The sequence below is a fragment of the Numida meleagris genome, chromosome 2 (genome assembly GCF_002078875.1).
Source record: "Numida meleagris isolate 19003 breed g44 Domestic line chromosome 2, NumMel1.0, whole genome shotgun sequence".
Classification (NCBI taxonomy): domain Eukaryota; kingdom Metazoa; phylum Chordata; class Aves; order Galliformes; family Numididae; genus Numida; species Numida meleagris.
This window is the reverse complement of record NC_034410.1, coordinates 74,226,285-74,298,373: the sequence shown is the minus strand read 5'-3', so window position 1 is coordinate 74,298,373 and position 72,089 is coordinate 74,226,285.

Sequence of the window (72,089 nt, the reverse complement as noted above, 5' to 3'; positions counted from 1 at the left end):
CTGCCCTTTACTGCCCATTATTTGAGATGTTGGAAGGACATCCCTGTGGTCGTGTTCTGCTTCTATCCTCAGTTATTCTTCACCCTGCAACGGCTGCTTCTTGCAGACAGAACTTTTAAGTTGAAACAGAATCCAGTGCGTATTTCCAGCTCTTTCTACAGCAATAATTTTAACAGTAACATTGTAATTTCAAAATCGTGTCAAACTATGTCTGAACATTACTGTGGGAATTCTCAGAATGTGTATTTATTCACAGAGTCGTTAAGGTTAGATTCTAATTCATATTTAGTATTGAGCAATAAAAGTGAAAATCATCTACCCACTTACTTTTTGAGGGGAGTGGCCAGGCTCAAAGAATGATTTTAAGGAATCTCCATGACCCAGCTGAAGAATGGTGCAGCCCTCCTTCCCTCAGACTCCAGTTCTGCAGAACGGAAAGAAATATGCTCGGCCTCTTCTTTTCTTGCAGGGCCAAGGAAAGTCATATACACAGCACCTTTTCTTCTTAGGTGCGAACTAGGTCTATATAGCTGCAGTTATTGTGAGATCATTCTTCTTCTGAAAAGGCTTCATCTCATAGGGTGAGTAGAACTCACCTTGTCTTGTGGGCACCCTGTTCTTGGACTGTGTGGCTATAACTTCTAGGCTACTGCAGTTCAGAAAGAATACAGAAATGCTGCAGGAAAAGGCCGTACATATAACATTTTATTACATGAAGAGATAGAGCTGAAAGATAAAGATCAGAAAACAGTCAAAGGAATCAGGGTTGCCAGTCAGACAAATGTACAAGTAATCAAATTCCAATTTAGTTGCAAGCTCAATGTGAAGAATAAAAATGATATTTCCAGTTGTCCAATGTCCCCTCTCTAAGGCCAGTCTGCTCTGGCCTCAGCTGGCTTGTCAAGTTAGATGATAAAGATGATGGCCCTGCAGGAAGCCCATGTCTTTCTTTCTTGGCCGACATAAGTGCACTGGAAGCTCCAGGCAAATGTTTCCCAGCTCATGATGCAGGAAAATCTTCCTATTAATACTTAACAGGCCAAGATAAAAAGAATGACAGTTTTCAGTGGCACAAGGAGGCTTGGGTCTGTCAGAAGTGCCTAACTCGTTTTGCAGGTAAGCATCACAATGCTGTCCTGTGTCACCTGCAGCAGGGGACCAGCACAGAAAGTGTCTTCTCCCACAGGACATCAAGGAATGCTTGTTCTCCACACCTTGTCTTCACAGTGGTGTCTGCTCCACAGCTCACTGAGGCTCGCAGCCTAGGGTAACCCGAGCTGTATGTATGATTTGTGATCCTGGAGTTAAAAACCTTATTTGTCTTTGGGGTTGTGTTCTGAGTCCAAAATTGTATCTTCTTCCGAGATGACACCAGGCACGTGACTCTGCAGCATCTCCAAAATGAGGAAACTGGTAGGAGCAGCTGGTGTTAAGCTGGAGGCTGTCAGCGGGGACGTGCAGCGATGCTCAGCTGCAGCACCACTAGGGCAACACTGTACCGCGTCTTAGAAAATTAATCCCAGTGTCGCCTTTCTCCGCGCTGGAGTTGCAAAATGCTAATAAAGCATTGCAAGAAGCTGTTTGGACCAGGCTCTGCCTGAATTAAAGATTTCACTCTTTTAAGTGCATGTAGTGTGGCATCTGCATTCCTTAGAGACTTCGGTGCTTATGAACCTTGTACACTACAGAGAGGACTGCATTGTCCTTACATCATGCCCGAGGCTCTGGTATTGTTTCAAGATCAGAGCGAGGGAAGAAGGGGAGAGCTCTCCTCTTTAGCTTTGTCATAATCAAAGCAAACATATACAAATGTTGCTTTTGCTCGTCATGAGGGAATTTAAGCCTTTAAACAGAGGGCTTTTGTTGTTGTTGTTGTTGTGCACACAGTTTCACTCCAGTAATTTCTATAGCTATTTAGGAGTGTAGATGTGCTACAGAGAGGTGAATGGGGTTTTATGCTTATCTGAAATTGTGGAATTTGAATTTTATTTTTAATAGTTAAAGACATTTAGATTTTACATCATACAATTTATTTAATGATTGTGACTGACGCATTCAAATGTCTTGAAACAAATGTAAATAATGATTTTAAAATATTTTTCTGAAACTTATTTCTAGTTAATAAATTAAAATATATTCATGCATTTAATAATCTTTGCTTCACTATGAGTTTACAATCTATTTTTATGTATCTTTGGGATCTTTGGTCCAAGCATTAGGTCTTTTTCAGCCTATTTACTTCTCTCTAAAACATCTACATGTAATATTGGTTGTTTTGCTATAGAATAAGCACACAACCTTACCACTGTTGTAAAAGTTGCAAAGGTCAATCTTTTTGACTGTATGTATCTTTAAAGTGGTAATCGAAACTAGACTTTAGCTGTCTATGGAGATTATAGGCGTAGTTGAACAACTTTAGCCAATGCTTGTAGGAGAAGGCGTTGAATTTGTGTTCCAAACTCTCGTGTTCCACGTCCTTTTATGATGTTGAGCTCAGTAATGAGATTAATTGTTGAGAATACATTTAAATGTTTCAGAAATATGTATTTATGAGCTTATGATAAATCATGCTCCCCAGCTTTCTGTAGGAGGAGGTCATTCTATTCTAAATGGGCATCCTGCCAAGTACAGGTTCAGTATTATTGCAGTAATCATAAAAATAGCCTCTGTACAGCATGCATAGTAAAGCAGTGAATAATCTAACGTATTTGTGAACAGATAGCAATGTGCAAATGCGTAAGCACTATTTATTAGTGTTTCTGTGACTTAAAATGCTATAGTGTGTGCATGCTTGAAGACAGTATTCCCAAAGTACTCTAGGAGTTAAAAATAATGGTAGGTTTTATCTTTAAAATATACAGCGCTGCTCTTTGGCATCTTATACATTGCTACTGTTTGGCCATCAGATATTTGACAAAATATGCTTATTTTAGAGAAGTGTTATTTTGTTCCTACTTTCCTTTTACCTTCTGGGACTTTTAAATAAGTATTTGCTTTTCCTTTTTGGAATGAGCATTTTGTGCTTTTAAGATAGGGATATTGTTAAAGAGGATGTAAAGAAATGGTAAAATGCCAAAGTAGCTGATTTATGAAGCTATACAAAAACACTTATCAGCTCTTCAATTGCCTTTCTACCAGACCTGAAGTGTTCCACAAACCAGGGGTTGTCCTCACATGATATATGCTGCAGTAGCAGAAATAGCAGTATCAATAAAGCCCCTTTTATACAGATGAGCCCAGTGTAGTGAAACTAATGGCTTGTGCAAATTTAGTAGGAGGACTTATCAAAAATTGATGCTGTCACATCTTCTGAAGTATTCAAATATTTGTGCTGAACCTAAATGAAAAAAAAAAAAGAAGAAGAATTTGCTCACAGACAGGGTGTCAACTCCATCCAATTATTTTATAAGTATTTAGAGAAAAGAACTTTGAAACCAAGTATAGTCAGTTATTTGTGTGTGGATAATGTTCTTATCCAATGTCTCAGAAGTTTATTGTTCATTTATAGATGGAGTTGCATCATTTTCTTCTCCCACAAAGAAATAAAGGAAATAAAAACCAACAAAAAACAGCTTCTTCTGAAAGCTGGAAGTATTTTCTCCCAGGTCTGAATACCTTTGATTCATGGAGAAAATAAAATAGAATGTGTAATTGATAGAAGAATGCAAGCTGCTCTCACAGTCTGGTTAGTATCTTATATTACTTATCAAAATGCTTACTACTGAAAAATTGATTGACCCTTGGCCATCTCTGTTCTGTCCTTACAGGGTGCTCACCTCCTCCTCAAATAAAGGGAGGATAGATACTGCGTAGTTGAAGGATCTCTGTTCAATTTTTATTCTCTGATCAGAGAAACAAACCAATACATCCAATTCAAACAAAGGTAGTTGGTAGATGAAGGTGAATGAGCCAGTGATAATAATCTAAAAGCAATTCCACATCAGCTAATACAAAAATTCCTCTTTAATATGCTATCTATAGCTACCCAAAAGAGTCAGGATGGTCAGGTCCTCTGTAAAAGGAAGTTGTGAGGAGTGGTGAAAGAGAATCCAGTTTGCGTGACCTTTCATTACTGAAATTGTCTAGTAGCTGACAGATTTCAGCAGAAGATCTCACAGTGATAAATTCTGTAACTTTGATCAAATGCATCTCAACAAATAAAAATGAATTTGAGATTTCAAAAATTTCCACTACTTTATTGCACTTTCTTTCAAATCCAGTATGAGAGGCCCTGTAAACTTGTCAAAAACATGTAGGTATGACTATGCTGAATAACATAAGTATTGGAATTGTTGCTTCTCTCAACATTTTTGCTGCCATTCTTTTCTGTAGTTTAAAAGCAGTATTACAGAAGGACAAGTATTAGGGAAGACTAGACCATGTATTGCTCATCATTTGCATGTGGATACAAAGTACCTTAGGTTCTGCTGGGATTCTCTCACATTCCCCCAGCTTTCTTATCAGTGACATACACAGTGAGACCCTCAACAAGTTTGCTGATGACACCAAGCTGAATGGTGCAGTTGACACAATGGAAGGGAGGAACGCCATCCAGAGGGACCTAGACATGCTCAAAAAGTGGGTCCAGGAGAGTCTAATGAGGTTTAACAAGGTCAAGTGCAAGGTGTTGCACTTGGGTTAAGGCAATCCCAAGCAGGAGTGCAAACTGGGAGAACAACTCACTGAGAGCAGCCCTGCAAAGAACTTGGGGGTCTTGATGGACAAAAAGCTGGACATGAGTCTATGAGTCTATGAGCCTATGACTCTGTTCTGGAGATTCACATCCTTAGTGTACACACTGCTCAGCAACAAATAAAGCATTGTTGTGTTATCAACATTATTCTCAATCTAAATCCAAAAAACCATACCAGCTACTAGTAAGAAAATAAACTCTGTCCTAGCTAAAAGCAGGACACTGTCCAAAACCATATGAAAAAATCTGCAGTGGGGGAGGCTCATTTTGGTGGTGGGTAATGACTTAAGACTTAAATATCAGTCCTGCAAAAGAGAAAATATGTGATTTTCTTGAACTGGTGGAATTTTGTTGTGAGTGGTTGTGGAAAGGTTTTCATACTTGTTTGTTAAAGGACATAAAAAGACTCCATATCTTAAATGGGGATCATGTGAGGCTGATATCTTCTATTAGTCTCTCCATGAAACAGCTGCGTAGCACTATGGTGGTTGCTGTAAGGAACAGCCAGTAGTGATGTAGTTAGCAAGAATGGCTAACCAACCAGTAGTAGCAGACAACTTGGGCACCAAGAACAGCACTTTAGTGACTGAATTGTACTGAATTATATCGCTCTGATTGAGCAGGTATTGGAGTTGTCAAAACCAAACATTCATCAAAGGTAACAGGATTAGCTCCCTTCTAGCTGAAAACTGCAGAGTCCAATTCTTCATTGGTGTGGTCCACCAGGATGGGAAATATCTTTGTAGCCACTCATTGTGGAAGAAGACAGACTAGGTCAGGTGTTTTGCCAGTCTGCACTGAAGTATGGCAGTCTCATCTGCTGTTATTTTTTTCAGTTTTTTTCCAAGTTAATGTTTTCCCAGTAAAGTTTAGTTTTCTTGCAAACAGAAAGCCATTCAACATTCTTGAATGCCTAGAAGATACAATTTAGTTTATCAGATGCTCTTATGATCCCCAAATGCCTAGCTGCTAATCCTTGGAGAACTTGAAAGGCTTTCTGAGATTTTTACTCCTCTGTCAAAAATTAGTTGAAGATGATCAGATGACTTAAAGAGTGTCAGGCAAGGACAAATGGATGAACTGGCAGAGTGGCAGCCTGCCCTCCATGTTTAGGAAACTCTTATTCATGCTCAGTGTGGCCTGTGACAACTATGCCTTCAGCCTCGAAGTTTTATTGGTCTATAAAATAGAATAACAAAAAAAAAAAGTTTTTATTTTTAGCAGATATTTTATATCAACTTATTAACTTTCGAGTTATATTTCTATAAAAGTGGAATGGATACCTAAGACTTATTAATGTAGACAAAAGACATTTCACCAAGACCTAATATGGTATACAAAAGGCATATAAGAACAGAAACCATGGTCATTGATTGGCTTAGATGAATCACTGAGAATACAGTGTTAGAATCAATACCATTTGCCTGAAGATTAATCTCCCTGTTAAGTTTAAGTATTGTTTGATTCACAACATGCCAACTCTCTAAGCAAGTTATTTTAACTTTGAGCTTTGGTAGTGAAAGATGTTATAAATGCAGTGAGTTAATTTGCCATCCCCAATCCTTGTCATGTGATCTTACAGCTCTGGGGGTTCACATACCCTTTGGGTAAAATGACAAGGCTCTGTTATATGCACAGAACTGAAACTATGTGAATAAAGCACAGCCTTTAATGTTTTAGAGTACTGTGTTTATGTATTTTGACAAATTTAGTTGAATCTTAATTATTTATATAGCTCCAGAATGTGAAGTGATTCATTTCTGCAAAGAGTAATTGCTTCTGCTGCATGAGAGCAAGTGCTGTTAGTAAGCCTCTGTGACAAATTAAGACCTGTCACCAACAAGCTGGCAATGGCTGCTTATTTCCACTGGGGGGTATCTTTGTTTCTGTACTGACTTTATGTATTTTAGTATAGAAAAATACTCTTTTATCTGTATGTGGCGTTTTAATTATTCACTTAATAGTTGCCATGTTACAGTCACTTCCTTGTGTGTGTTAATTAAGATGAGTGGATGAAGAAAATGCATTTCTTTGAGATTGCTCTGTGCTGTTAGGGCCCTGCTACTGATCAGTTGTGTGGAATTACGAATGGGAGTCAGGGTGAACGGAGTGAGTGTTCCTTCTATTGCTGTTTTACATAGATTTTCCAGGCTTCCAGCATTTCTCCTGAACATGAAAATAGGAATTAACCTGGCCAAGGACATGTTCCTCACTATGAAACAACAGTTCCTTACTGTGTTTGATAACCCTAACATGACAGAATTTTCCCCCGGATAGCTTTATGCTGACCTTCTAGATTGATGAGAAGCAGTTATTTACAATGTTAAATTTGAGGCTGATTGTTTGCTCATAGTGGTCAGATGTCCAGAATCTATTTTTGGATTCTGGCTGCTGAGATATGATTCAGAGGAGACTGGTTATTGTGAGGAAATTATGAAGCCTTAGTATTTGTGTGTATATAGGTAATTCTGAGACAGACTAGCTACTTGATTGCAGAATTTGCCTTCTGAGGACAGATAATATATGTAAGTTTTTAAAAGATTAATCCTGAACTCTTCATGTTCACATTATCACTTAGGTCATTGGAGATGTTGCTGTGTAAGTGCCCTGGAGAGACAGAGTTGAAGAGTCTTGAGTTTTCACTTCTTACAGTCCAGCCCCCCTTACCAACCAAACTAAGTCATTCTTCAGAAACTATTCTTTATTCTTTCACTCTACCAAGCAGTAGTTTTGTTAAAAAAAGAAAAAGAAGAAAGTAAGATTTTCTTTTCAAGAGTGAATCAGTTGAAGCTGATAACCAGTTCTCCATTAAGTGACTGTAAATCCTGGGTTTTGTTTTAAATACAAAGGTACTTACTAACATGTACTAAACCACTACATCTAATGGGATTTCCTCTTCTGCTGAATGTCAATGCAGAAATGGTTAGGTCAGTCAGGGACACCAGATTTCATGAAAGAATTATTGTTAAAGCTCCATGTGAAATGACTAAAATTTTTTGTACATTTTATAATAGGTCTGACAGTACTAGTGCTATCACAAATAATTGAATGAATCTTGATATTTCTTCCTAACATTTATTTATCCTTCATGCACATCTACACGTTCGGAGTACAGGATTGAGAAAAAAAAAAAACAACAGATATTTTATCTTTATTATGACATATGTATTGAACTGTATTCCTTCTGGTACCTCTGGTACTTCAGCAGTAGTACAGATCAAATGTTTTTGCAATTGCTGTCACATTTGCTGCATTTCTTTTGTAAAACACATTTTTTCATTGCATTTTTGGCCACTTTTTGTGGTAAAGAAGGGAATACCTTCTCTTTAAAGGCAGTGCCTGGTGCATAGGACGCTGAAGTGCTCCCCAAGCAAGGGTCCTCTCCAGTTTCTGAAAACTGAGATCCTTCTTCATGGTCACAAAAGTTGCCCCCCAAACTGATAGGTTAATAGAAACTTGGTACTACTGAGGTTAGCAGCTATTTTTTGCTGTTGATTTCTAAAGCGTCTCTAAGGGGTTTCCCACCTAGGAAAAGATACTTGAAGAATCTAAAAAGAAATAAGCTTAGCTTGTTTATTATGTCCAGCCATTCAGGCTTCTTACTGAAAAGTGCTTAAGCACTGTTACACGTAATGATAATTTGGAGATTCTTGCTCCTTAAGCACAGTGTTAAATGGTTCTTGTGCTGTTGCTGATGGCAGCGCCTGTGGCTGGTCAACAAACAGCATCTGCTTGGGCTGCCGAGCCCTGTCTCTTCTCTGTCCATGCATGCTGGCACCTTGTTCTCACTCTGTAAAAAAGCTGCTGCAACATAGCTTCCATAGAGAGTCATTTATTTGCTTCATATCGCAGAATAAGTGAAAATATTTACATGCAGTTGCAGAGTAAAATGTAGTGTGTTCATTAGCATTAGAAAATTATGAATGTTGATTTCTTTCCACAGGGTGTCAAGGCACCAAAGGGCTCCCCTGGTGCGTCAGGTAGTGATGGGCTCTGCCTGCCTGGCCTCACCAGAAGCAGGGCACTGGGGGCAATGGGGCAGCCCCAGCCTTGGGCAATGGGTACCTCTCTGCCACTGCAGCTGGGCTGAGGCCAGGCCATGGCATGGGCTTGTGGCTGGGCCCATCTGAATGGAGGCTATGGCCAGGCACAGGTGGGTCATGGCCTACAACATGGCAGAAGCTGTAGCTGAGGTGGGAGCCACAGTGCAGAAGCTAAGCTCAAATGAGGCTCCCATGGGCAGAGGTCAGCCTCACTGTGGTTCCACCACTGTCTCCAGACACAGAATGAAGGAAAGAGACAGCCCACAGCTGCTCTGGCCCTGAGCCCACGGAGCCAACCCTCCATGAAAGACCCTCACAAAGGACTAGCCCCTTGACACAGATTTATCAGAGTTGAATTATCTGAGATTTGCTAGTTACTGGACATGTTTTGTATTAATTGACAGAATAGAGATTTATACATAATGCTTATTTTTAATCTTTTACAGATCCCTATTAATCTATCCTGTTTACACTTCCACACTCTTAGCAGAAACAGTTCTTACAAATCTGTACGCTGGTTTTCTGTTTTATCTAGGAAGGAAACAAGAGATTTGTTGTCTGCCTGCTTTGTTCACAGGGATAATGCTGCTGGAATCCCACGAGCCTGCATCAGAAGGCATCTGGGAGTTAGACAAGCCTTGCAGTTAAGCAGATTAATTATGATTCCTTTTCTTCAGTCTGGCAGCAGGTGTCTGTAACTGATTCTGAGCTTTGCAAGATGATACTTTATCAAATAAATGTGCTGTCAAAGTTAATTAGTTACTTTTTGTTTTACTATTCACCCCCATGATGACAACCTGCCAACAGTGAAAAGTGCTCAGGAAAAAAAACATCACTTACTGGATTTCATGGACACGTGAAAACAGACTTCTGGAAAACAAATATGAAGGCTACATTGGATTTTGCTTCCCTGCTTTTTGCTGACAATATAGATGATTAAAAGCTTTTGGAAATTTTGTCCATGCTGGCACATTTCAGGAGTCTGTCATCTGTCTTCATCTGAAGATGTCTCTCACCCTCGCAATGATGTCATGCACGCACAGAAACCTATGAACTGTGGTTGAACTGTGATTGCCACAAGACTGACCATTGCTGCCACATATCATTTGTGATGGTATGGAGAAAAACTGTACTTCAAAGCAATTGGTGAAGCATACCATAGTGCTTATCTCGTATTCTGTAAATAGGGGTTTGTCTACCTACTAGATACCATCTCTAACAAAAACAGCACACTGACCATTTATTTCATAACTGCCAAGCTTCTTGACAAGTTTTTCAAGACAAACACCTGCGTATTCACAACACTTTAAGCTATCTTCTTAGAGACAAGGACCCTGCCAGCACAAGGAATGAAGCAGATAATGTGTATAGGAAAATTCTCACAATTGAGGCAGGGTGTTTTTTTCACTTTCTACCCCAGATACTTACTAAAGGCAGGGTTCACTGAAACAGTCAACAGCAATGTAAAAGACAGCAAACACGTGACAGAAATTGCAAAAAAAAATTGTAGCATTGTAAGGATTACAATGTAAGTTATTTATATCTCAGCAAAATAAAAAAAGTAGAAGTGCCGTCTTTTCTATGGAAGTTATGGTACTTGGACAGGATAATTAGTTCATTTTCTTTAGAAATCCGAAAAGTAGCTTATACTAATTATCAGCAGCAGCTGAATTGTTGAGGAATTGTGTTGGGCTTTTATCAGCAGGTAAAATCAGTTGTGCCATTTTACAGTTGTGAAATATAAATATTATGTAGACTGCCAACAATGACTCTCTGATATTGCAAACCCAGGAGGCTATTCCTTGACAAAATAACATCACACTGATGCAGTTAATGTTAAGTAACAGATTTTAGGAAGTTTTATATGTTTTAACTTCATTCTATTTCTTTCAGTGTCAGGAAATATCTAGCCAACAAAATGCCTTGATAATATAGTAGTACGATTCACTGAAAGTTGAGTCCTTAGCTCTTTCGGCATCTTTCAGATAATCTGGTCAGAAAACTTCAGCATTATTTGAGGTGTTTTTTGAAACAGTACTACTCCAGGAGGCATGCGTACCAAAATTTCTTATGTATCACTGGCACACACATTTAAAAGTGGGAAGAGATTCTGGAGACTGCCTGGCTATTCTGTCAATATGGTACATCAGCTTTCTTCCACTGAACAGATAGGCCTTTCTGAAGAGGGAAGTTTTTCCACCCTCTTCCACAGACAGTGGAAACGGATAGGTGTTTCCAAGATATGGCTGAGAAGGACTGAATCATCTTTCTGATTGATACTCATGCTTCACTCTGATGATTATCTAGGGAGTCTAGCCGTGCTAATCATCAAGGAAGTAGTCACACCTTTCCATTTCTAGTGGGGCATTACACCTGCAGTCAAAATCTGGACTTGCTTTTTATTTCTGTTTTTAAATGACAAGTTGTCAGGATGTCACAGGGGTAAAATTCATTGGGGGAAGAAGGGTAAACTATGGCATACCTGCCAATTCTATGAGGGAAATAAACTGGGTTCTACAGTGGATCTCAGTAGTTTGTCACGCTTCTGGGAAGCAGACTCAGTCAAGTGGACAACTTCCCACTGCTTACTTTTTTAATGGGGTAGCCACATCCTACCCATTTACCCCCCACCTCCTTCCTCCCTTGCAAAACTGCTGTGATAGCATAACCCACAATTACCAGAAGCAAAAACCCATCATTACATTTCCATCAGACTGTGCAAATACTAATTTTAAAACACAGGAAGTCCTTATGATGTTGCTTACCTACATTCTTTAGGAAGAAAACAGACAGATAGGGATTAAAATATAGGTGATTGTTGCTACTGTCATGACGAGCTTAGATTCTGTACCAGTAGCTTTCAAAATGCAATACAGCTATATCCTCCTGCCTTTCCCTAAACAGTGAGGTAACTGTCATTATGTGGTCATAATTGGGCTCCTGCAAAACAAACTGCAAATTTTGCTCTGTAGATTCAGTAACAAAAAAAAAAAAAAAAATGCATTTAGAGATCCTAGCAGGTCTGGGATATTATCATCTATTTGTTTCCACTGGATGCATGCTACATAACCAACAGCTCTATAACTTGCTATAGTAATGGAAAAATAATTGTCTAAGGTACATAACCAGAGGGCTAGGTGGCACAGGGTAGTTTTGACTGAGGTTAGCATCTGAGAAGGGTTTTTCTTCTACTTTTTGAAATATAATCATGGTCTAAACTTACTGTTTGTCTAAGCATGAATGTTCTCGGAATATCAGTGAAAGATTTTTTTGTGTGTTTTTTTTTTCAGTGATGAATTTTCTCCAAGAGGAAAAACGAGCAAGAGCAAGGAAACCTAACCAGGCCTGAACAATAAAGTAGCAGGAGCAGATGGTAGAGCCTTGTGATGAGAAGGTAGAATGTTATTTTCCTTTGCGGTGTAGGCATGGAAGAAGGGTAAGCTACTTTGTTTTTCCATTGTGATAAATTTTCTGGAAGACCCGGGTTTCTGGAACTTCTTTTTCAAAGTCAGTTTTTGGGATTTATGGTAAATTTAGCAATCAGGAAGTGGAGTCATCCTTCCTGACTTACAATGAAGTGCAAATATCATCTCTTTATTCTCTTGAAAGTCATATGACTTGAACATTTGCAGAAAATATTAGTATCTTACCCCAAAATAATAGACCATTAGTTTCACAAGACACTTAAGATTAGTATGGAGGAACAAAGCATAGAATCAGAGAATTGTTTGAGCTAGAAGGGACCTTTAAAGGTAATCTTGTCCGACTCCCCTGAAATGAATAGGAACATCCACAGCTAGACCAGGTTGCTCAGAGACCCATCCAGCCTGACCTTGAATGTCTCCAGGGAAAGAGTATCCACCACCTCTCTGGGCAATCTGTTCAAGTGCCTCACCACCCTTGTTGTAAAAAAAAACTTCTTCCTTATATCCAGAATAAATCTCCTCTCCTTTAGTTGGAAACCATTTCCCCTTGTCCTATCACAACAGGCCCTGTTAAAGAGTTTGTTCTCTTCCTTCTTATAGCCCCCCTTTAGATACTGAAAGTCTGCTATGAGGTCTCTTCTCCAGCCCCAGTTCTCTCAGCCTGTCCTCACAGGGGAAGTGTTCCATCTCTTGGGTCAGTTTTCTGTACCTCCTCTGGATACACTCCAACAGGTTCACATCTTTCCTGTACTGAGGACTCCACATCTGGACACAGTCCTCCAGGTGAGGTCTCACCCGTGCAGAGTAATGGGGCAGGAGCACCTCCCTTGACCTGCTGACCACACTTCTTTTGATGCAGCCCATGTTACAGTTGGATCTCTTTGCACAACAGTATACCTCAGAGCTTCTGAATGTTTTGAACACAAACAGATTTTATCAGCTGCAAGTACCATGAAGATACTTGCTTTTCTGTTGTTATTATAGTCATTATAATTATTTAGTATTTTTAGTTATGTTTTAGTTATTTTTTTGTGTTCAAAGGGACTATCTATATTGAACACAATGGAGAAAGCCTGATATGACAGGCATAGAGTACATTCACAGAGTACCTGAGAGTCATAGTCAAAGCTGATATACATAGGAAATGGATGTCAAGAAGTATTTTTATATGCCATTACTTTAGTAGTTCCCAATGTTTAGAATAAGTATATCTGATAGGATCTGCTAGGTAAATGTTGAATTCTTAATGGTTCCTATCGTACAGTCATATACCTAATCTCAAAAACTGTAACCTCTTTACGAGTAAACCTGTCCAAGAGGATCAGTTTAGTAGACACATCTCCATTTAGCAGAGGCAGCAAAATTCAGTGGTAACTAGATTACTCCGTAAATGACTGGCATTTCCTTCCATTCAAGGAAAATTGTATGGTACACATTTACTCTCAAGACAGTCCATCAAGATGCCTGCGTAGGCCAAGGAGTCTATGTTCATGTCAAATATTTCACCCATAATTCTTATTTTTTATCCTGACACTTTCTTAAGGGTAACACAAAGTGGATATGTGTGGGTATGTAGGGCAAGGAAAGGCTTTCCTAGTTAAGACCCACATGTCTGTAATTCTCTCACCATAGTAATCAACTGGCCAAGTAAACATCCTGTGTGGGATGCTTCACAGAAAAGTTCAAGATCTCTTCATCTTCTTTTTATCATGGTTTCCCTATAATTGTTTTTTTATGTCGTTTTGATGTAAGAGTGAAAGGGGACTGTGATATGTCTTGTGTTCAGAGCTTCTTTGAGGTGCCCTTCTGAGTTTTCCTAACAAGTATCTTCATGTTGTGCAGTTTGCTTAGTTTTCTGATAAGATTTTAACCAGTAACTACTGAGCAAAGGGGAATTTTCCAAGAAAGGGTGCTGCTAACTGTTTGAAAGAAACTGCAACAATGCGAACCTTCACTAAATCTTGAACTGCCAGCTCAGTACTGTGATTCCCTGAGGACATTTGTAGAATGTCAGCTGGACACATGACTTCCTGCATCAAGGCTGATATAAATCAGTCATTGAAGTCAGTGAATGTTTGTACAGTCCAGATTCTATTCTCAAATCCTGTCTTCCGAGTATATTTACTTTGAAGAGAAATACAATGGGATGAAAACCTTATTATTTTAAAGTTTTCTAGTCTACTGCGTGAATGATATTGAGACTGGTGGTTCAACTGCTGACCTAGGATTGGCTTGGCTTTTTTCCCCCTTGTGATTAAGTGCCAGGAGAAGTTTATATTGTCAGAAGTATAGCTGCAACATGGGGAATGGACTGAGACAGCTCAAGATCTTTGTTTTGCAAACAGCCTAGACTTATTTTTGGTGGCATTGGTTTGGTCACTTTTCAGAGACCTCTTTCCATAAGGGCTTTTCCTGCCTTCAAAACCTCAGATGTTTTAACAATAACAAATTATAAATGTCTCTATCTGCGAGAAAACTGACTTGAGCAAATTGAAAGGCTCATGTTATACCAGATGTAGGAAACAACATGCTGAGTGCCCTGCAGACATTGTCCAGAAACATTGCTGTGGAGATTTCTGGACAGCAGAGTACCTGTGGGTACAGAATTTCACAAAATAACTGTCTTCATGAGTAATTTTGCAGTAGAGTTGTTTCTAGGCTGATTTATTAAGAGAAGTAATGTCAGGAAATGTACATCAAATGAGCTGCTGTTATTGGTTCCCTTGCAAATGGACAGATAGCTTAAATATATAATCCCAGCAATTCACCTGGCAATGCCAGAAAGGCCAAAGAATGGACTGTACCATGATTTATGGTTTGCTCTCAAAACAGCTCACAGTTACTTAGGTAGTTCTACATTTTCTTTCTGTTATATTGTTGTCTGATTAGTCCCTGTCAGAACATTAGTTCTATGGTACAATGTAGCTTAAGACCTTAGCAGCATGTTTTCTTTATATCATCCTGCAGTGGCACTGTATTTGTTCACAGGGCAGGAAGAGTAGATACTATGGACTGTTCACTGCTGAGTTGAGGCACTTAGCTAATATGCCTTAAGGAACAGAATAATTTTTGTGGCTTATAAGCAAAGGACTTCAGGCTTAAAATTTGTCAGCCTGATAGTTCTTTGTAGTACAAGTAATAAAGATTGATTTTTTTGGTTTTGTCTATGTTCATTGTAGAAATGACTACTGTAACAAGGTGATTTGTAGGGGATGAAGACGTGAGGTATATTTCACATTATAATAATAATAAAAATAAATACAGAAAAAGCTACTTACTTCTGGAGCTTTTTAAATTTTATTTTACTGTCTAATGAATTGGGAAGAAAACATGTCATTGCATAAAATATGTAAAGTCCAGATGTTTATTTGTAGTAGTCTTACTAGACTCTACAGAAGAGCATGTTATCCTGTTAGATTTATTCCTCTAAACACAACCAAACAACTCATGCTGAGTAAGACTGGGGCTTCCGTTCAAACAGTGGTGGTAAAACTGTGGGACTGGAATCTCCTGTATGAAGGGAAAATTTTAAGACTAATACTCATAAAGTCTGTGGAAGTGTAATACACCGGGCTTTTTGTGCTTTAGAAATATATAATGATTTTTTTCTTTTACTTTGAGAATTTTATTGTGTTGCATTTATAACTGTCTGGAAGAATTTATATGAACACTATGTAAACAACGTGCATCAAATCATAGGCAGTGGAAGGTTGTTCACTACCTGGGAACAGTTTCTTTCTTGAAATTCCACCTCGGTGGGGTGCGTGTTTGGCTTTTAACCAGATGATCAGGTTTCATCAGCAACCTGACAGTCCTTAAAGCTGGAGACACCTGCCAGGAGAAAACCGGTTTCTTACATGAAAATGGGACTCGGAAGATTGAGTCTGGAGCTGCATCAGATAAAATTCCCACTTGTTACATTTTCTGGCCAGGCCTTTCATCCCTATGGAAGATATTTACTGCATTTTTGCAGTGATTGGCTTCCTTCTGTGATATTGAGGAGTGGCTCTGTGGTAAGCCAGTTATGAAGAGAAGTGACAGGATCCTGCTCCTTTAAGAGTCCCAACCTGGGGCAGGCACTGACAGAAATATTTAAAGTGGCCTAAGATGATAGTTTAAAACTGTATCTTAAATGTAATTGAGCCCCGTAGATTAACGGAAGTATTTACCAGTAAGAGAAGTCAGTCTTGACCCTTTTTGATGGTACATTGAAAACATCCCGGAGAATATATTATTTCTAACATTTGATTCCTCTGATCTCTGTGATTTTTTTTTTATTATTTTTATTTTTTGTATCTGAGAGTACATAGCTGTTAAACAGTTTGAAATGTTACAGTTAATGAAGTCAGTGGGGTAGGAACAGAGGTGTGGGGACTGTTCAGACAGCTTTTTCCGTTCTTGTCTGCATTTCCAATTTGGTTCCTTGATTATGTGCACTGATGCAGTCTCTAATTAGATCACCACATCCTATTTTTCATTCTGAGGCAAGATTGAGGATCAGGTTCCCAAGACTGCTAGGATACCAAAATGACTAAAAACCATTGTGTCTGAGTCAGTGATGAAAACTGTATGATGCATTATTTATCCTATATTATAGACCGAGCACAGATTTTATTCATATACATAATGTCCATTGTAAAACACTTTTCAGATAGTAGCATGCCAGGAAGTGCCCCCCCAAAAACACCACTCACCAACAAAAACCCACCTCTTATTGAGGCAAGGTGTTCTTCAGTGGCCAGAGATCATCTTGAAAGATATCTCGGTGTACTGACAGACTTTGCAACCTCCTTTCCCCGCCCTCCTGTGTGGCCTGAGTCAGAAGCTGGCACAGTGGGGTGACATATCCCAGTGACCACTAGCTGATAGCATGGTCATGGGGATGCAGCAATATTTTGAGGTGCATGAGGGCAATTCAGGGATTACAGGAAGCTGTCACACAGCTGTCTGAGGTTCTCTTATTCCCGCTCTGTTTATAATGCTACACCTCATTTACAGCTCTGTACCACGCCTGCTGGCAGGATCTTTATGTTTCTGTTGTGTACTTTAAATAGCATGCCTGCTGTGAACATTAATTCTCATACATCCCTGTATGAAGTGCTCTAAGTTTAATGGTGATGATCAAAACATAGACTAAATTGAAGTCCAAGTTGTTAGGTAACTTGGAGTACTTTGCGATGCCTATAAGCTGAATGTTAAAGAGCTCTAGTGTTTGATATATTCAAAGTACAGATCCACCACTGCAACTTCATTTGTAGCTATGTGTGCTGTGAACATTTTTAAGCCAAAGCTAAAGAATCCCCTGTGAATATGTGGAATTTATACTATTGACATTTCTAGCAATGTCCCGAATCCTATGGGGATTGTGCCAGAGATGGGCACATTATTGACTTTTCCAGCACAGTATTCAGTTGCCTGAATGAAAACCACTCAATCTCAGTGTGATTTTCCCTGCAACTGCATCTTCTAGCTGCTCATCAGTCTTATTTCTAGGGAACAAGTAGAATTATTAGTTGTGTCTCTGAAAGGTTCATTGAACACAGCACAGATAAAATTTTTGGGAAAGTAGGAGTTTTACAGTTAAGTAGGGTGCTCTGACTGCGTAGATTGTGACTAGTACAAAGTCTTGTATTTTGGCTAGATTATGAAAGGTGCATTCCTTTTGCCCCTGTGACTGCAGTCCTATTCCAGCAGACAGCAAATCTTGCTGAAAAATGCTGGGTAGCATTTTCAAAAAGGAATAGTTTTCTGTTTCTAGTTAAATCAGGGCGACTTTCTGCTTCTTAGGAATTATAGAATTGTTTCTACTGAAAGTGCTAATGCCTGCAGGTCACAGAAAGACCCAATATGGAAGAGGTAGCTTAATTAATTAATTAACTAATTATTTTGCAACCAAGGAAAGAGTGTTAAACAGGAGAGAAGCTGGCTAACTTACTAGCTGTATAGCATTACCAGTTGCCTTACAGTACTAGGCAATACTTGTCTCTATCTATTTGAAATCTAGAAAATGGTAGAGTCGAACCCAGAACATCAAGGGATATTTCTCATACTGCCCCAGCAGCAGAATAAAAAAAAAACCCAGAACAGTTAATTGGTAGAAGACCAGAAGGAGGGAGAAAACTATCAAAGATCGAAACAGTGTGAATAAGAGCTCCAGGTATATATAAAGGATAAATTGAATTTAAAAGTGTGCCCTAAATATATGCCTCTTGCATTGACTTATTTATTTAAATTCCTGTTGTGTTGTGATGAACAAAACATTGGTGTTTTAATGTTAAGGAATATATGCTCGTTTGTTTTCAGATATTTTTGTGCAAGAAGTATTATTCAAAGCTTACTCTAGGTCTAAAAGGCAATTTGACACTGATCAGTGGTGTTATATTTTCTACTACTGTTGGTTCTTGCCCAAATCAAACATTTCCTACTTGACAGATTACAGAATAAATAGAACATGACTCTCTCCTTCATTGGTAAACAGAGCCTTGTTTCTGTCACTCTGCATGGTCTTCACTACCCCTGTTTTTCATGTAGTATTTAACTAACTGGTTGTTTTGTTGCCCTTGTCTCCCCTATATCCCACAATTCTTTCTGCTGTGGTCAGTGCCATTGCATAAACCAGTCATCATAGTCTCCTTTAGGAAAACAGGTCTGTGACTTCATCATATTGTGAAATAAAGTCTAAATTAGTGCACAAAAATATTGTACAAAATAACAATTAAATAAGTAATTAATTGCTCAATCTGACTGTAAACATAGAGGTTGTTGATCTAAAAAGAAGTCTGTAAAATAATCTACTGCTTTAAAATACTGAAGTAGCTTTACCCTATCATCAATAGTTCAGTATGTAGATTAGCTTCACACAGCTGTATTTTTACTGCTAATTAATGTTCTCTATCTTACAGACTAGCTCAAATATGTTATTAATAGATTTATGTTCATGTACTTCATCTGGAAAGAAGCATGTTTCTTCAGAAAGGAAAGCCTTTGTTTTGAAATTGCATTTGACAAAAGCTCATGCAAGAGTTGAGAAGCGCTTATCTTAAGTTGTCTAACAGGGCCCACTATAAACTACTTAAACAAGTAGGCATCACAAACTGTCTTAGGAACAGGTAAATTGATTGCGAACATTTGAGTTACTCTTATGTGAGTGCACAGCAAGTCAGTCAGCTTATTGAATGCAACCCGAAATGCACTAGATTTTCTTTTTTTTTTTTTCAGGAATTCTTATAGCTCTAAATTTAAAATGTTCTTTCTCTTATTTTATGATTAAATTAATTTTCAGATTTTTGTCCCTCACTTAAATTTCCCATACTAACACGCTGTATAAGCCAGAGTCTTTTAACACTTTTATGAGTAAGACAGTTACTGATGGTCTGTTGTATTATGAAAATCCTACTTTGGTGATGTGGAAGTAACTCTTCCATCAGAATTTTGTGATCTTTAGAATAAACTGTTTCGCTAATTTTGCTTTACAGTGAGATGACTATTACTTACATGGGAGTTCCATTCATTTCCATGTCCACGATGTTTCATCTTCACTTGTGAGGGGAATATGTGTTGCTAAGTTTTGTGCATTCTTCCCACATCAGAAGTTCAAAGCAACCTCTACCATAGCTTCATCTAAAAACTTAACAGCTGCATGCCTGTTACTTCTCTAGATTGCTTCAGTTAAATTCTGGGGAATTTCTATCCATTGACTTTGTTTTTCAAGGGAATGGTTAGTACAAGAATTTGTTTTAAAATCTGTGCAGGACAGAGAGACCTAGCTCCAGGAATAGATCATCCAAAAATCTGCTAGGTCATCTACAGCAAGTTACCTTAATTTCACCAGGAAATGGTCTTCGACTGAAATGATGTTCGGGCACTGTCCAGGTTTCTGCCAAAACAGTGTTAGCAGTGCACTGACACTTGGTTGTTGCTGAGTGACCATGCCAGTGTTGTACACACAAATAAGGGCTGAAGCAACAAAATAAAAGTTGGTCCCTATGGGATAGAGAGCTGGAAGCTGAAGAGCGTCCCAGAACTGGCAAGACAGGATCTGGACTAGACAAGGCTCACCCTCCAGTACCCACATCAGCCATGCAGAGCAGGTGTGGAGGTGATGGCCAGGTTCTACCAAGAGCTCAGATCATAAGGCAGTACCTAGGCCATGAGACAGGGTGAAGGTCAAGCCAGGAAATAAGTCTATATGTCAGGGTGAGGATCAAGTCCAATGATTGCCCAGCAGGTTCATGGCAATAAAGCTAGGCTGAGGCCAAGACAGGAAGTCAATCTGTGGCCCAAAGCCTGAACTAAAGGGCTCTCTTGCTAGGCATGGCTTAATACTTTGACAAGATATGGTCAAGGAGACTAGCACTCCTCTAACATAGCCCAGGCCTTCTAACATGATGACAGCCCAGAGCTGAGCTTGAGTAGAGCTCCTAGGCTCAAGGGTGTGCAAGCAGCCTCAGGCGAGGCTGGTCATTGCTTTAGGGTACATTAGTGCACTTAGGGACTTGACAGACTATTCCGTACTGTGCTCCAGAATATTTTGAAGTTCCTGGTAGGCAGGAAAGAAGCATGCTTTGCATTATTCTTTTGTTATCCTGTGTGCCCTTGGAACCAACGCCGTATGAAAATAGTGCAGATAAGATATTCTTCTTATTTTAATGTACTAAATTTTTAATAGTTTCTGATGTTTTTCTGATGTGTTTTTGTTAGAGCTTCCTTTTGCTGTACTGCTGTCTTATTCCTTAAAAGTATCAGATGAAAAGAAAAGGCACAGATAAGGTGCTTCATTATGAGTTGAAAACAGCTTATGAAAGCCAAATTCTACAGTTTGCACAGCAAACACTGAACTTTTTATTTAGTTTGGATACTTCACGTTTCCTAATGACCTCTTAAAAGTCATGAGGACCTCTTAGAATTCATGAGGGAGGTAGATATGGAGGAATAAAAGCAGAATTACTGTCATTTTACAGTGAAGAGAGGGAGGAGAGGAAATATCTCGACTCCCATATCTAAGGATATAATGGGAAGACTGAACAGGAGACTTTTCTAGTCTATTAAACCAGAGCATCTAAAGTGGGCTTGAGCTGCCGATGAAATATGTCACACAGGGAATGGGAGAAGCTCCTGTTTCTCTTGATAAGAAGCATCAGTTTGAGTTATGACCAGCTGAAGTAGAAAAACATGGGCTTATAATGGTGCAGAAATGCTTTCCATGAATCAGGTCAAAGCCTTTTTAAAACAGATGCTCGTTTCGGTAGATGTAGGCCAAGCAGTTTTATAGATTTTCTGTACTTGAACTTGAAGCTTTATGTGAAATGCCACATCATATTTTCTTATCTTGCACTTGCTGACCTGTTTATCTTTGTGTATTAATAGTTGTACAATGAGTTTAAAATTACATTGGTGTTTGACTGATACACATATACTCCAATTTCTACTCTACCTTTAGTATGTTGTACAGTCTTGAACAGTTTTCAGTAAAGAAAGCGTGAAACTGATAAAAAAAGCAGTTGGTGGAGAACTAAGATAAAAGTGAGTACAGAGTTCAAAAAGAGGAGTTCCAAGGGGTGCTGAGTAACTCCTGGGGAAGAGAACCATATCCTAGCAATTTGTTAGGGTTAGGTTTCTGATTCAATTAGATGCTTCACAGTGTTTCCTTTGTGAATATACATGCTTGAGGTTAATGAAGAACTTACACAAATACCTGAATTTTTTTAACACAACAGAAGTCAAATTATCTCTATTTCCATGCTGGTAAGTGTTAAAATGAAATGATTCATCTTTTTAGCTGTAAAGTTTTGCTGGTTTATTACTTTTTGTGAGTTGACTCTACAGTTGGATTAGTATCTGACTTGGCAATGAGTTGCAAAGCATATCATGTTTTTCCAACCTTTCTGTTTTTTTCTCCCTTACATTGTGAAATTCTCAGAAGCATAGTTGTCAAAAGCAGGCATACATTCTGAGAATATAGATTGCCAGTCATTAAAAAATACGATAAGATTGCTCTTTACCCTCTGAAAATAAATTCACTCTGTTCTGATCTTAACTGGAATTTCCAAGGCTCCTGTGATATCATGTAGCTGTGCTTGTGAGGACAGAACAGGCAGCTTCTGTCACTTTGGTTAACCTTAGAAATGATGCCAACTGTCTCAATATAGCATCCTATGAGGAGCTGGAAAGTTGCTGTCCGGAAATAGTGCTGTAATTCGCCTATTATCCTGAACCATCACCCATGATTAACTGTCTGAAACTTCTTTCCTGGAAAATATGGTTCCATTGACATCAGAAGACCAGCACTAGGATAGTACTCATTCAAGGTGATTTCTGTCCCCCTGACTTGAACTGAGTAGTTTCCAGAACTCCCTCAATTCAATGGAAAATTAAGGGAAAATCCTGCAGTGTAAGGCACTTCATGTGTAGGGCCACCTCCTGATCCTGTGAATGCCATGCAACGCTGTGCAGTTTGCACTGGCTTTGACAGTGCATAGTTTTATGGTAGCTTGTGTCTTACTGTCTGTCATTTTGAGTTTATCTGACTGATTTCTCCTTCTCTAGACCCCAGCTCTGCTCCTAGTGATGTCCCATTCCTCGTGATACCATCCTTCTTTGATCTGTGCTTTAACCCGTGCCATGTTCCTTTGTTCCTGTCTCTGGGAACCTGGTCCTGCACCCAACCAGGCTTAGCACAGAGAGAAGGTAGCTTCTTTATAGTTGGGAGCAGGCTGTTTAAGACAGGTTTCAGTTTGGTGAGTAGTTTCAGGAAAGGAGAGAAGTCAAGTATCCACAGATTACCCAACTGTTAATCTTTACATTTAGTTCCTTTAATATCTATTTCTGTTTTGAAAATGCTGCTTAAGATCATTCTGATTGTGATTCTAAAGGCATAGTTGCATTTTCTAACTCCCATCTTATTAAGTACCACAGAATTTTTCACTTCACTGCAAATGTTATGATTGGAGTGGGAAAAGGCAGCAATAATTTTCAAATGGCCTTTGATTTTTCATCTTTATTCAACAGTCTGAGGTGAGTGAAGCCTCTTGAACAACTTTTCATGGTTAGAAAGTTTCTTATAGATAATGCTGCTTTCTGCTCAATAAACTCTCCACTCCTCGTAACTATTTTTGGACTGTGAAGTAAGTACATGTAGAAGTATTCTAGCCAGAAGCCACAGAACACACAAGTATTTTTGTTTTACACGCATTACATAAACATTGTTTACATTTGAATGAAAGAATAGAACTTTACATATATGTTAGTTTAAAACCTATATACTAAACTTAGTTTAGTATCTTGACTCCATATTGATGTCCTGGAAAATACTGGTCAACGTCTATCTACTATTCCAAAGTTTAATAAGCCACTTTGAGATTTGCTATCTGTAGAATCTCTTTCTATCTCATAGAGCAATATATTTTGCAGAACTCTAGTTGTGTTATCATGTTTTACCGTATGACTGCAACCTTTTAAGTTGTCATTCACTAATGGTGAATAAAAAGAAGTATAGTAAATGCCAAATGTACACATTGTTGACTACTTTGAAATATTGCCCTCCAGATTAGAATGAGCTGTTTTGTGTGTAAGAATAAAAATTCTGAATAGCCAGTCCTTGTTGCACATGATAGGCATTGTAGAGTTAGGCAGTGCATAAAACCTAAGCAATGTTATGTAAATTTTACATTTACATTTACAATGTAAATGTTCTCACATGAGCTTACTGGGAAGTAATGAATCAGAGTTTTGGTGAATTTTTTTTTTTAGTTCAGAAAATTTAACTGACATTGGGAATCAACAATGCTTTTTTCAGTTGTTGGGCTTCTGTGTAAATGTATAAAACAAAATTATACAGAAAGTATGTCTCTACTTGTTATGAAAGGAGATTATCTGTAAATGGTGTGTTTTAAAAAGCATTTCTTTCCGTTGGGATACTAAAGAATGACTTATTTGTGTAACATTTATTTGACTATGTGAAGGTTCCTTCAGTTCCTGCTGCTGTTTGGGAAGAAATTTTGAATCTAGAGAAACAGTACTTAGCACATTCACAAATTACATTTATCAGCACTGCAGCTTAAAGGAAAGTCAATTTAATTGCAGTAGATTTCTAGCTCAGAATGACAAATTGCAGAAGGTTGGTGCAGTGTAACAGCTTCTTGTAGAATAAATGTCTTTCTGATTCATTTGAGATATTTCATATTTTTATCTTTGAGCATAAAGAAACAGGTTTTCATTTTACCAAACTTTATTGCACTGAATAAGATATGGGGTCCTATGGTAGCTGACTCACAGATGATGATGTATTGGACTGGGATTTCAAGTGTGGTAATCTGTGTTTTTCTTTACATGGTACTGGAATACTGTTGATACTCACATAAATAAGAGCACAGGAGTATCTGCTTATCACTGTCTAGTTGATACTACTGGTTTAATTTGCCTTCTGCTTATCAGCCTCTACACCAGAAAAGGTGACTTCAGTATTGAAATTCGTCTAGCCACATAGGCTGATACCGCTGGTTAAACTGGAAAAAAAAAACACTCATTTTGAAAAGAAAAAAAAACTTTAATAAATTGATTTAAGTAGTGTAGGAATCTTGAGATCTGTTCTGCAATCACAGCGCAGGGTAAAGAGCACTTCATTACTTGAATAGCTGCTTTGTAATCTGCAGCTGTTCAAATCTATTAAGCCTTTACCTGAGCTATCCATCAATACCTCTTCTACATACCTGTGCTCTGCATTTGCTTGTAAGTACTTAAGTGTGTCTGCTCAGCACATGCACAGGTGACTACTGTAGGAGCCTGTTGTCAAGTTCTGAATTGAAATTTATCTAACTGAAAGTTAATGGGGCAAATCAATGGGACCCAAATCCCCCATCCACCTGTTAACTCAGTTCCTCTGTCTTGGTGCGGGATTGTGTTCTGATAAGGCAAGTGAGCTGGAAAAGCAGTAGTTTAGCCTTGCTGATATGAGTCTTGTTAATCAAAATCATGGTGAACTCCACTAAAGGAAGAGCATGGCAGTAAATTCCTTGTGCTATATTTTTCTGTCTAGAATCATCTGAATACTGACCCCTTGTGTAAAAAGAAATTAGACTCTGTCTGTAGGTTGCATCTCAAATATTTCTCAAACTTTTACTATTAGGGTGCTTTTAAGCATCGTTAAATGGATAATGATGATGATCAAAGTTTCCCAGTTTTCCAGGGTGTTGTAAACTACTTGCATAAGAACATTTCTATTTTTTTGGAAGTATTATGTGTCAGGTTTCCAGGGGCACAAATAGTAACTAATGGCCCTGACTAGCCTCACCTGGGGCCTCCACCAAAGCCCTTACCCATGGCTTCTTTGAAACCTAGGCTGTAGGCCTTGTGCCCCTCTTGTTCTGGCGAAGCTAGGTAGGGTCAGCAAGCTCTGGTAGTGCTCTTGGGACCCTGAGAGCATGAACGTGCTCGAATCTTGCTTTTGATGCAAGCCAAATGTTATGGGCTTGATTAAGAAGTTGGTTTCTCTCAGGTAGCCGCTGAGAGTGTTGTTGGCTTGAAACAATTTACTAAGAAGTATAGTTCTGGAGCCCAGGGTCCTTTATTTATTTATTTATTTTTCATTCTGAAAGCAATATTTAACTACTTCGGTTTATTTTCTTTGGATTCTATTTCCAAGATTTCCAGTAGGAATTAAAAAACTTTCCTGTAGGAAGGTTACATTAGCATTGAAAGCCACATGCGATGACCTTACTTTTGGTTTATGATTGTGACAGATATGCTGTCAATTTGGAATCATATTAGAAGGCTATTAGGAATTAACATTGGAAAGATTTAAAAAAAAAAGGAGACTATCAGTACTACTTGTGACAAAAACAGTAGTCTCTGAGTTTGCTTACATTAGTATGCGTATCGCTTTTCCACAACTATGTCCAGCCTAAATGCTGAATGGTGAGAGCTAACGAAATCTTAGCAAGTAGGTTATAATAAGGTCTGAACCTGGCCATACTAAACTGTTACCTCTGTTTGCCTTGTAACACCAGTCAAGGCGTTGACTATGAAGTGCAGTTAAAAATGTGAAACGCGAATCTTGTGGCCTGTGTTCTTCCTTCCCTGTCATGCTAGCTCCAACAGTTGTGCTCAGCAAGAATGGGCTTGTTGGCTGAGGTGAATTTTCAGGCAAGCCGAGAACAGGACATTTTCAAGGAGTACTCAGTCTCCCCAGAAGAAAATGAGAAAGGATCAAAATATTCAAAACAGTTTGAATGTTTTCCAGAGCTTGTTTTGACAGCTGGAATGAAACAGTAACATTTAAAGCAGTTTTCTAAGGATGGATTCCAATTTGGGAGGATGTAGGAGAAATGAGGAGGAAAATGCAAATCTGATCACAGTTCCTGAAGCTAAGTATGCAGGCAACTAGTTTCTTTTCATATAGTTAGGAATCAACCTGCTTTCACTGTGACTTGTAGTTAAAGTATTCACGGTGTCAGTGCTGGATCTTCACTAGGGCTCTCACATTGATCAGTTCATCAAGACAGAAGAGCAACTTCATCAGCTTACAGAGTGTGAGTAGTGCTGCTTGGAGAGGACTTTCTCACCTGCTTTGAAGGTTTGAGGATATATCCTGAGAAAGTAAGTTTCTGGCGTTTTAAACTTACTGATGTAGATGCTGCTAAAGAGTCGTACTTTGAAATGCTACCTATCACCTCCTTACTTTTCACTTCTGCAATAGCCTGTCATGAAAGGAGGTTTAAAAAAAAAAAAAAGCCTTGAAAAACCCAAGTAAAAATAGCTCTGCAAATCTCCATTTCTGAAGAGAGGAGAGAAAACAGATAGATGCACTTTGTTGACCCTTCATTCTCTTCCCCCACGCTCTCCTCCCACAACAGCTTAGATCATTAAGCTCCTGTATAATTAAAACTTGGTCCAAGTCACACTAATTCTGTTTACTGGCCACAGTGAAGGATATAAATACCTAATGGCTTCCTTACACGGAGGCTGCTTCCTGCTGGTGGTTTGCAGTTGCAAGGACTCAGTCCCTCAGCAAGCTCTGTACAGCTGCTCACCCTGAATGAGCGAGCCCTGCTACAAAGTGCTCCCCTGCTACAGTGCGTTTATTTCCACAGATTTCCTCCTCCTGTGTTTTCCAGAGGGAATGATGTCACTTTCTATAAACAGAACACAGAAAGGCTATTGTTAATGCATGTAATACCTGGAATTAAATTTATGGAATGAAATTAAAAGTGGAGGAAGAGACTGTCTTTTGAGAGTTTCCCAAGGGACTGCTGTTCTAATGGGCAGCCAAAGCTACCTCACTGAAAGACCTCACAGGTCCTGAGCATAAGTCCACTGAAGTTATAGCAATGGTTTGTTGATGGCAATGTATTTAATACATACTGCTTTCTGCTCCATGTGGATTGCCAAAGGCCCATCGATAATCTCTGAAGCGTGCAGGAGTTAAAATGTTGCCTGCAATAAGATTTCACAGGCAAGCTAGTTCCATGAGGCACAGCTCTCTCTATTAGGAGAGAATGCATGGGATAGGAGAAGAGGAGGAGAATAATCTTCCTAATTTGCATCATAATGGTGTTGTGAAGCTATCAGAAGTAGCAGGCTTGAAATAATTTCTTGCTCTTGAGCTCTCATAGAACTGATTTGGGTCATGCTTTCATTTTTGGGGGGAGTGGAAGGGGTAATGCGGTGTGGAGGTGGGCAGAAGGCGGGGAACAGCGTACAAAGTTACAAAATCATACAGATTGGAAGAGACCTCTGGAGACTCTCTAGTCCAACTCCCCGCTAAAGCTGGTTTCCTACAGTAGGTTGCACAGGAAAGTGTCCAGGTGGGTTTTGAATATCTCCAGAGAAGGAAGGAGACTCCACAACCAATCTGAGCAGCCTGTTCCAGTGCTCTGTCACCCTCACAGTGAAGAAGTTCTTCCCCATGTTTGTACAGAACTTCCTGCGTTCCTGTTTGTGCCTGTTGCCCCTTCTGTTGCTGGGCACCACTGAAGGGAGCTTTGCTCCATCCATTTGATACCTGCTTTTCAGATACTTTAAGTGTTGATAAGATCACCTCTCAGGATTCTTCACACTCAACATTCCCAGGTCCAGTTGTACAACATACTTTGAGCTGTTTGTGGAGGAGGCCTCAAAATTAAATGGCTGGTTTTCTCAAGACACCAAGCACCCAGAGCTGTAATTGATGCTGACTTGGGCTCAGTGACTCCAAGTAATCAGTCCACGGTCTCTTGCTTCTTCTGTGAAAGCAAAAGGGGGATAATCACAAATGAAGTGAAGCCAGACAGAAGCACCTCATTCAGATCCAGTACTTCACCGGTGCTGTCTTTTTCCCCTCATAATTTTTGACGTGTAATTAAATAAGATTCAATTGTGTTTTACTGAAGGCTTACATGTGTAGGTGGGTGGAGTGCCTGGTGGTGAAAGTTACTAGTTACATGAACATGGACTTTACTGTCCTTTAGTGAAAATATCCAAGTTGTAGCGACTTATCTAGTGCCCAAGCAACACTTGGAGTGACTCAAGATACATAAATCCCGCCAATGTGTGCAGAGGCTTGCTCTGTTTTTGTGATTGGAGCCTACCTTCTCTTGAGGTTTTTAATACTTCTATAAACTATGTCAGGTTGGGGGCTAATAGTCGTGTACCTAACCTGTGTCTTTTGATATGTACTGGTGCTCCCATTGAATCTTTTCTACAAACATTGCATTTCCAGTTTTAGTTATGTGGATAGTTAATGATAAAAGTAACTTTAAAAGTAGTAGTGATAGTCATGGTACCTTAAAATTTTTTTTAAAAAAAATTGTCCCTGGCATATGAGCTGGAGAGAGTTTGAACTGAACTTGTTTTAAGTAGAAATAATTTAATGGAGGAGAGTTTAAAACACGCCTGCTTTGACTTCATTCATTTTCTACAACAGATTGATGCTGACCTAAAAGTCCCTCTGGATTTAATTTATGGCTTACGTTGCTTTGTTTTAGATATAATGATTGAAGTGGATATATTTGGCTTTGGATCTCTTAGCATTGCAATTAGCTTGTCTTGTTCTCCTGTTTTCTGCACCATTGCAGATCTCTCCATGTTTCTATGTTCTGTTCATCTCCTCCTGAGGCCACCGAAAAGCTGTTGTGATTTTTCTTCCCACTTTGTGGGGGAAGAAATGCAGTGGATTGCTCTGTGGGTGGCTTTTTCCTTATTACAAGCAGATCTCTAGAAGAGACAAAGAAAAGAAGTGAGCATGAATTTTGTGATGGATTTTTTTTTAATGCATCTCCTACACAGTGAGTATTTCTTCCTCCCTGACTACCTCATTCCTCTCCCCAAGAGATGCCCAATAAAGTCAGAAGGGAAGAGTGACTTGCTCCATCTTTCAGCCTGAAGCTGCAAATGGTCTGTTAAAATCAGGTGGCTGATCTGTAGTGTGACTACAGTCTTATCTTCCTCAGATTTCATTTCAACAAACCTTCCATCATCTTTTAATTGGCCTTCTCCATGTACTGAATCATTGCGTGTAATAGTAATGCTCTGTCAACAAAGAGCTGTGTGTCATCCAAATATTACTGGTACTTAAGTAAGCGATGTCTGACTAATCTAAGTATTTAGAATTAGAAAATGTGTTCGCAGGGTGCCATGGGTCTCAAAGGTACAGATACAGTTCATGATTGTAAGGAAGACTTTAAGCCCTTCCTTTACATTATTATAGGACACTGTTTCCTGTCTGATAGGAAAGCAAAAAAGTTACCGTTAAAAAAGAAGCAACAAATAAGCACCTCTGAGAAAGATGATGAGAGTTCCACACAGATTCAACTTTATTGTTAATCCTTCTTCACGTTTAAAACATATATTAAATATCCAAGCACTCAGAAAATTTTATGTGGAATCCACACATTTGAAGCAGAATGCTTGATTGAACCTCAGGCATGGTGTCACAATTCTTATCTCTGTAATTAATCATTGTACTACAACTGTCTGTGTAATGACAGTAATTAGCCTCCTTGGTGCTTTTGCTTCTCATTTCAGAACGTTCAGGTTATTTCCCTCTGCGTTTAATTGTCTTAATTTATGGCAATAGGAGAAAAATGTTTGTATATGAACAGTAAGATTTTGCAAGCCACAAGGAATGAGAAAGGAAGAATGAGAACTTATTTTTTGAGTGTTTTAAAAAACAAACAAACAAAAAAAAAACCTCATGCTTTCATTACATTGAAGACATCACGCACAACCTATAAAATGAGGGAAAAATGTTGTTTCTGAGTTCTGAACTCCTCAAATGTTTTGGCAGGTTTGGTATAGAGAGACTTCCTGAGATGATGTGGAGTTTTTGTGGGCTGAAAGGAGACATAAAATACCTCTATCTCCTTCTAATTAACTTCTGTGGTAATTTAGAGTACCCTGAATATGTAAAAGTGATTGGAAAAGGGGATGTGTTTGCAGAGCTAGTTTTCAAAAAGCTAATTTTGTTTTAACTGTAGTTCTTAGCAAGATAAAGTTTATTCTGAAGACAAAAATTGAGCTGGAGTCTCAGCATAAGGAGTTTACTGGCATGTTTATTTGCATATTTTACTTTTTGATTGTGAAGTCAGGATTTTATATGCTGTAACAGATACGCAGAGATCAATGTAATTTGAGTCTGCAGATTGCACAGGTACTTTGTACAACTTATACAGTTGTCAGTGCCACTATCCACATGGATCAGGCTAGTCTGATTATGATCAGATTGAAAGCCTATCACAGTTATTGCAATATTCTTTGCTCCATCTTGTTTGCCAAGGCTGGACACTTTACCTTGCAGGTCAACATATAATTCTTGACTAACTTCTGTACTCAGTGTTATCTAATCTACAGATTTCTTCTGTTCCAATTGTTCAAGTCAAACAAACAAAAAAATTGAAGTGAGCAAGGAAAAAAATCTGCCCAATTCAATGAATAATTGAAGACTGAGTTTGGTTCAGAGAGAGGTGCTTGAATGTGGGGAATAACAAGGGGGAGAGGAAATGGCAGCTGCATAAATAATTGATAAATTCTCTACAGCAGTCCCTTTGTTGTTGAGTCTGAGGGAGATAAGGGAGCAGTGCTTTTCCTCTGTCTCCTCATGTGGACTGCACTGTAGGCAGCTGCCTGTGTAACTATGACACAAGCAATGAAATCACAGCTGCTATGGGGAAGATAGTGCTTGGCTTATCTGTCTTTTGAAGGACAAGTAATGTGCGCTAGTTCTGCTACAAAGCAGAGTGTGTATCTTCACCATATTTCTTTAGGCAAGCTTATCTTTGACCTGCATGCTACAAGTAAAGTGTATTGTGGAATCACATTCTGAGTGTTGTCTCCACCACTCCTACCTGGGGAGACAGAGCTAATTTCTCTTGAGAGGTCAGCAGTCAATACAATGCAGCAGTTATTTCAGTCAGTATTTCTGCTGCAGGATCTTCCTTATGTTGGCCAAAGTAATGATGCTGGGAAATTGCTTCACCTCAGCATATCTGAGACTGACGGCATAGCTAGGATCCAAGAAACAATGGTTTCCACGCTGCCACTTAAAAAAAATCGTGCAACTATACTATCAAAAGCTATTGTCTTCAATTCTGATTATGGGTTACTCACCTGTTTCCTGTATACAAGGAACAGTTATTTTTTTCCCACAAGATCTGCTGTGTGAAACTCTGCTGGACTCTTGTTTTTTCAATAGTGCAGAGAATTAAAATCAAACCCAACAGTAGATTGGAAAAAAAAAACAAAGGAGTGAAAAACACAGCACAATGGCTAGTAATTGATGCAATGACAATGTGAATGCTGACTTCCCCAACTAATTATGCCTCCTTTTACACATACCATTTATTCTGGAGTGTTACTACTTCCTTCAATTTCAACTGCACTTTTGCCAGTACTTTGTCAGAGTATGCATGAAGATGCCTTTGATGCTATAATATATTTTGCTTTTAAACAGTACATTGAAAGGCAGCATCACTGTCCTAACATTCATGGTTAGTTACTTGCAACAGATTACATAGAGGAGATGTCATTAACATCTCTAGATAGGTAGCAGAGGTAAAGTACATCTATCTTGCACTTGAAATTGCATTGCCTTCATGTTGCTTAATAAATCCTTTTCAAAGCAATCTGTGTGCCCGAATGAAAACTTCTGTCATTGGTTTACTACTATTTTGTGGTCAAAAAGCTGCCCGTTGATGTAAAGCTTACTGCACAATAGTGAAGGCTAAACAGACTGAGATACAAAACTGTTTCCTCTGTGAGAATCAGATAGCTTGAATGAGTTCAATTAATTAACGGTGAACATCACCATATGTAAGTTTTCCTGTGATGGAGAGACAAAATTCTTGTTTTCACAAGGACCTGTTTCAAGTCCTTTCTGGAGCGGGTTCCATCCCCACAAGACTGCCCTGTTGGATGTTAGCTTTGCATTCATTACAGTTTTAAACTATTAGTCTATTGTTATAGGCTGAAAATGTTTAAAAATCCAGTTTTCTTGGCTCAGTGTCTTCTTAAAACAGGAAAAACGCCAGTTGCACAGTGATCTGATAACCATACATCAGCAGGCTTACAAAACTCATTTTGGAAAAGTCAATATGTTAGCAATAACTTTTTGTATGGCTTTCTTTATCCCTCAATGATAAATACAAGAAGGGAGTGCTCTGATAAGAAAGGAAAAACAAAAGTCAGCATCTAGAACGCTGTATTCCTTTTTTCATCTGAAAAAAATGAGAATTAAACTCTTCTGTCAAAGCTTTTTTATTGCTTTATTTATGTAGAAACATTCAGCTTCCAGTGCAAATTGAAGTGAGCGCAGCGTTTCTTATCCTTCAACATACTTAAGAAGTGGTCAGGAGTCCAGAGCTGTTTAATTATGCTTGAGCATACTTGACATAAATTAGTTTGATACTCAGGCTATTGAACAGTAGAAGGTCTACATAAAAGTTACATTTTTAATTGTTTTGCTGCTCATAGCATGGTGTTCAAGGTGTATTAACTAAAGCAGACTGAAGAGTTGCCAAGGAACAGCACTGTGCATCTTCTTATACTTCTGAGGGATAGGCCTTGCAGGTAGTTATAGTCAGCTTTATTATTGTCAGCTCAATAATGGTCAGAGTCCAGAACAAGCAGCATTGAACCACTGAAGAAATGAACAACAAGCATTTATCTTGAGTTAGCAGATATGCAAGTTGTATTGCCTTCTTCATCAGTGCCCAATGGACCTAATCACAGTGTCAATTAAGAAGTCCTTCCAAACCTTCGCTTTTTCTTGCATGCCAAGAAAACAGCTTCAGATCTTTGACTGCAGCCTCTTTGTCTTACTGGTAAGACAAAGAAATAAAAACATTGGAGTTCTAAGTTAAATTTATGCAGTCTGCTATACAGGAATAATATATGTGAACGCTGTTCCTTCTCCCAAGAATTTAGGTACATTTAGTAGAAATTGTGAATTGAAATGTCAGACTACCTGTTGCCTGTCTAGAGAGTATTTATCTTCAAAGCTCAGTACACTGCTGTAGCAGTCTTCCTCTGAGGATGCAGCAATAGAAGTAGTCTACAGCTCACTGGCTCAAGAACGTAGGGGAAACTAATCTTTTTAGCTTGGCATTAGTTAAAAACAATGCCTGTAAAATATATCTCAGTATTTATCAGATGGTCAAGGAACTCAACGTGTTTCTCTGAGTGAAAATAACTCTGATGTTTCTGTAAAGTAGATATTTCACAATTGGCATTCTGCCAAGATTTTCATGGCCTCAGTAGAGGATGGGATGTTAAATGTGCCAGTTTTCTCACAGAGGGGAGACAGTGGTAAATGTGAGTACAAGTACTTAATAAGTTGCCGTGGAATAAATTTGGGTCCCCTAGTTAAGAACCATAACTATCAAGTCAGTGTTTTTATGATTTTTACCTTTAAAAATATGTTTAACTCATTTTTTCATTGCAATTTGAAGCAAGTGGAAAAACTCTGTGTCATAAAAACAAATGTTATTTTTGACAGTTCCCGAATATGGAAAAATGTTTATAATTAACAAAAAATAGTTCTGTGCTACTATGAAAAATAAGTTCCTGCACAAGCAAAACAAAGTCATGGGCCGCTTCTCTTCAGGCTTAGACTGCTTACTGGACTGCCACTTTCAAATCCAGGAAGTAATGCCCTTAAAAATCAAGTTTTGTCAGTGAAGGAAATAATCAGTGTACAGGTTGTATTTTTGTGGTAATAAGCTGTGAAAAGTAGTGCTGAAGCTTTGAAGAGCAAATTTTTCATTGGTCTCAATAAAAGATTGCCAAGCCCACCAGGGTGATGGTACTGTCCTTCAAGGAGAGAGGTATACAGCGGGATGTCTTTTCTAGTCGAGATGCCAGAGGATTGTCTGCCCTTCTCTCCTCCCCACATTCTAGACTTTTAAGTACACACCCATTGCAACCTTAGTTCTACATTCATTTTCTTCATTTTGTACCGTGTCTGGGCCTGGACAAGCACAAGAAAGACGTGGAGCTGTTGGAATGAGTCCAGAGGAAGGACATGAGGATGATCAGAGGTGGATGGAACACCTCTCCTATGAAGAAAGGCTGAGGGAATTGGGCTTGTTCAGCCTGGAGAAGAGAATGCTCCAGGGAAACCTCACTGAGGCTTTCTGGTACTTAAAGGGAGCTTATAAACAGGAGCGGAACTGACTTTTTATGTGGCATGGATATTGATAGGACGAGGGGGAATGGCTTTCAAGTAAAAGAGGGAAAACTTAAGTTAGATGTTAGGAAGAAATTCTTTACTCAGAAGGTAGTGAGCCACTGGCACAGGCTGCCCAGAGAAGCTGTGGTGCCCCATCCCTGGAGGCGCTCAAGGCCAGGTTGGATGGGGCCCTGGGCAGCCTGAGCTGGTGAGCGGCAGCCCTGCCAATGGCAGGGGGTTGGAACTAGATGATCATTAAGATCCCCTCCAACCTAAGACATTCTATAATTTTCCCACTCCACACAGAGCTTTGGAAATACCTCCATGACCCACCAAACTCCTCGTTTTTAAAAAGGTGGTAGTTTTTCTGTTCTCTCACAGTATCTCCATACCTGTGTTTTCTGCATATTAAAGTAACATGGCAGTCTTTTATAATACAGAGGAGACTTCTTTAATTCCTTTCCCATCCTCCCCAGAAGTCAGGAAAGGAAAAATAAAGTTCTTAAATACTCTTCCTTTACCCTTCTGCCACTTGTCTGCAGCTTTTTATAGCCCCAGTCATCACGTCACCTGGGCCGTTCAGTGCACTCTCTTTAGGATGGGTCAGTGCTCTTTAATCTTTTCTTACAGGAAATCTGTTCTGCCAGGTGTGTTTGTTTGTTTGTTTTTAAATGCCAAACTGTAAAAGTAGTAGTATCCAATTTCTGCTATAATCATAAACTCAGAATCATTTGAAGTTTGTGCAGGGCATCATAGATAACTTTCTGGTTGCTCCTAAATCTTTGTGTTGCAGGCTTGCTGACTGGGAGGAAAAATGAAAAAGCTTTCCTAGGGGTTCTTTTCTGCATCTGTTTTTTGGGGCTGGTACAGCCAAGCATCTGCAGTCTTGAAATAGCCATGTGGTAGAAAGTACTGTGGCTGCTGCCTTTCCAGCTGGACTGTATGAAATATCTGTAATGATTCTTACTGCTCTTGTGGCATAATACTTAGAAGCTATGATTTCTGCCTTCCTCTGGCATATCCTAAACTTACAGATTTTGAACTGTCTGAAGGAGGCTTTTATTTGGAAAGATAAGTATAGGCCAGTCAAACCTAGCTGAAAAAAACTAGTGCTAAATATATATTTGATAGACAAAAAGGAAATCCAGTGATTGGTTTAGCATCTTGATGAAAAGGAACTATGAAGTCCATTTGAACTGCCAAAATTGGGGTGAGGCTTCTGCAACCTTCATGGTAAAGCCCTGAATCTTGGCACAAAGGCATTAATTCTCAGGAACAAATGAGTTACTAGTGAGCATTGCAAGCAGAGCAGATATTCATACAGTCTTTATGCCACCAAATGAAAACAAAGGTGTTAGAAATGCATCCAGGCAGAGTCATGCTTAACTAAAAATTAATCCTCCTATGGAAATTGCCATATAAGTTCAGCATTATTTGCTTAGTCTCTACCTTGAAATAAAAACACAGGAAGAGGGAGAAGAAAAGGGTATTACTAACTTCCCAGAAACTCAAAAGGATCTTTGAAAATGGCATTTATATCAGCTACTTTAAAATGCCTTTGACCTCTGAAAGAGGCCCCATGCTGTAGGACTATGGTTCCCTTATCCGGAAGAATTTTTTTCGTGTAAACAGTTCTTGCTGGAGCCCTGAAGGCACTAATGGCCTAGGCCAGCCTTACCTGGGGCCACCTCCAGCCAATGGCCAAGGAGCCCCATTTCGACTTGGCCCAATGCCCTTGCTTCTTGCCTGAGTGACTCCATAGCAGCACCAGGCTGCAGTGCTTGTGCCTGGCTGTGGATGCCATCGATCCTGACCTGGGAACTGCTGCCCTTGCCTAGCCTTGGCCTGTTCCCATGAAGGTGCCTGGTGCCTGGAGCAGGGGGTGCCTCCAGCCTGCCCTGCTTCCTGACTGGGATAATTGGATGGCCCCTGGGATCTCACACTGCTCTGGCTGGAGAGCAGCCTTGTAGTTTTTCAAAATACTTCTTTACAAGTGAGTGAAGAAAATGTTTGTTGAAGCCTACCAGCATTCCAATAACAAGTGCGTTTGGTGATAGTGAGTCAAAATTCACCTCCTCCTACAAGGCTAACATTATTGCTTTGCTCATGTTGATATATGTGTGGTAAATAATGAGCTGTAAAATTTAAAAAAATAGATGATGTACAGGATGCAAATTAATAACAGTTTAGATTCACTGTGTTTGTTGTAAGTATACTAAGATAGAAAAGTTCATAGAAGCAAAATCTAGAGAAGGCTAGCTCCAACGAGTGACCATAGCTATTTGGGGCTCTAAGCTTCTTTAGATTGTTGGTGAGAGCTGCTGGACAGTTGAGCTGTAAAGAACACAGAATATACTGGATGCAGGTGGCAGGAAACTCATATGTGAGAGTTATGCCTGCCTCTCTCCAGAGCTTCAGTGTGGGAGGTCTGTCTGTTGGTTAAATCACCTTTATCCTCACTGGTCTTGTGAGGTGGTGTCCAGAGTTCTGTTCAGAAGGCAGACACCCTGTAAGTTAGGGATTTAAGAAGCCTGAGACTTATTTTCTCATATTTCAGGAATAATCCCTGCAAACCAGAATCTAGTGTTGCATTTCCATCATTTGATAAAGGTATACCAGTGCACAAGACCCTGAGGAGAGTCTACTGTTGCACTGCAGTCTGGTCTCCATCGGAAAGGCAGTATTCGTCTCATAGACTGAATAACAGCAGTAATCTGAGTGGGCCAGGAATCCTGATTTCCCCACCTGCTGACTCACCTTATTACTGGGATCCAGGCTCAGGCTTGCTCTGCTCTCCTGAACACTGCCTGTATTGTCACCTGGCCGCAGAGGGCCTTGATGATGTGAGCAGCCTCCTGGTAGGCAGGGAATGAGTGCGTATCATCATGGACAATGGCTGTAATTGCTAGACCACTACCCAGTAATCCATTCTCTCTTGTTTCTGAATAAAAGTGTCTGGATACCATGTTTTATAGTGGATTCAGCCTCCTCTCTGCGCTGGAGAAGATCATAGAACAGATCCTCCTGGAAGCTACGCGAAGATACATGGAAGAGAGGGAGGTGATATGGGATAACCAGCATGACTTCACAAAGGGCAGGTCCTGCCTGACCAACCTTGTGGCCTTTTATGATGATGTAGCTGCACCAGTGGACAAGGGAAAAGCCACTGATGTCATCTATCTGGATTTCAGTAAGGCCTTTTACGTGGTCCTCCATAACATCTTTCTCTCCAAATTTAAAAGGTATGGATTTGATGGGTGGACTGGTCAGTAGATAATAAACTGGCTGCAAGGTAGAGAATGCTGGTCAACAGCTCAATCTCTGGATGGAGATTAGTGATGAGTGGTGTCCTTCAGATGTCAGTGCTGGGACTGATATTTTTTATTATCTTAATCAGTGACATCAACAGTGGGATTGAGTACACTCTCAGCAACTTTGTGGATGACATCACACTGTGTGGGGCAGTCAGCATGCCTGAAGGTCAGAATGCCATTCAGAGAGACCAGCAGTGGGCCCAAGTAAACCTCATGAGGTTCAACAAATCCAAGTGCAAAGCCTTGCACCTGGGTCGTGGTAACTGCCACTATCACTACAAGTTGGGGAATGTAAGAATAGAGCACAGCCCTGCTGAAAAAGACTTGGGGGTACTGGTGGATGGCAAGCTGGACGTGAATCATATAATCATTAAGGTTGGAAAAGACCTCTAAGATCATCAAGTCCAACTGTCTATCTACCATCAATATTGCCCACTAAACTTTGTCCCTAAGTACTATATCTACCCTTTACTTACCTCCAGGGATGTCTTCACCACTTCCCTAAGCAACCTCTTCCAGTGCCTAACCACTCTTTCAATCTAACCACAGAGCCAGCAATGTGCCCTTGCAGCTCAGAAAGCCAACCATAATCTGGCCTGCATCAAAGGAAGTGTGGTCAGCAGGTTGAGGAAGATGGTCCTGCCCCTCTACTCTGCACTGGTGAGAACTCACCTGGACTACTGCTTCCAAAGCAGAGTCCTCAGTACAGGAGAGACACAGACCTGTTGGACCGTGAGCCCCAGAGAAGGGCCACAAAAATGTTCCAAGAAACTGAACACCTCCCCTACGAGAACAGACTGACAGAGCTGGGGCTGTTCAGCCTGGAGAAGAGAAGGCTCCGGGGAGACCTGAAGTGGCCTTTCAATATCTAAAGGAGGCTGTAACCAAAAAGGGAACAGACTCTTTAGTAGGATCTGTTGTGGTAGGACAAGGGGAAATGGTTTCAAACTAAAGGAGGGGAGATTTAGATCAGATATAAGAAACATATTTTTACAATAAGGGTAGTGAAACACTGGAAGAGGTTGCCCAGAGAGGTGGTGGATGTCCTATCCCTGGAGACGTTCAAGGTCAGGCTGGATAGTGCTCTGTAAGAACTTAAATCCAGGGGAAAAATGTGACAGTTACTCTGTTCCAGGAAGCAGATACTTGAATACAGGCTCTGTCTAGATCTGAAGTGCGAATGTTTAAGGTCATTGTTCCTTTAAAGACCCAGAGCTACAACTTCTGAGTGAAAAGAGAGGGACGCATTTTTTCCCCTTGCAGATTGTGTGATGATACTCACTTGACGGGATTTGTTTAGCTGAGTTACTGAATGACAGAAATAAGCATGAGGACTATTTTACAGCTACTTCAGAGGGGAGTCTCCTCTTAGAGAACCATGTTCATAAAACAAGGGGTTTGACTGTAACCTTGGTTTGGGACATTCATTGCCTGGCCTTGTTCATGCTTTCAGAGACGGCTACCCAGAAGTGTCTTGTGGAAATCTCTGAACTCTCAAGATTAGCCATGGTAGTGGAAAGAAAACTCTTTGTAATGATCAATGTTTGGGGAGAAAAGCTTAAATTCTCATGTTTTTATTGTTGTGTTGTACTAACTCTCCTATGAAACTTAACTGGCATTTTACTTTTTTCCATTCTTTTAATCCTCTACCCTTTGGCTCTAGCCCTTCACCAATTTGTTGAAAACAACTTGTTTCATATTAGCGTTAGTTCAGCATTTATGTTAATCTATATGAATGTCAGTTACTGTCTCTGGCAATCATTAGAGTAGCTTAAAGCTAAACTGTCTGATAGGCTGATATAGTACATGTATTTAATATTACTCTAACGTTACTCTGCAGGTAGCATCCTTCCCCCTTCAATTTTCTTTTTGTAATTTTCATCCTCATATTTTATCATGTATCACCAACATGACTTAGGAAATAATGTAGTCATCTCTATTTTTTTTTATTTTCCAGCAGTACTGTCATGATCTAAAATAAGCAGTAATAGTAAAATACCATTGTTGAATGGGCTGATTCCATGGATTCGTTTTCCTATTCTTAAATACTGTTTTCCATTTTACCCTTTTCCTTCTCTGAGTAATTGACTTCCAGAAAGAAGGTTGACTTTTACTTTGTTCTTCCTGTTGCCGTTTTTTTTTTTTAATGAGCTTACAAAAGCACTAATTGAGTAAAAAACATTTCGCTTTGCAAACAACTAGCGTGACCAATGCTAGTCATTTCTTGGTTTTTTCCAGAATTTTATTTGGCAAACAGAATGAGTGTCTGTGGGAGGAAAGAGACTGAATTAAAGTTGGGGAAATGCAAGATGGAACTTGATAGGGTGTGTCCTCAGATGTGTGCACATGTGTCACACTTGCAAATTAGATAATTGCATATTTAGTTTCCTGTCTGTATACATGTGTGGGAGCAAATGTACGGTTTGTCTGCCATAAGGGAGATACATACACTGAAGGCATTATCATTTTTAGTCCATTTTGAACCTAGTGCTCTGGAAGAACTTACACTGTGGTATAAGTCACTATGGTGACTCAGAAATTCAGACTGATTTCTGTCTGCCTAGTAAATCCTGCTAATAATTGTAATGTTAAGTATGTTTTGAGGTATATTAGCTTCAATTAAGCATGAACACATTGCTGTCTCTTGGGGGCCTGTCATCCTCAGGTCCTAGTAGAGCCTGGCTATCAGCAGCCTTACTCCATTTTATTGTAACTACCAGTACATTCTGGATACTGCTTGTGTCTTTCTTGTGGAAAAATACTCCTACTACTATATTTTTCTGGTTGGTACTGCCACTTGGATAGCTTGAAATAAAACTTGGAAGAAGAGGGAGAGAAAGAGAGCACATACAGGTCAATGTTCAGTGACAGTGAGACACAGTAAGACGATGAGGTTTTCTTGTAAACAGTTTGTATTAATAGTTAAGAAAGAATAAATTTAATGCTAGTTTTCATGTTTCTATTCTGTATCCCTAGCCTCCCACCTGATGATGCTCATCTTCCATTTGGGCTCCTTCTGGTTATAACTATGAAAAATATGCTATTTCTGATATGCCAATAAATATGCCTGCTTGCTAGTCCTGAAAACAACTCCCTGCAATTACCATTGTGGTAACTACACATAATGAATGATAGAGTTAGTGGTGAAAAGTTTTGCTGTCATTACCACAATTTTAAAATATAAAATTCTAAAATAAGCACTGTTTGCACTTTGTATAATGTGTTTTTGCAGTATGTGAAAAGCAAGTTAAAACTTATTTTTTGCCATGAAAATGAGTGATATGGCTGTTCACTGGAATAACATCTGTGGGTCTGGGGTTTTTTTGTCTGTCTGTTGAGCATACTTACTTGAGTGGCAAGGAAGGTTGAAGTTAGCATCTTATATCTCTGAGAGTCAGCCTTTGAAATTAGCTTAGGAGTCAGTATCTTTGAGCCCTATAGAAGGGTTGTTCTTGTCAGAAATGCAGCCACTGTTTATTGTGTGTTAACCTTCTCTTGCTTTTTATTGTAGAGTTGAATTCAGATGTGCTACTAGTTGAACTTACTGAGCCACTTGGGCAAGCATTTTCTTCCATATCTGAAACTGAAGTTTGAGTATTTTACTCTAGAACACAAATATCTTTTACTGTCAGTTTTGGAAATAAGTGGATGAAACCATAAGCTAACATTTTGATTCTCCTCTGTGGGCTGTGAAATCTTTGAAAAACTAGAGAACATACAAAACTGTAGTTTTGAAATAGCTGACTTTCTGAAGGGATTTCCGAACTTATGAAGGGGCTTTGGTAGACCAATAGTTGGACACTAACAAACTTATATTTTTTATTTTTATTAATATTAGCAGACACGCAGATGGTGTGGAGTGCTAGGATGGTGTACAAACAATGGATTTGTCCCTAGTGCATGTGTGTCGGTTGTCCACTGCTGCATGTTTGCTGAGTTTAGTATAAGTCCTAGAGGGCTCTGGCTATGTGTTGGGTCCTTGTTCAGACTGATCTCTCTAGAGGACTCTGCAGCTCAAGGACTTAGGCACTGCCCCTTGAGAATTAAACACACTGGGGAAATCTCAAGACTTACAGATGTTTTATTTCCCACTGGAAGTAATTGGTTGCAAGGGGCTGTTGTGGGAGTTTTTATTGGAATAACTATGAAGCAGTTCAAGAAAGATACAAGAATTTGGGCCCAGGGCCTGCCTCTTTTTCTATGGTAATTCAAGGATGCATTCAGTTTAGTGCTGTGCCCCTACAGTCAGTCAGAACAAGGATCCTTCTCCAGAGAAGAACAGGCAGCCTGTGCTTCCTGTCAGGGTACCCTATAGCTTTTAGAACCTGCCAAAACTGGATTAAGATGACTGTATGAAGTGTCTGCTAGTCCTTCTTGGTTACTCTTCGCACCACTTTTCTTTCACTTCTGTGAAGGTGTCCTTACTTTTGTAGCAGCCCAGTGGTTAAATTCAACTAATCTGATTTCTTTGGGCTTTGAAGTCGTACTACCAACATGAATTGATTTCTCATTTAGCCAAAAGCTGCCTGTGTCATTTTCTCTTGTGCTGATGAGGCACAATAGTAACCTTTTGATGCATCATGGGGAGAAAAGCTACCTAAAATAACTGAACAACCTCAACTGTGTGGTGCTCAAGTGATTTTGTCCAGGTGTGGCTGTGTTGCTCTTTGCTGATGCATTGGATTTGAACTTGCAGGAGAGTGATCCTTCTGGGTTCAGGAATGATCTTGTGGCTGGGTAGTTGTGCTTTTCAGCTGGGAAAGAGAAAGGAGGTAAGAAGTTGAAGCAGGAAGCATCTTCACTGAAGCAGTCATTCTGGAAATAAACCTGAGGGACAGATCTTAGGCAAAACATCCTGTTCTACACACTTCTGTAGTTAAACTCCTTTAGTATTTGTTTCAAATGTGGAAGATTTGAATATTATTTGCTTAGATCTTGTGGATTTTCATAAGAATAGATTCTGCGACTTCTGGAAAATTCAGCTTTTCAGTCATGCTTTGATGTTTCTTGCAATGTTTGATGCCATATCTTCTCCTGGCTTATTTCCAGTAACTAAAATCTGTTCTTCCAGTGGCTCAAAACTTTACAGTCAGTGCTCTGGACCTGAGTATTAGTGGCCTTTCATGCAAGTCCTCAGCCTTAAATTGAGCACTTTTGAAACAGTCTCCATTTTAAAGTGAACTCACTTCTTTGCCCGTCTTCTTAAACTCACCGTAACACATGAAAATAACAAAACAGTAATTGTGAGTCTGCTTGTAGTTCCAGGTGTGTGTATGTGACTTGAATATATCAGTGAACACTTTTATATAAATATGTATATAAATCTTTCAAGGAGTAAGTGTGTAGCTTTTCTTTTTGTGCATTTGAGTTTTGTAGCAAATTCAGCTCACTACGGTCTAAATAATTTTTATTCTGGACAGTGCTGTTTTTTTGAGACAGCAAAGAAGAGAGGAGCCTGTCACTTGCCTATGTGAGCTCAGTTCTGAGAAGCTTGATTCAGAGTCAAGAGATGACATTTCATCAGCTCAGCGAGACATTTTTATTTCTCATTATTTTCCTCCAACCCCCTTGGCTGTCTTGGCCTGAGATGCTGCTGACTGGCGTCTTCCATGGTACAGCAGTCTTCTGCTTTTTCTGTTTTTTCCTTCATGTCAAAGCATAGTCTTGCCTTGGCATATGACTGATACTCAGTCTGGTCTATACTATAGTTTCCATCTTTTAAATTTCCTTAAGGAGATGTGGATTCCTTCACGCAAACTGTTCACACTCCATCTGAAAGCTTCCTACAAGTTTAGATTGTGGTGTTCAAGTTTGTCATCCTGTACAGCATTTCTTACAGCATAGACCTGCAGCTGCTTTCCCTGACTCCTGGGAAGAAAGAAACTTAGATCTCACCTATTTAATGTGTGAAACAGCACACAGACCAATAACAGCCACTTGATGCTTTTTTCTGCAGATCTGGAGAATCGGTTGGGCTGGGACAGCATCCTCTTTCTTAGACTTGGAGCTGTATCTGGGAAATCTAGCTCTAGCTGTTGTTGGTGGCATCTGCACTGGAATCAGATCTCTTTGCTACATAAACAATATCCCACTTTCTCTTTTCTGTTTAAAGCTGATTTTTCCCCTGTGACAGAACTTTCCATTCTGTTGTTCTCCTTACAACCTTTTAATAGTTGCTGAAAGTTTACCCTAATCTCTATTTCTTGCTCCTGATGAAAGATAGGAGGAAATCTGGCCAGTGGATGAAAGAGCCAGTAGAATATATATTTATTACCTCAAAAGGTTACTGGTGAGTTTGTCCTGTTTGTAAGTACAGAGTTTGTCTTGGGTAGTCTGCATTCAAGAAAGAGAAGCCATTTAATGCAGATGACTGACTGGCGCCCACGAGGTGGATGTTGTTTGTATGTTCTCACTATATAATCTTCAGAGGAAAAGTGAAAAATGGCAATCAGATTTCTTAATTTTGCTGTTGTATTTCTGAGCAGCTGTGAAGTATTTTAACTTGTCAGGGCCCTGATACATGAATGATAGGGTCTGACTTGTCAATTGCATACCAGCTGCATCACTTGGGGAAGAGGTGGCAATAGCAAAGCATAAGCAGAGTTCGCATTGTTTAATCTCTTCAAAATCAAGGGAAAGAAAAATAACTGGATTTGATTCCCTAAAACCTTACTGGTGACTTTAGTCATGATGATGGTGTGCTACCTGAAAACATACCAGCAGGGAATATTTTCTTCCTTCTCTCATATACCGGAATGAAATGCTTCTCAGTCAGATTTCCTCTCTATCCTTAGGATAGCTGGTGCTTTTTATGCTTCTCTGACTATTGGTAAAGAACTCAGTTTTATTAGTTCCCTGGCATGCAGATCGGAATTTCTATTTCTTTTTCTGCTCTGATGTTGAAGAAAAAATGAACGAACATAGTGTGTGAAAATGTGTCTAAAAGCTTAATGAGACTTTGTTCTGCTTTCAGTTTTGAGTTCTGTCTTCACACTCTTGGAAAGGGCACAAGGAGAAATACAGTCCTGTAGAGAGTCTTAACTCCTTGTGGGATGTGTGGGCACAGTGAGAGGCAGAAACTGCCCTTCATTAAGCAGAGAGTAGTCAGTCATTTGGCTGAAACTGAAGGCAACTGAAGTCAAACTTCTTGATCAGTACATTGGTTGAGGCCATCCAAGTTGGTTAGGCTGTCCTCCCAGATATCATCATGACTAGTTATTCACAGAGTGGATGCTTATAAGAACATGAAGAATACATAGTGAATTCCAGGTATATCATGTATGTTGGGGCAGATGTATCCAATAATCCAACAACAGGGAGACTGCTGCAGCTCTGTGCCCCATGTGCCACCCAGCAGGGAGGCTGAGCATGTATTCCCAGTGGGAATAAATAACACATACCTGGCCATGCAGGTCAACACAGGCAAACACACAAATAGTACCAGTGGCCTCATCCTGTTCTCTCTGGCTGATCAGGATGAAGGTCTTAGTGTGAAACGTTAATAATATATAATTATAGGTATCTCTCTCTGTTTATATAGAGATAGGTGCATATATAGTCTCTGTTAATTATATATTATATTAATTATATGATATATCAATAATAGATACATATCTATTAATCAGTACTTATCACTTCTAGTTATCACTAGTACGTATTGCTAGCTACTGTAATTATTAATTATAATTACATTTAAGTATAACATTGTTTCTGCTTCTTCCTCTCCTATGCAAGAAAATGAAGGTTTATATTTATTTTCAACACTTTGTTCTTGAAACCAAAGTCTTCAAAATAAACTATATGGTTAGTTGCTAATTATAATAAATAATTTGGTATGCATACAATATGTATAATGTGGATCCTTCCAGAAGTTGAGCCCCCACAGTCTTGCCATTAGAGATAAAGGCACACAAGGGTCTCCCTCAGTCAACCTCCAGACCCAATGGCCTCACCAACAACTGAGACTCTCCTAGTCCCTCCATACCCACATCCTCCTGTGGTCTCACCCTTGTGGATGGTCTAGCTTTCCTAGGACAGCCCTGGGAAAGGCTGGAACAGGGTTTCCTTTCCTTTGAGACCCTAATTTGGGTTTCCACCTGCTATTGTCTCTCTGCACTCTTCTGGACTTGTACAGACAGGCTTTTGATGGGATGCTGGCTCCTGTGATATGCCTGTGAGTCACTGGAGTAGGGAATTAGCTGGGCTCCCTCCTCTGTTATTGCCTGTCTGTGTTCCGGTATATGTAGATGGGCTTTGTCAAAAAATGCATGACTACACATAATACATGAAACTATAGAAAATATATAAGACTATACGTAGAACATGCAGAAACTTGGTCCTTTGGGTCAGGAAAACAATGGATTTGCACAAGAATCTAATGTTCTTATTGCTTCTGTTACAAGGTTTCTACCACTATTAGGTTAGGAATAACTTTTGAGTTCAAGATCAGCAAGTATGATGGGGGTAAGAGAAGCCAGAGGAGGGAAACAGAACTACAAAAAGACCATTTCAGGCTTCTCTCCCAAGCCTACTTAAGAGGAGAAGGAGAAACAATTATAAATAAAACTCCCAGGGATGGGAGAGGGCAGTAAGAACATATGTGAGACTGTTTTAATTGGGTTCTCTTTTCTTTTAACACTATTGCCTGTATGCAAGGGACATAAAGCACCACAACCTGGGCTGATTGCAGAGCCCCTTTACTCTTACATGCTGCTGACAACCTACGTCCATCTCCTTTCTCTGCGTAGAGACAGAATTCCAGCACAAATATGACTGTCATTCCTGTTACATGAGCACGTGACACCAAAATGTAGAAATTGAGCTTCTCTTCTGAGTGTTTTCTGGGCTAGTTTCAAGTCTGGATATGTAATGGAGCACACTGTTGGAAACACTAAGATCCTTGGCAGTTTCATCTGTATCTATAATTTTTAGTTGCAAATATATTACACAAATATTCTATTAAAAAGACTTAATAAATCTGTGAAGTGAAACAATGAGATGTTTGAGACAAACTAAATTTAAAACCTTGTTTGCTGACGTGCAGTCTTTGCTGCTAAGATTACAGTGGGGTTCCCCTACCATCTTGGATGCTTGCCTCAGCCCCTTCACTGGGAAATGTTCGTTTAATGAACAGCCACTAATATTTTGAACCTTAGTGGAATGACACATCTTCATAGCAGAGTCTAAGCTGAGTTAATCTCTCCATGGCTTCTGAGAGGGTTAGCAGACTGTTGCATGTTTCACAGAGTCATAGAAACATTTGAGTTGGAAGGGACCTTTAAAGGTCATCCAGTCCAACTCCCCTGCAATGAACAGGGACACCTACAGCTAGATCAGGTTGCTCAGAGCCCCATCCAGCCTGACCTTGAGTGTCTCCAGGGACAAGGCACCCACCACCTCTCTGGGCAACCTATTCCAGTGCCTCATCACCCCTATCATTAAAAGCTTCTTCCTCATATCCAGTCTAAATCTCCCCTCTTTTAGATTGAAACCATTTCCCCTTGTCCTATCACAATAGACCCTGCTAAAGGGTCTGTCCCCTTCTATCTTACAGCTCCCCTTTAGATACTGAAAGGCCGCTCTCAGGTCACCTTGCAGCCTTCTCCAGGCTAAACAGCCCCAGCTCTCTCAGCATGTCTTTGAAGCAGAGGTGTTCCACCCCTTGGATAATCTCTGAGGCCTTCCTCTGAACGCACTCCAACAGGTCCATGTCTCTTCTGTTTCTTAAATAACTTCTTTTTGTGGTACTTCTGAGTTAGTTAAGGTGTGTGGGAAATGGAATTGTGCATTGAGACCAAGGGAGTGGGTGGAACAGGTGCCTACAACTTAAATTATTTTCTGATAGGAAAAATTAATTTCAAATAGGACTTTTCTTTTGAAGAACACACGAAGTATTATAAATATCCATGTTTAGAAAATGAGCATTCATCTGTCATCACAATTGTGGGCATTCAGCTTTTTAATGACTCCAATCCAGGCAATACCAGGCACTTGAGAAAATCTGGTGTATTGAATTCGCAATTGGCTTTGAAAAGCATGCCTCATTACTCAACCATATTTAACCAGGAGCTCAAGTAGCAGGAGCAGAGGGTTTGGTTTTGTGTCACAGAGCTGAATTGCTCTGACTGGCAGCCTTTTATTTTAATTGCCTTTCTCCTGCAGCATCTTGCTTCATCAGAAAATTGAAGGAACCTATATAAAGCAGCCCAGTTGCATCATTCTCATTCATACCAAAGGCAAGTCTCTCTGTGCTTTAACTGAGACAGGAATATTCTGGATGAAAAGGGGGAAAACGCACAAAAGATGCTATAGTGTAATTAAAGATGATGGTTTTATTCCATCATCCCCCTTTTCTTATTGCACTTCCTGTTTTGTTTTGTTTTGTTTTTGAAAACAGGTCTTTGGAATATTTTTTTCAAAATTATTTTCATAGAATTTGTTGATAAATTTTCTGAAGTTTTAAGGGAGAAGCAAACACTGTCATATAGTAATACTGATATCTGAGGTCACTTCATAAACTGCTGTACCTACAAAAAGCAAATAATTGCTGCTTGAATTAATGAAGTGACTGACATGGTAACAGAGCTCTTCTGTGATCAGGGCAAGATTCAATGGGCCATTTTATTAGCAGGTACTCCGTGGCAAGTAGGGGGCATGTGGGCTTCCCATAGTAAAGTGCTAGGAGAGACTCAGAACAGTATTAGTCTAGTTTGATACAAGCAGTTGTGCTGTGTTTTAAAGTTGACAGCAGCTGCTTCATGGAAAGTCATTATACCTGTATTTGTCTTTCGGAGCAGAGGTTCTACTTCTGATCTGATTCAAAGCCATCCACTGTGGAGCTGTGCTCACCCCTTTGCTCTCTGTTAAACTCTGGCAGTTGCTTTATGTGGACCGTTCATTCTGCTTCAAACTCTCTTCCTTCATTCTTACTCCACACAATTAGTAATGATGCCTAAAAATATGAATGAAACATGATCCTGTTAAACTTTAATTGTCAAACACCCAAGCAGAATGGGATTTATCCTCTCCAACTTGCATGAAAATTTTCATGTGGCAAAACTATTCCCCTTATTAACCTGGTACAAATTTGCTAACCACTGAGAGGGAAGGCTTGCATAAAACTTGTCTAATCATATTACTTCTTTATCTAATTTTATGTACAAATTGATAGGCTCAAGTAGAGTCTCGGCTACCTTTTTGGAAAACAGTATGTTCGTTTATAAGCAGAAGACCATTACATTTTTTCCTTGTGGGATTGCTATGGAGCAGGAGTGAAAATGGTTCTCCAAAAGACCAGATCAGAGCTAAGGATGAATTTATCTATCAGAAATTGTGACTATATGAGATTTTTCACTAGTGTTAGAAGACTCCTGCAGGGAAACCAGCCCAAGTCCCCCTCCCACCTCTCTCAGTAGTTAAGATATTAGAATGCACCTCGTCAGTACCTAATCCTCTCTTCTACTAGAACAATTATTTCCAGTTATAGATTGGTAATTTAGTAGGGAAAGGATGATAAACTTAGTGTGGTACATTTGTTTATGTGATTCTATGATTACATTTATGTCATCAAAAGACATGGATGACCCTTCAGTGAGACAGAGGAGTGGCAGGGAGAGAGGAATAAAGAACAGGGAAAGCAGCTGGCATGCAGGAAGCAGGCACTTGCTCATGCTGCCTGGTTTACATGGTAGCGTATGCATCTGCTTCACGCAGGACTCGCACTAGAGCTTGAAACCAAGGAGGGACTTGCTTTCCTTAGAGGTGAGAAGGGGCCAAGCCTTTAAGGCTCCCTTTGCCTATTGAAAGGGCATTTGTTGCCCTCTGGTGTTTACTCTAAGGAGAGCGCCTGTGGAGAAGGGCTGCAGGGCCACGCGGCCTGGCCGCTGGGGTGGCTGCACCAGGGACATCCAGGGGCACCGGCTGTACAAGGGACTGAGAAAGTAACTGGTTTGCATTGCTCTTCTTCATATAATATCTTGGACGCAGTCATGTAATCAAAAAATGAGCATGAGGACAACAAAACACATGCTGTGCTTGCTGTTAGAAATTGCCCAGATGCTGTACTGAGCTTCTGTAATCTGTGGTCCGTGCCCGCAGTTCCATACAGGTGAGTGCAAGATCCTGAGTACACTCCTTCTAATAGCAACAGCTGGGTATGTACTGAGATGCACAGCAAAATCATGTGAGAAGGTTCCTGCATGGCTGAGTTAATTTCTGCTGCTTGGTGGCAGGGGAAGCCAAGGTAAACCAGACAGCTGTTTTGACTGTAAGGCTGACTGAAACTTTTCCTGTGTCTGGGAAGCCGGGAGTGTTACGAACCCTTTCATTCTGCAGGACGGGTTCAGTCTGAGACACCTGAACCAGAGCTGCTCAGCATGCAGCTGAGAGATTGCCTTTGCGTTTTGGATGGAAATGGAGGACGTGAGGCTTGAATGTGTTTATAACTTCTTACAGAGATGAAATACTGAAACGTCCTTCGTGCAGAGAAATCAGAAGATATGAGTTAATACAGTGGGTGTTGAGACTAGGCCCAACTCACAGCTGAGGACTGAAAAGGGGTGATGTTTTTTAGCGCATTAGCAGAAACGTCAAAGAAATGTGTATCAGGTGTGCTTCTTCCACTTGCAGTCAAGCATTCCTTTAAGAAATCATGCTCACTCGTAAGCTCAAAATTGCACCTTAGCATATAAGTGTGTGTAACAAACAGGTTTGCTTGCTCTTATATTTTTTAAATGAATCAGTGTTCAAGAGGTGCTGGACTTGCAGGGGTGACTTGTCGTCTCATTCAGAACTGTATTGTTTTTCCTTCACCCCATTTATACAGTGGTAGCCAGGATGGAACCATGGGGACCTGTGGTATGCATTGCTGATCAAGCTGTAATTATTCATTGATTGGTATTTTGACCTTACGTTCTCTGTTACCTGGGTGCAGATCAAATGCTGTATGCATTTAATTAGAAGTTTTCTTTATTTTTTTTCGCTTGTAATTGAGGACAGTGGGTGGGGATCATTAAGATGTGTCCAAAATGACAGTTTGACACAAGCTGGAGCTGTAGAAGCTGACAAGTGCATCAAATTCAGACGCCCAACAGGCTTTAATCAAACCTCACTTAAAAAAATAAAGCAAAATTAGTCACTTCATGTCGCTTCTCTCATCTGATTTTAAATTACAATATTGATATATGTTATTCTCCTGAGCTCCTCTTTCTTTTGGGAGTGGGAGGGGGAGGGAGTAAGGGATCTGTATTAAACAGCAGTGCTGAGTCCCATCTGTGGACTGGTAGTGCTTTTCACAGTGATTAAAATAGGACTTGATTTCTTTAAGTAGATGTTAAACTGGCTAAAAAGACTGCAGGATGAGAAAGACCCTTGTGCCTTAGAGCAAATGTGTTCATCAGAGAGTGGTGATGGGAATCTGTGACAGTCAGTCTAGACAGTCCCTGAGCTATTGCTGCTTCAGTGTCTGCTGGTGAGGAAGCAGCAGGGCTCTGCGTGACCTCAAGGACGCTCAGCAGTAGCTCCTGAGGGCAGCCTGGGTCTTCGGCAGCTGAGCAGATTTCTCTCTGGTGTGCAAAGATCTTTTAGAAATAGTGGAGAGAACTGTTCATTAGTGTGGGAATAGCTAAGGTTATTCTGTCTGAGAGTAGTACCAGGCCTGTAAAACTTTTTTCAAAATTGTCTTTTAAAAAAAAAAACAACACAGTGACACAAAAGACATGACCTGTTCTGCTTCACAGTATGGTTTGTAGTGTTTGCAGTGCATGTTTATGTGTATTTGATTTACAGAAGTTAATGATTCTAACACAATCCTAAGTACATGCTGGGCACTTGCTTCAGTACCTGGATGTGTCTTATGATGGAAAGAATTAAAATTAAATAGGCCATCATAACTTTATTTTCTCTTAGACTGGTACAGTCAGAGAGTCTCCTCTCTCTTAAAGAAAGCTTCAGAGTTAGAAGAATGGTTGACCCACAGATAATGTATCACTAAACAATGCTGCTTAGTCTTCCATCACAGTGGTTGAGGGAACTTAAATTCTGGAGATGTTTGCAGGAGTAATCAAATCTGTCAGTCAAGAAGGACTTAGTAACATCTTGATTTTTTTTTTCTTTTTTTTTTTTAAAGCATCTAATTGATAAAACATCTTTTCTTTGACTAAGCAAAATAGGTACTACTTTGCATAAATAATTCAGAGGCAATAGGAAACCCAAAGAGTAGGATCAACAAACCCTAAATGGCACAAGAGTGTGTTTACAAATTGCAGCATTGCCAACGTACTCATTTAAAAAGATGATTGTTAGCAGTCTACCTATCTGGACATCAGTGAAACTCACAACTGATCCTCTTACAACAGTGAAAGGATAGCAATGAACACAGCCAAGAAACAATCAGATACTCAAAGCAATAACAGATATACTTCCAGTTGTTCCTTAGGTTGCAATCTGCAAAAGGAGACTATCATCAAGGTGGGAGATTATCACATTGATTTCATCATTCTTTTTAACTTTTTCTTATTTAAACTTTTCTGCTAAGGATTTAGCATATCTTGGAAAATCTCTTTGTTCCAGAGCTGCAGATAAGTTTTTGTCACAGATGGTTTCTTATTCTGGATAAACAAATGGATAAGTGATTCATACATGATTCTTTTAGAAATGTCTGTTCATATCGATCCAGTACTGTACAAGTTTCATATGCAGTAGTGTTAAATAAAATGTTACATTTGATTTGCGGCTAAAGTTTCAAGTCAAACTAGATTTTCTCAGTCTTTAAATGACAGTGTATTTTAAGATGTTTTTGTATACTATTCTGAAACAAATTAGGACATCAGCTAAAACATTAAACAAAGAAAAAAAATTACAAATTCTGTTTAGATCCTACTGGGATGAAATTGTTTTTCAGGTGAAGAAAGACTAAAAATGAAAGCCAGCCCTGGCTTTTTCTAAGGGCTGAATGTTTTTTTGGTTTTGCTCTACCATCTGTAGAGCTAGTGAATCAAACAACAAGAAAGATCTTTAAAGTACACCAGAAAACTTTGGGCCAAGAAAATGAAGTAGATGTTTGATTAACAAATAAAAATACTGAATACTACATTGCAATGCTTTCCTGCAATGACTAGTTCATCACAGTCCAGCAGGGCTGCAAAGTCTAGTAGGGCTGCTTTCATTGATAATGGTTATTTATGGGTTATTTTTGGTCTTACTTGTTCACTTATGACATATTCAGTTCTGGTCACAGTGCTTCTGAAATCATCTTCCTGAGGACAAATGCAAGTGCCAAAGTTCTCTTGGCTTACAGTCAAATGTAAAAGGTAGCTTGGTTCATTGCAAGTGTAAGGATTGTAATCTTTGTGTGTGGACACCAGTGTAAGTTTTGTGTTAATAAAAATGGTCTGACTACTGCCTATTAGATCCAGATGCATTTTTGGGAGGAAAGGATATTTTTCCAAGCAGTTCATTTTCTCATGAGGAATGTTATCATTCCTTCTAACTGTGTGCTATCCTTCCCCTTTGAGGTGGCATTCTATTCTTGGGACAGGCATAGCGATGAAGGGAAATATTGCGTAGAGGGGAAATTAACCATGTAGACGTGTTTTTGGTAGCTGTGCTTGGGTGCTGCTTGCATTCGATAGTGTGGGGATTTGTATAACTATGAAATCTTGCGTGAATTGAATTTGAATTCTTGTTCCTTTTCTCAAAGGAAGTGTCTGTTCTAACACGTTTGAAAAGTTGTTCTAGACTCTTTGGAGACATCCTGGCTACGTGACAATTCTCTGAGGAGCTATAGCTGTCCATTCAGTCCTTTGCTCCCTAAGTGCCTGTAAAATGCTTTGCTCGGGTGTGAGAACAGTGATAATGAATGGTAGCAGTTTATATTCCAACATTCATATGTTGACAGCCAAAAGTATTTGTCAGAATATATTCTACAGAAAGATACAAGCTGGGAAAAAAAAAAAAACAATAAACCAATCCAAAAAGATCTAAGGGTTGTTTTTTTTTTTTTTTGTCATTTTATTGTTATTGTTGGAGATCTTTGAGAAATGGTCGTGCTGCAGAGTCTTTGGTGAACAGCACAAGTGGAAGCATAGAATACTAAAAAAAAAATTGTGTTTTTTTTTTTTTTAATAATTTATAATCAAATCTTCTGTGGTTGTGTTTTATTCTACAGCAGTGTAGTGTCTCAAGATATACCAACAAGGTTGTTGATTTAAACATAAAGATGACAAGATAATTGTGCCAGATGACATTGACCTTAATTTCATGTAACTTTTTCTGTAGTTGCACTGCATTTTTTTTACAGAGCATCAATAATTGCAACACTACTTAATGTATTCCTATTGTTGTTCAGTAATGCACTGTGTTGAAATAATGAGGCTTTCAATTTTACATTGTGCTGAACCTGGCATAAATGTATTAAATGAAAACTTTAAGTTTTGTGAGTAAATGACAGGTTGTGCCAAATAAATGAGACATTATATCTATAGTGTCTTCCTTCCTATAAAAAAATCATAACCCCTTCCTTCTCTACCCAAAATCTCTTTTTTGGGTTTTTGTTTGGGTTGTTTCTTTGTTTGTTTATTCATTTATTTTTGAAAAATGTCTGAAATGCAGCTCAGTAGGTCCATTGAGTGCTGAGCTATCAGAAGTTTAAACACTGCTTAACTCACTGGAATGGGCTGCCCAGGGAGGTTGTGGAGTCGTCTTCTCTGGAGATGCCTGGATGCCTACCTGTGCAGCCTGCTGTAGGGAGCCTGCTTTGCAGCGGGGTTGGACTCATTGATCTCCAGAGGTCCTTTCCAGCCCCTACAATCCTGTGATTCTGTGAAAAGTGCAAGTTTTCTCACTAGCCAGCTGTGCAAGCAGACAGAAGCTGGATGAAAGCACTTCAGAGGGAGTAGGAAGAAAGCATTAGTCAGAGAAGCTATACAGGTAGGAGGCAAGCACAGTGGTCTGCGTGCAGGAGGCACAGTGCCTGGCTCTTGTCAAGATTCATCTTGTGGCTTGCACAAAACAGTGCTATTAGCAGTGTGAATAAGCTAAAAAGCCCAATTTCTTTTTCAGTCTTTAACAACAGCCTGAAGCATGTTTTCAGTGAAATGATTTTACGGTTTCTCTGGAACACATTATAGCCTGGATATAAATTCAGTACTGGCTGGGATACCTTGCTGGGGAAAATGGTGTCTGGGAGGACAGGTTGTAAACTGACAGATGACATCACCCTGAGCAATCAGACAGGCTGCGCAGCTGTGCTGATGTCATGCAGCTGACTGCCTTTAAGTTTATGATATTACAGTCAGCGAAACAATAACAACGGAGACCACGGGAGGTGGCTGTAGGATTTTCAGATGGGAGTGAGAATGAAGACAGTGAAGTACAGATGCTTCTTAAAGCACCAGTGGCTTGTGCTTTCTAAGGAACCCAGCAGTAACTTCCCTCCCATCTATCTGATGTTGTCTCCTGTGAAACTTGTCACTATTCTGATAGTAAGAATTAGGAATGTATTCCCTTTTTAACCTTCTTGAAAGAACTGAAGTACCCAAGATCTAGCTCCTGGCAAGCGGATGAGTTGCTGAGTTGACAAAGGGCAAGTAATGCAGTGAAAGACTCTATCTGGAGTGCTCATTTTATTGCCTGATTTACAAAACTGAACATCTTGTGCTGACACGAAGAAGGCTGCACTGTCATGCACACAGCTGTGCTGCAGCAGTTGTTAAAATGAGGCTGAAGTGACATTAATGAGATCTGCAAGGACCGTGGCTCATGTGAACACGAACTCCACCGGAACACGTCCTGTTTTCAACAGGTTATGGATTCAGGGAAGGGCCATGCTGTAGGTTATTACTTGGAATATAACCTACTTCAGAAATGTAGAGGGTTTTTCTTTTCATGTACTCAGTGTCACTTGGATGTTAATAAAACTGCTGTCTGCATTCCTCATGTTTGGTGTTTCCTGCAGCAGGCAGCTGTGTTCTGCCTCCTGGCTCCTCAGTGAACGTGTCCATGATGCAGGGACTCCCTGAGAGCAAGGGAGAAATAGTTCATTCAGTTTCTGAGAGAAGGATGTGTCCAGTGGGTCGCTTTACAGCTGGTCTTCTTAATGTAAGGATTTCTTTCCCTTTTGAACGGTCAATTAGTCAACTTTTGGACTGGGGCTTTTTGCATAGTGTTCCAGCTCTTCTAGAGACAGATTGAAAGAAATGAGTAAATGCAGAAATAGCAACATTATTGGTGATATTCTCCCCAGTTAAGGTGCTCTTGACATGCTAAATAAGCTCCTTACCCTGCATTTCCTCTCCAAAAGAAATAGTCAATAACTTTAACTGTGTCTGAAATATGTTTTGAGAGGACAGGAAAAAACCTCTCTTTGAGGCAACGTTGCTCGTACTCAGCACTAAGTGGAACTGTCCTCCGCAAATTGTTTGTGCTTCATCAGTAACGACTGCGCGTGGTGTCTCAAGTACAGAAACTGCAGGAGCCGTTCTGGGAAAGCTGATTGCTTACAGTCCTGGGAAATTATGACTATTTTGGCAGAAGAGAGGGTGACGCTGATTTCCATTGGAAAGCCTAAAGCACTTACTGAGGGCGATGTCTTCATACAAGTAGAGCAGCCTCACAGGATTTCTTCTGAGCATGGAGAGGAGGAAGCCTTCCCTCAGCACCTGAAAGGAAGGGGAAGCTGCCTTTGGGGAGTCTTTTTCTATAGTGTGCTTGAGAACCATTTAAGCTGTGCTGAATTACAGTAATGTTTGGAAGGGAGGTGCAGGTAAGGTAATGCTGCAGCTGGTGGTAATGTGTGAAGAAAACCTGGACAGAACTGGCTGGCCGGTCAGGCTGTTTTTTTCTAGAGAATCATAGAATCATTTGAATTGGAAGGAACCTTTAAAGGTCATCTAGTCCAACTCTATTGCAGTGAACAGGATCATCTACAGCTAGATCAGGTTGCAAAGTGTTTATGTTTTTTAAGAATCTCATGTTCTCCCAGCCCCATTTCTGAGGGCTTAAATACTGCAAGGTGATGTTGCTTGAAGTAGCATTTCAACAAGGGAACAGTTGACAGAACTCTGTGCCCATTCTGGCCTATGGGAGAAACAATACAGGCTAAATATGTATATGTAATATACGTATGTAATATGTATATGTGAACACAGGCTAAAAATGTAAAAATGTGAATGCAAGTTTGGAAACGTGACAGTGGTGCTGGGAAACCTGGCTGGTTTGAGAGAGCTGCCTGCTGCTGATGTAGAATCCTGAATCTACTTCATGACTCTGCTTCATGAATGTAAAGCGTTGGTTCACAGTTAAGATACAGAAGTAGATTGGAAGGTGGCTGAAGCAAGGTATGAATCACTGACTTTGAAAGTAATCTCAGATTTAACCCACTGACTGTGGTAATGTATTTAGTAGTCGCTTTGCAGAGACAGATGCTGTGGGCAGTTACTTTGTGACAGTGAAGTATTTTCTGCCATGCCAGGCAGTATTCAACTCAGTCCTTGGCATCACAGAGTTGAAGTGAAACTGCTGCTTTTTCTGATGAACATGGAAACAGATGTCTAGGAAAAAAACAACCACAACAGCACTGATGAAAGTTGCAGTCATTGGTTGCAAGTACATACCCAGTGTGCTAATGTTCTTACTGAAAGCTGCAAAAGAATGCATATGTCCTTAGTCTGTTGTACCATCTTTCATATGCAAACCATCCTTGCTATTTTGGTATACTGTTGAGGAGGTAAGAGATTATTTTCACTTGCAGTAAAGGCAAAAGAGATCACAAGGGAAACCCTTTTAGAGAGAGCCCAAGTTTGGAAACCTTGTGAATGTTGCAGATGAATACCAAAAGAAATGTAAGAAAGCCTGTAGTATTAGATACACTGCTGATAGTAAAATTCTGACGTCTGATTAAGCGGTGGAATAAAAGCAGGTAAAAAGGGAGTAAAAGAAAGTATTTTTTTAATGTGATTATTGACATGCATATTGGAAACAATGAGACTGTGAAGTACGCTGCTTAGAAATATCTCTTGGCTAAGATTTGCCAGAGTGTGGCAAGTAGAATCATACAGTAATTTATATCTATGAAACAAGACAAAAGTTCATGATCTTGGCCTACATGGTAACACCATGTCTGAAATTTTCCATATGTGTAGATATTTTATCTGCCAGGCTCAAAGCAGATGTTTGGAAAAGAGACGTGCGCAAGCTGTTTCTGTATATGATTAGTTAAGCTGATTGCAGCTAGTTGACTATCTGAAAGGAGAGTCCTATGGAAGTAAAATTAAAAAGCTAATTGCAGCTGAATTGATGTCCTTCTTGTTTATATGATGAACTAATGAATCCTGAACATGAATATACCCTGTAGGATGAAGGATTGAAAGAGGCGATGAAAATATATTCCATATATTCATAAATATGTACACTTGCATTAGTGAAAGGGATTTTTGCCTGGGAGCTTTTGTGCATGAAGAAGACAAGGTTATCCTTATATTTTGGAATAAGAAAAGCCCCTGGCATTAAGATATATGTAAATATAACATTTCTGAGGAAAAATGGCTTATAGTGTAGGCAGTATTGTGCAAAACGGCAGGTACAGGCTTGAATCCCAATTTTATTTGACAGCTGTTCAATGAAAAGAATGGTTCTTGTTGAAGTCTTGTAGATACTGTTGGCATTTGTATTATGCTCAGCCTTATTTCGTCTGCCTAGATAACGTGAAAATATTTTAAAAACAAAGCTGCTGTAAGCTAATTACTGGCTTAGACATTAGTACCCCCCATAATTGAATCAAAGAATAATTGAGGTTGGAGTGATCTCTGGAAACCATCTAGTTGAACCCTTCTGCTCAAAGCAGGCCAATAAGATCAGGTTGCTTAGGACATTGTCTAATTGCAGTTTTAAAATCACCGAAGGTGGACACTGCAACCTCTCTGGATCATGTGTTCCGCTGCTTGACTACCATCACCATAAAATTGTTTGTTTAAATGGAATTTCTGGTATTTCAGTTTGTGCTCACTGTGTCTTGTCCAGTCACTACATACCACTGATAAAAGTCCAGCTTCATTTTTATTTTTCCCCACTCTGGGATTTACATACATTGATAAGATTCCTTTGAACATTATCTTATTCAGGCTAAACAGTCCCAGCTCCTTCATCTTCATATGTCAGGTGCTCCAGTCCCTTAATCATCTTTGTGACCCTTCACTGGACTTGCTCCTTCACTTCTTGCAGCAAGGAGCCCAGACCTGGGTCCAGTACTGCAGATTCATCCTTAAACCAGTGCTGAGCAAAAAGGAAGGACCTGTCTGCCACACCTACCAGGAACATCTGTCCTAATGTAGTCGAAGATGCTGTTGGCCTTCTTTGTCAAGGGTGTGTATTGCTGTCTTGTGGTCAGCTTAGTGTCCACCAGGAACCCCACGGCCTTGTTTGCAAAGCTGCTTTCTTGCTGGTTGACCCCTATCCTGTACTGGTGTGTGGGGTCACTCCTACCCTGATGCAGGCCTTTGTAGTTGTTATTGCAAAGATCCTGTTTGTCTATTTATCCATCCTCTCCTTCACATGTGTAAAATGGCTTTGAGGTTTATTTGCTACATGACCTTCCCAGGAACTGATGCATGGTCCCTCTGGTATGTTTCAGGGTGATTAAGGTCCCCCATGAGGTTCAAGGCCTACAAAAGGTTCTTTTAGTTCTCTAAAGGAGGCCGCATGAGTTTCTTCTTCCTGATTAGGTATTATACAGCAGACACTACAAAGTCACCCATGTTGTTCTGCGCTCTAATCCCAACTCAAATTCTGCTGGCTCATCATCTCCCCCAAGGCAGGGCTTCATGGATTCCGGTTGCTTTTAATGTAAAGGGCAACTCTCTCTCTTTGTTGTCTTCCTCCTACAGGGCTTGTCTACATCCATTGCAGCACTCTAGTAATGGAACCTGTCTCACATCTCTGTGATCCTCTCCAGTTTGGCCAACTAGTTGGCAGAAATGCTTTTGCCCCACTTAGGTGGATACTAGCTATTCCAAGAGACAGTCAAGCCTCAGAAAAGATCCCATGGTCATAAGAAAACCCGGTTACCAGCACCAGCTGTGCAACCAGTTCTTGAACTGCAGAGTCTGTCTACTACTTTTTTATGCCCTTTGGGCCTCTTACTGGAAAAATCAAAAACAATGTCACCTGAACACTGAGTGGCTGGCCATCACTTGCAGAGCCATCTAGTCATGCCTGCTGCTTCTGTGGTCACTCCTGGCAGTATCCTTGGTGCCTGGTTGGTACAACAGCAGGAGGTAATAGCCCGAGGGCTACACAAGCCTTGGCAGTCTTTCTGCAGCATCCTAGATGAGAGTAAACCTCCCTAGATGGTGTATGCATATTGTGTAAGCTTCCTATACACGTGAATTCAAGTTCTTTTTGTACATTCCAAGGCAGCTTGATTATAGGTGAGGTTTTATGATGAAGTTGGAAAGAGACCCATCTAACTTGCACAAAGTCTTCCAGAAGAACACAGATCTTAAGCCATAATTTGGTTTCTCTCTGTTGTTATTGGCAACTGAAGTATCTGTTTGTGATGAAGGTTTGCTAAGTTTTTAAAAATTATTTATTAACTGGAAAACACTCTAGGTTTTAGTTGATAAGTTTATTGCACTCTTGCCACAAAAATGTTGTGAATAAGGAGAGAAACTGACTGAAAAACTTTATTTTTAATTCAAATTTCTTCAAAAAAAATTGAGAAACATTTTTTCCTGACTTACCTTAAGATACATCTCTCAAAAGCTGTGTATGTTGAAGGAGAGAAGAAAATATCTCTAACAAAACTTTCCTTTTAGTACTTGCTGCTGCCTGACACTTCAAACTTCTCTGGAATGTTCAATTTATTTGTGAATCACAGCTGTTTTTTTTTTGTTGTTGTTGTTTTTTCCCCTGCACATCTTATTTCTTGTTATTGTTTCAAGCTACTGTGCCCTCTATATAAATCATCTAGACAAAGATCTGCACCATGAATGCAGTTAGTGTGGGGAGCTGTATGTTCTGTTGTGGTACTTGTGGCAAAAGGACGATGTGCCACCAGGCCAGTAGCTGAAACCAAACCATGCCAAGTATTTTCTTTAGGAAAGTTTATTTTACAGCTCTTTTAACACATAATTAAGCCATCTCAGAAAGCCATGCACTTTTTCTAATGTAATTATGAGAAAGCTGTTTAGTTAAATTGCTGGTAGTTGTCTAGACATCCCACTGGAATCTCCTGAGTTGGAATTCAATTAAATGGGGAGAATTTCTGTGGTTCTAGACAGAAGTATTTGGCTCAAGAGTCTTCTCATTGAAAATGTGGTTTGGAGGAGAACTTACAGTTCCTATACGGATAGGAGAAGATATTTGGTTTTGAAATTAGATACTAGATAGAGAAGAGCAATTGGAGAATGACTTTGTTACTACTTCCAGGGATGATCGTATTCCTGAAAGGAAGCAAGGGCTATATAGCAATGTGGCTTGGCAAGAAATTAGAGAAATGTATACGATTGCCTGTTGCTGTCCCTAATTATCTCACTACTTTTTGCCTCAGCGGCATCCACCGTTGTTTTACTTTTAACCCTTCAATTTTTTTTAGGGCAGAAACCATAACGTCTGATAGGAGCAACCTTTCAAATGTTATGGTGTTCAGAATTGATTATCCTGTGTAAGTTGCTTATATCTCTGGGACAGTCTAGCAATTAAGTTAGTATTCACATCATCTGCTCCGTTTATTTCTGCTCTGTTGGCCTGGCATGCAGATTTAAATGTTGAGTTCTGCAAAGCAGGAGCACTACAGGAGTCCTGGCTCTGCTGGTGCAGTATCAAGCACAAGCAACCCCAATTCCAGTTGAGCACTCAAAATTCTACCTATCAAGAGTAATTACTGAGATTTTTTGGGAGGTCCCCTTGACTAAATGGGAAGTTAACAATGCTGAATGTTTTTTGATTTGTGTCTTAAACATGGAAACATTGGCTGCTGCTATTTTTGAGACTAGAAATGAAATTAAATACTCTGTTAAGTATTAGCAGATGCTAAAGAGGTGGAAACAGAATAGGGAAGGAGCCTCTTTTGTGAGCAAATGATGGGATTCAAAACTCTAAATAAGTCTGTGTACAAGCCATCATCTTGGCAAAAGTGGCTGGTTTTGCTGATCAAGTTCTTAATGTCTTTCTGGAACACTTTAAACCAGATGTCTATCACCTTTTGAGGAAAAAGATAAAAAAAAAAAACAAGAAAACCAAATCTGGATATATGAATTGTCTTCATATAAGTGTATATGTACATACGAACTTTTTTTGGTAGTTTTTTTAGATCTACATTTTTTTTTTAATCTAAGCATGCAGGCAGTTCCTTTCATATCTGTGATTCTTTTCTTCATTATTGTGATTCTGAGTATGGACTACTGCTTGTTATGTTGATAAAGTGGTTGAACTTGCATTAATACTAAACCTGTAGTCATCCAGCAAAAGTATCTAATTTTTGTTAGAATCTCATCTTTTCAGTGAGCGACCCATCTATGGAAGAGGAGGAGATGTATCCAGTTATCTGACCTCTCTTCCAAAATGGTGATGCTTTAATGACCTTACACTGCTCCTGACATAATTCGCAGGTTCTGAAACATGAAATGAGATCAAGTCTACAACTATGTTCATGATATGAACCTATGTGGCTCTGGGCAGCCTGGTCTAGTGGTTGGCAACCCTGCACTCAGCACGGGGGTTGAAACTAGATGATCTTTGAGGTCCTTTTCAACCCCGGCCATTCTATGATTCTATGATTCTATGATTCTATGATTCGAACTTGGAACATCCAGTTTGGAGTTTTGGGACAGTATAAATGAGGTTTTAAGTCCAGATTTTATTGCTATATGTTTTCTAAGTTTTCTATATTGGTTTTTTTTTTGTCTTGTGAAGAGGTTTTCTTCTTTTTTTAAGGATCAAGAAACTGCTTTGTGATGCAGAGAAAAGTCACGTTCTCAGAGACTGTTACAAAGAAACTCTATATTTTTCTTATAAAGAGGCATTTATATTTGTAGTTGTGGAGCAGGACTTACTGATGTAGTGGTGATGGAGGTATGTGGGCACATATATTACTCTGCCACTGGCAAAAGTAACAAGTGAAATAATAGATTACAAGTAGAGTTCCTCAGGGGTCTATCTTAAGACATGTTCTGTTCATTAAGAGAGAGCCCAGCAAAGTCCTCTTGCCAATGCAACAAAGGAAGTGAAATGGGATCAGAAGTCTCTCAGTTGCTTCCTCTCTTTTTATTCCTACAGAATTAGTGTAGTGTAGGTGAACCTGATCTGTGAGTTGGTGTTGGTAAGTACATCTAGCTCTTAATGAATAGAGTTCATAATGCCAAACAGCCAACTTGCTTCACGTTTGTATTTTTCCCTTCCCTTCTGGAAAATGGAGGAAATTTCCAAGCAGAGGGGCTATTTGCAGAATGTTTTGTAGTTTGCTATACTTTGTTTTCTGGAATATTGCAACAAATGTGTCTAGCAGGTGCAGACATTAAATCAAAAAGTAAAAGTGTAAAGAAAAGATATAATACTAATAAATATATATTTCAGTTTGCTTAACACTTGCTCAAATCTCTGACAACTGGAATGAGTGTCTTATTAAGACAAGATGTAATTTTCATGTCTGTCTCAAGGCTGAGGTTTGTTGTAGAAATTGGACCTACTGGTTTAGTTTTACTTCAACCTCACTTGCTTTTAAAGGACCTCAGCTTACTAATATAGGTCGAAAAAGGAAAGCAGTTTAATACATTCTTCTGGGAAACATCTAGCAGAGTATTCTCACACAGGATGCTGAAGAATTTCCAAGGAATTTAAAAAAAAAAAAAAAAGTCCTGTCAAAAACACTGAGTTTAATACACCCCTGAATATGTTTATTTACTTGTACTTTTATCTAGATGGAAAATCAGCATGTTTTATAAGCAGTAAATGTGTGAGAAGAGCACCAAGTTTTACTGTGCTATTTAGCTGTGAGCTTTTCTGCTTTTACAGATTGCTTTGCATGTTGCTCTTAATTTTACAGAACATTCTACTGAAATAAAATTATCTCCAACAAAAAAGCTATATTATTATTTTATATTAAGTTGCTATGTATAGATACTATGGGTAAGATTTTGAAGATGTTTGTTGACATGCTGTTATATACTTCCAATCATTTTATGCTTACTTCAGAGAAGTACTCAGGTTTTTTTTATCCTGCTAAGTACATTGTAGGAGTAAAAGATATTCTGAATCTCTTTCCTATATGAAAGGAATTAGCTTGAATTATGTTAGTGAATGAAGGCTTGGAAGTCTAGCTCATTAATAGGAGCTTGCTGTGCTAATTAAGTCTCTCTATATATATTTTAAGTATCCAAAACAGTAATTTTTCTCCTTTTTCTAATATTATTCCTGATGTAGTGAGAACTGCAGTTGTCTACTGAAATCTGAGAGTTGTAAGGATGATTTTATTTGCAACTTTGCATGCACTAGAACTGAAATGGTTCTCTTAATACTTACGTTACTGTGGTGAAAAAGCTACCAGTCAAGGAAGGAAATTGTCCTGGGAGTTTAGGAAAGACTTTAGGAAAGAGCTAATTTAAACAGCAAACAAAGAAACTTAGTTTTGTCTTATTACTTTCCTAGAAATATTTTTAACAGTGGAAGAACTGCTTTTCTGAAACATTTTAATGTAAGAGCAAAAAACATTATTTTGTTTATCTGTAAGTCACAAGAGGCACAAATATTCTTCCAAAGATATTGTAAGAAAGTTCTTTTGCAAAAGATGTGAGAAAAGACTGCTAAAAAATATTGGTGAAGTTTTAATACTCTACAGTGAAGAGGTAATAGCATTGTAAAAATGACGACTGTTTCCTTCGGGTAATGATAAAGTGATTTAAAAATTGAAGACTGAAATTGTTCCCATATAACTGCCATCCATAATTTATCTTAAACAGAACTTTGTGAGCTATAAACAAGTCTTCGCCATTGATTGTATTCCTACTTGGCAACTCCGTAATTTACATTATATATTACGTATTTATGTAACTTCCATTATATCACAACTGGAGCTTACCTTCTATTTTACAGGACATAAATATTGGTAATGAAATGCATAGCTGATTTTGTATGTATGATTGTAATTGCAAGCATATGTATCACTAAATGTGAGTGTAGCTTATAGTGCAGACCGTGCCGTGATGTGGTCCTCTCTTTTGACCTGGTTTCATGAATGCTTGTTTAGAGGCAGGCTCTTACAAAACTGCTTACTCAGACACTGAGGGACTTAGGAATCCAAATAGTTTAATTTTCTGTCTTTGTGATTATGATAATCTGATAAGACCAACAGATCCTTCCTGGGGGTGGTGAGGAGTCACGGCAGGGACAATTATTTATTTTTGTCCTACAGGCTGGGAAAGGAAATATGCTGCAGCTTCTCCCCTGTGAAGGATGGCCTGGGTGTACAAATGTGCCAGGAAGGGACAGACAGGAAATTCAGGCTGATGCTTACAAGGACACAGACTTAAATAATTAGTGACAATTAAGGTGAATAACAGAAGCAACTAAGGTGGACTCAGGTTTAATGGCTTTCCTGGTTTTCCATCTCATTTAACTAGAGAGAGATGGAAGCAAACCTCATGAAAACAGATTTAAGATGTCTTTCAACTGTCTCCTCCTGTGTTCAGTAAAATCAAAATTTCTGATTTTTGGGAATACCTACGGTACATCTACTGGAGGGCTGCCTCAGTGTCTTCTTCAAATCAAGTTGCTGTTCAGATTGTTTATTGTCACTGAAACGCCTATTTTGAAATTGAGCGCCGGAGAGCTGCCTGATTTTGTACTGTCTCTAGACTACCACACGATGGCAATATGATTTCTATGCTTAATGAGACTGGAGCTGACTTCAGCTGTCAGCCTTGTGCTAAAGGGAAAGGCTGATGGAGATGCCCTTTCTCCTTGGCAAAGACAGGGTGTGTTAGGCTCACATCTCTTATTATATCAGTTAAATTTTAAATAACTAGAAATTATGTTTTACTGATTTTAATCAAGTACACCGTGTCAGGTAGTACCACGATGACTTTAGGTTCACTTAATACCCCTTTTACAGAAATAACTGTACCTTATAAGAGCATAATATGAAGCATGTGCCCAATAAATGAAAAACCAAACCACTCTATTTGTCCAGTTCAGTATATATTTCACAAATGTGACTGGACTTCTGTTTTGAATTAAACACCCCTTTCTACTTTCCTCAGTTTAAGTGTTTGTATGGTTATCTGGCTTTGCTTTCAGGGCTGGGGTAAAGCTTCTAAAATTTTGATGAATGTAGGGCACAATAGTCATAACCTGTAAACTGTTCGTAATTTTTTAGAATAGTGCAGTTTTTGACTGCATGTTGCAAAATTAAGTGTGATGTTACCTTGCCAAAGTCTAATGCAGAAGTTCCAAGAGCGCATAAAGGAAATAAAATATTACTGGCTATGCAGTTATCTTTGGACGTTCTCCAGGCTGAAGACATTTTTTCATTGTAAACTACCAGAGGTCTCAGTGTGAGACCATTTCTTTGGACCCACCACAGGGTCCCCATGAGTGCCAGACCCAGAAAGGGTGGAGAATTATTGTCAAACACTCTAGAAAACCCAGCAAGTGTGGTCTCATCACCATATAAATCCCTGCTTAGGCCAGTTTTGCCACATGGTTTATTTGTCAGGACCTCTTTTTAAAACTCCGGTGTCAAAATTTTAAGTCAGAACAAAAATGTGTGAAAGATTGCCTTGGGCAAACACATTTTCAACTCTTACTACAAGTGTGTAGTACATTCTTGCTCAAATTGATGAACACTTTGTAATTAACTCAATTATTTTCTCTTTTAAGGAATAGCTGGCACATGCCATGTTGTTCAGAGTCATGTATCAGCATGCATGTCGTTCAGCAGTAGATACTAGCATCAGAGAGCTATACATGGCTAATATCAGTGAGTGTAGAATGAAGACCAAATTATCAGTGAACCCTTTTGTTTTGTGTATGTTACAAGGATAAGGAGCTTCTGAATGTCTGCTGTCTCTGCAACATAAATGCAGCATTCCTACCCAGCAGATAACTCTTAGAGGACAGTGAATGTCTTGCAGTGACAAGTAGGTGCTTACTGTCAGCCTTGAGCAACAAGAGGTGCACCCACTGCCTGTGGGTCCAGGAGATCCATTTTTAAGCTTACGCCTAGGCATTCATTTTCTGAAGTAGTCTGTAAGTTCATAGCATAGCCTGTCCTTAAGCCCGTCTCTGGACCTACACTATAGCCTTGTCTCAGACCCTACCTCTTTCTAATGGGAAGTGGCAATTAGTGGCTGTCTTGGCTGTAGTGACTATGAAGTAGCTGGGATTAAAATGTTTGGTAATAGGAGGAAAGCTGCTACCAAAACTGCAAAACTAGATATGGGGAGAGAAGACTGCAGGATTCTCAGAGAACTATTTAGTAAGGTCCCCGTAGAAGCTGCTTCTGAAGATGGCGGGGCCATTAGTGCTGATCACTTTTTAAGCACATCTCTTAAGAGCACAGCAATAGGCAATTCCAAAATGTTGGAAGTCATGCAGGCAAGACAGAAGGTAGGCGTGACTGACCTGGAATCATCTTCTAGACCTCTGGCAGAAGAAGAAAGTAAACAGCCACTGGAAAGAAGGTTGAGCAACACAGGAGGACTACAGAGATTCTGTTCACCATTGTAGGGAGAAGATTCATGCAATCAAAGCTCTATTAGAGTTGAAGCTGGCTAGTTCCGTGAGGGACAATGAAAAGGACTTTAAAAAATATATTAACAGCAAAAGGAGGACCAGAGGTACCATTGGTCCATTACTTCATGAGGACAGTCGCCTCACTGATAGTAACACAGACAAAGCAGAGACTTTTAATGACTTCTTCACTTCAGTCTTTAACGCTGGCTGTGGTACCACAAGTGACCCAAGTTGGAGGACCATGATCACAATAATAATAAACTCCCAGCCAATCCCAAACAGGTGCAGGATTTTCTACTCCAGCTGGATGCACAGAATTCTATGGGGCCTGATGGGCTTCATCTCATCAAAGAGGTGGCTGAGACCTCTTTCAACTAATTTTCAGTGGTCTTTGGTCCCAATTGATTGGAAGCTGGCAAACATTGTCCCAGTTTGCAGGAAGGGCAAGAAAGAAGATCCTAGTAAGAATAGGCCTGTCAGTTTCACTTCAGGGCCTGATAAAATTACAGAGAACATTATTCTGGGAGTTTTAAGAAAAACTCCTGAAAATGCAGCCAGTGATCACGGACAACATAGGTTCACAAGGGAAAATCCTGTTTGATGAACTTAATGTCCCTTTATGACAAGGTTACTCATCTAGTTGACCAAGATAAAGGAGTTGATGAAATAATTTTGGATTTCAGCAAAGCTTTCAGTGCTGTTTCTCACAGTATTCCTCTGGACAAAATGTCCAGCGTACAGCTAAACAAATACATAATATGATGGGGGAACAATTGGCTGGTTGGTCAGGCTCAAATGATGATGGCAAATGAGGTTACATCAGACTGGTGGCCAGTCACTAATGTGGTTCCACAGGGCTCCATTGTAGGGCCAGTTCTCTTTAATGTTTTCACCAGTGAGTTGGATACAAGACTCAGATGTATACTAAGTGGTCATGGCACCAAGCTTGCCAGAGTTCAGGAAGCATTTCGACAATGCTTTCAGAAATACGGTTTGATTTTTGAGTGGCCTCGTGTGAAGCCAGGAGTTAGATTCAAGGATTCTTGAGTCCCTTACAATTTGGGATATTCTATGATTCTACTCCTCACTAGCTGCCTGCATAGTCTTTGAACCCAGGTCATCACTTCAGCACACCTGGGATTTTAAGTGGATCCTGCTATCAGATCCAGCTCTCCCAGCTCAGATGCTGCAGGATTGTGCCCCAGCAGACAGACAGATGAAGACACCACCCTGTCTCTGCTGTAGTCACTCCTTGCTTGTCCTCTCTCATGGAGCAGCCTCAGTCTTACTGTTTTCTGACAACTTTCTTGTCTTCTTTTATGTCACCGCTATTTGTAATCTACTCAACTTGATGAGAGCTTGTTTGCACTGAGATGTAACAAATAATGGTCTCTCTGAAGTTGTGTACGAGAAGGGGAGCAAATATTCTACATGTATGCTATCTTGCTAATAATAACAGTGTCCTGTTCTGGACTTTGAGTTAGGGTTAGGTCTTTTTTTGTTTATTTTGTTTTGTTTTTCTTAGCCATCACAGAAATAAAAAAGATGCTTGATGCCCTAGAGAGTGTGGAGTTTCTAAACTGGCAAATAGAAATGAAATAATAGTTCCTCGTTGTGAATCCATCTTATCTGAATGTTTGCAAAATAAAGTTTTGATAAGACAGGACACTTCTTAGGCCTGGCAGTGTTGTATGATTCAAAAAAGCTTCTTCCAAAGAAGTGTGTGTATGTAGAAAGCAAAAGCAGAAGAAATGTCTACAGGCTTATTCAGTTGTCTGCATGCATGCAGCTTGGTCCCTCTGAAGTGACCTGCAGCTTAGCTGATTAACATTTCCAGTTCCACATGTCCACCTCATTAGAACAGTTTCCATTTCTGATGTCCTCATTAGGTCTACAGCATGCTATTGTCATGATGCAAGTACCTAAGTTGCTTTGTTACCTTTCTAGTATTTTAGATGATAAAGAAAAGAGTAATTGGCACCACATCAGGGCAATTACATGGCATAATCTGCAGAGAACATGTTGGAGACTGTCAAATGCATGGCTTTTCTTTGTTTTACTTTGCCTTCAGTAATGAAAAGAAATCTTTATGTGCTCCTTCACTTAGTGGTCAAACTGAAAAGAAGCGGCTCGGAGTGACTTTAGGTAGCTTTGTCTCTTATCTTAATATGCTACCTATGTGGCCCATACCCAGGAACCGCTTTTAGCCACCAGACTTGAAGAGAAAGCATAACCTTAAATGAAAGCCAAGCATGCTTGCACTTTCCCAGAATATTCAACAGTGTATCTCACTAGAAGGAAAAAGATTTTTATTTATTTACTTTTATTATTTCCAGTACTGGATGAGTATTCCTCATCCAAGATTTCTATTTAGTATACTCTGCCCTTTGCAAGTGTCGTTTTCTCAGTATACTCACTCCTAGACGTTATGTCTGTATTGTGGGTAGAACTAAATGTGTCGATCTTTGTCAATGAGAGCATTACTATTGAATCTTGGGATGAAAGTATGGTATATAGGAAACGATGCACACTTGGCTTGCAAAACTTGGACTTGTACAGTTCACTTGCTCCATCTTCCTTTCAGTACTTTCAATTTCTCCTTGGAAACAAGGGAAAAGCTATTATGACAGCAGTAGTAAAAGTTGTGCTTGCAGTTAGGTTTAAGTGATGACACTTGTAGAGTGTGCTGCTCTATTGCTTTTCGGCTATGCTTTTTCCAGTGCACCGTGGGAATGACTTTGTAGAAATGGGAGAAAGCGGAATAATAGGCACTATGCTAGGATTCTTACCAGGTATCTGATGGAACAAAGAATTGTTCTTGCCTAAAAATTAAGGGTCATATGTTGTAGTAAAGGGAATCTGGTTTCTCCCAGGACAGAAACTGTATAAAAGCTGAGGAAAGAAAGCACAGAAGAAGCGCACAGTTACTGGCTCTGTGCAAAACCAATATTCTGTCCGGTCTAAATTGAAGAAACCACCAGTGGTAAAAGCAGTAGGACAGCCAACAGAGAAGAACCAGCAGGACCGCTCAGCTGTGATTTTCGACTTGGTATTTGGGAAGAGAACAGAGGGACATTCCATGCTAATGGGAAAGTTCCTCTTTTTCTCTTGAAACTGAAAAAGTAGTATACTTACTTGACTGGTGTAGACAGCTTGCTGGTGCAACCTGGACATTGAGTATTTTGCCCTGATGTCTTTTTCTGGTGCTGTTTTAAAATTGCTTTAGTATGATGAGACACTGGTGTGAGCATAACTCCTTGCTTGGGCATCTTTTTTGTTGCTTTGGGACAGAAATGATGTGGTTTTCTGAGCTACAGCAAGCTTTGTGTAATCTTCTCCAGGTGCATGGAAGTCTCTTAGAGCTGGTTTGCCTATTCTTTTCTTTTTAGCTACATCACAGGCTCCTTTAATGAATTCCCACCTTCTACTTCCCTTCTCCTTGTTACACCATTCTGTAGCAGCCTGGAAGCTTCCCTCATCCAAGCTCGCTCAGTTGCATCATACAAATTTTCATTTGAAGCTTCTGGATTTAGAAAATAGCCTTTTAACCTTTTGAATATTCCTGAGCAGAACACCCCACGTAATTACAAGCCTACAGCCAGCTGTGTTCAGAGAAGTGGAGTGGCTGGCAGCAAATTTTAACAGGAGCTTACTAGAACAGCAGTATTTAATGAGACTTAAAAATATCAGTGGAATGGAAGCTGGTAGGAATATGAAGGTAAATCCTGGTAAGTTGATGAAATGTGTTCATTATACATTTTACAAGTTGTGAATTTTTCTCATTTCTTGGTTTGAGGTAGTATTTTCTTTCTCCTAAAGGAATTAAATGACAGAAAATCAATAGCATTCAAATCCACTTAGAGGTTTATTTCTGACTTGTCTTGGTGTAACTGCAGCTTAAGGATTGTTTTCTGACCTGTAATAAGATTGAGGTTACAGTGTTTTCTACTACATTTCTAATGATCATACACTTCTTAGTGCAGAATGTCTGCAGTCACGGCCAGCCCTTCATGGAGGGATAGGCAACCATCACTTTCTGTAGTTAGTGGATTGGTTTGCATTTATCAGGGGGAAAGGAGAGAGATTTGTGTTGTTTGTTCTTGATAGGCTAGGTCCTGATAATTATCAGCTGGTGAGTGCTGAGTATCTGATAAAAGCCCACGAAGAGGAGGAGGTTGCATGCTGTTCTGGTTGGCTTTTGCACAGTGATGGGGGGATGTAGTGTCCGGCTGTGCTGCAGGCAGTCAAAACACACAT